Source organism: Myotis daubentonii, chromosome 4 (assembly GCF_963259705.1).
Source record: "Myotis daubentonii chromosome 4, mMyoDau2.1, whole genome shotgun sequence".
In the NCBI taxonomy this organism is placed as follows: domain Eukaryota; kingdom Metazoa; phylum Chordata; class Mammalia; order Chiroptera; family Vespertilionidae; genus Myotis; species Myotis daubentonii.
Genome location: NC_081843.1, coordinates 71,382,987 through 71,455,075, shown reverse-complemented (window position 1 = coordinate 71,455,075; position 72,089 = coordinate 71,382,987).

Genomic DNA, 72,089 nt, shown 5'->3' with positions numbered 1-72,089 from the left:
ATTTTCACCTCGTAACTCCATGCACTTGCACACAATTTTACTGATTACTCTTGGCTCTCTGATAGCTGAAGGAAGTTTAACATGTCAAAGTCACATTCATAGGGATGGAATCCCATCATTTTTGTATAGGAGGGGGCCCTAGTAATGTTTAGTCTATTATTTTACTTTAGAGCTAAGACTCATACAAATTATCAGTAAAAGGATAGTAATAACAGCCAACATTGATGGGCATTGTGCAAAGCAAATAACATGGATTACATGTTTAAATCCTCATGACAATCCTATGAGGTAGGGACTATACTCCCCACTTCATAGCAAGAGAACTGAGGTATTGACAGGTTAAGATTTCTGCCAAGAGTCATGCAACTCATTAAACACAAAAGTGAAATTTGCTCTCAGTAATATGGCTGTAAAGGCAAAAGCCTTACTACCATACCACACTGCCCTTTTATTTTTTAAATAAAATTTTTGCAAATTACTCATTGTCAACTTAGTAGTATGTATGGAAGAAAGACAGTGAAGAATGCTGACAGGAAAAAAATGGACTCACTTGATATATAGGGTTGTAAGAGAGCTCTACAGATACTCTTAACCACCAAAAAGATGACAGGTAGGTCCTAGAGCAAATTAAGTCTAAAACATCCAAGGAGACAAAAAATTCAAAACTGAAGGTGTCCTATTTCAGGAACATTATAAGAAGGCAAGGTTCTTTGGAGAAGATAGTAATACTGAGGAAAATAGAAGGCAGCAGTAAAAGAAAGAGACCAAGCCGAAACCGGTTTGGCTCAGTGGATAGAGTGTCGGCCTGCGGACTGAAAGGTCCCGGGTTCGATTCCGGTCAAGGGCATGTACCTGGGTTGCGGGCACGTCCCCAGTAGGGGGTGTGCAGGAGGCGGCTGATCGATGTTTCTCTCTCATCGATGTTTCTAACTATCTCTCTCCCTTCCTCTCTGTAAAAAAATCAATAAAATATATTAAAAAAAAAAAGAAAGAGACCAAATATGAGATGGATTGACTCCATGAAAGAAGTCACAGGATGAGTCTACAGGAGCTGAGCAGGGCTGTTGAGGACAGGATGTTGTGGATATCACTCATTTATTGGGTCACCAGGAGTCAGAGCCAGCTCAATGGCACATAACACACATAATTTAGTAGAACCTGCAACTCAGATTTTCTGCTTCTCAGTCTTCTGCTATTAATGATTTGATTGAGCAGTGGTAATAGCTGCTGGTTTTAAATATATTAATTTAATATAGGTTGTCCCCCCAAAATGTATATACACTTAAACAACTGATCACTAATCAATGAAAGTATAATGTATTTTAATAAGCACTGCCTTTATAATTATTCAAAGTATGTGTATACATTTTAGGGACACCCTATATACACACACATACACACACACACACACACACCTATATAATCAATAGTATTTACTTCATTGTCTTACTCCTCTCTCATTTCTTCTTTCTTTCATTTCTTCTTTCTTTCTTTCTTTCTTTCTTTCTTTCTTTCTTTCTTTCTTTCTTTCTTTCTTTCTTTCTTTCTTCCTTTCTCTCTTTCTTTCTTTCTTTCTTTCTTCCTTTCTTTTTTCTTTCTTAGCTTTATTAAGATATAAATGACAAAATTGTATATATTTAAAGTATACAACATTGTGATTTTTATATGTGTGTGTGTGTGTATTTTACCACAATCAGGTTAATTAGCACATCCATCATATCACATAGCTACCTTTTGTCTTTCTGTGTATAGTGAGAACACTTAAGATCTATCTCTAAACAAATTTTAAGTATATAATACAATATTATTAGTTATAGCCACCATGCTGTAAATTTTGTATTATTCTTAAAGGCCTCTGTCAGGAGTTTCATTTACTCATTCTTAAAATCATGTAAAACTCTGTTATGTAAGTAACTCTTTGCAAGCTAGAAGCATCTTTTTGTACTTTCCAATCCAATTCCCTCAGGTGAGTTCTTTTTACATTTTCCCCCTCTAATCAAAAGGCCCAAACACAAATCCCACACTCTTCCAAGAATCTCCAGCAATTAGGTTTTTCATACAGAAAGGTGCATTAACACAAACTCCTTTACAGAGCAATTACCATAAACTGAAGTTGCCCAGGTCAAGAAATCAAACATTGCCCGCACTCGAAAGCTCTTTGTGGGACTCTCCCTCGTTACAAGCTTCTATCTCCCAAGGTAACCTCTGTCTTCAATATTATGTTAATTATTTCCTAGATTTTTTAAAAAATATATATAATGTTACCATCCATGTCTGTATACATTAAGCAAATGTGATCATTTGGTCAATGTGAACATTTTTTTCTCTTTATTTCCTTTAAAATGTCTTGTGTTTTTCCTCTTATCAACTTCATATCTCCACTTGAGGAACTCTGTTTAATCTTTACATGGAGCACATTTAATCACTAATTTAGTCAAGGTTGCCACCATCTCTACCATGACAGTGTGCGTTCATTTCTTGTGAATTCTCTGCCTACCCTTTTATCTATTGCTTCATTTTGTCAGTATGTTCTGTCACCCTCTAACACCTGAAAAGAAAGAAGAAAATAGGAAACACGTTAGGAAAGGAGAAATGGTAGGGGATGGCACCTATTATTTCTTACCTTTGGAGACAATAACTTGAGTGTGGGTTCCACATTTGATGACCTCAGATCTGTAGCCTCCAAAGGCCCCACAGCAGCCCTCTCACTCCTCCACACACCAGTGAATCAGTCCTTTCACCACCCCACCCTATAAAAAATCCTAATGGAAAATGTAACATATAGAACAAAATCTAAGAACTATTTGTGCCTATTAGAAGAGGCCTATGATCTTCTCCAGCCAAAAACATTTCAACATTGCTCCATTAGAGAAAATGACTATGTAACCATCCCAAATTGTGTTTTGAAGACCATTTAATGATCTGGGGGAAACACTCACACTATGGTAAGTGAAAAAGCAGGACCCAAACCCTATACCTGATCCCACTCTGGTGAAATAAAAGCATGGGGAAGAAATGGTGGAAAAAAGTGCTTCCAAATATTACAGTGTTTATGTCTGGGTGGTGGTGGGAGTAGGAGTTATTTTTATTTTGTTTCTTTACATCTTTCTGTACATGCAGGCTTTTTAATAAGGAGCACGTTACTTTCATAACTGGAAAAAATGTTAGGTGGTGTTTTTTAAAGAAAACTAATGACCTCATCAGGTAGTTTTCTGCATTTCCTCTGACAATAAAGGCCTAGAGTGGCTTGTACATGCCTCAGTTTTTACTCCATCAGAACCCTGCTGTATGTCAGTGTGGAACACTGCTCACCCAGGAGGGCAAAAGGGTGCAGCCTCAGGGAGCAAGGTCCCAGAGCTGGCTGGCGGCTAAACCTGGATGGGCTTTTGTTTTGATTGTAGAGCTTTGGACTGGCCCTTTTTGCCCTGTGTGTTCCCATTCCTCAGGTGCCATGATCTGGACACTTCTGAGTCCTGCTGAGCTCCCTGACTTTTCACCTTGCACTCCCGTAAGTGTTTCAGTATGAGGCGGCACCCAAAGAAGAGTTCTTCCTAATCTATCATCCTCACTGAGCTAGACCTGCATCTTCATGACTGTGGGGGACATGACTGTCGGCATCACTGAATGAGGGCATCTCAGTGGGTCCTTCTCTTCCCCTTTGAGCTTGTGCCTCCCCCTTCACCAGGGACTGCAAAGTGATGGGCACCCCCAGGAAGCAGATAGGAACGCTGGGTCTCTGTGAAAGTGGGAGTTTGGGTTGCAAAGTTAATTGCAATTTTCATCAGGATAAAGATATCCAGATGTGAGAGAGAATTAAGTTCTTTCCCTGCCATGGAACAGATGACTGAGCTAAAAGAAACATTTATTCTGTGAAGGAATAAAATGAATATACCTGCGCTATCTTCCGTCTATTCTTATGTTCCTTAAATTAAATTAAACCATCACTCAGGTCATACTCACTAAAGAAATCAATGTAATACTGTCCTCAAGTGTGTTTGATGTAAATTTCTTAATGAAGAAAGAATAAAAATACATTTACTTGATATTTATGAATATTGTAAGCTTTGCAAAAGGTTTACACATAATTTATTATTCCCAAACCTATCATACAAATGTACCAACTCCATTCTGTACATTTTATCTATGGAATATTTGTGAGATGTTATATGTGAGAAGTTTCAGGTGTGGCTTGAGTCTCATTACTTTATAGCAGCGATTTTCAACCTTTTTCATCTCATGGCACACATAAACTAATTACTAAAATCCTTCAGCGGACTAAAAAAAATACATTTTTTGCCGATCTGACAAAAAAAGGTATAATTTTGGTTCATTCACACTGGATAGCTATTGTGATGGCTGTTGTCATTTTTTTTATTTAACAATCTAAGGGGAAAGAGGTTGGTGCCCTTATTATATAATTAGTTATTACATGTTTAAAAAAATTCTTGTGGCACACAGGAATTCTTGTGGCTGCTTTATAGTAATACACACACACACACACACACACACACACACACACACACACACTAGAGGCCTGGTGCACGAAATTGGTGCACTTGGGGGGGGTTTCCCTCAGCCCAGCCTGCACCCTCTCCAATCTGGGACCCCTCGGGGGATGTCTGACTGCTGGTAAGGCCCAATCCTTGTGGAATCGGGCCTAAACCAGCAGTCAGACATCCCTCTCACAATTTGGGACTGCTGGCTCCCAACCGCTCATCTGCCTGCCTGCCCGATTGCCCCTAACTGCTTCTGCCTGCCAGACTGATTATACCCTAACCACTCCCCCGCCAGCCTGATAGACACCTGACTGCTCCCCTGCCAACCTGATTGCCTCCAATTGCCCTCCCCTGCCAGCCCGATCACCCCCAACTGCCCTCCCCTGCTGGCCTGGTCACTCCCAACTGCCCTCCCCTGCTGGCCTGATCGCCCACAACTGCCCTCCCCTGCCAGCCCTCTTGTGGCTGTGGGTGCTGCCATCTTTGAGGGCATGGCAGTCAATTAGCATATTCCCTCCTTATTGGCTGTGGGCACCGCCATCTTAAAGGCAGGGCAGTCAATTAGCACATTCCCTCCTTATTGGCTGTGGGCGCTGCCATCTTTGTGATGGCGTGAGGGTCAATTAGCATATTCCCTCTTTATTAGATAGGATATATATGTATATATATAGTGTATAATATACAATATGTAATATGTAGCCTGTAATATATGATACATTATATATTATGTGTTATATATATTATATACATGTACATATATACATATATATATGTACACGTATATATATAACTAAATCAGAGTATTTTGGAAATGGATCTCCATGAAAGTGGGAGTTTGGGTTGTCATGGATTTCAAAGGTTGATATCATGTAGTTAAATTTTTATGTAAAAAACTACCATGGTTCATAAATAAATATACATATGTAATGTGTATGTGTACATGACTCAAAATCTAAATTGAAGTTTGTAGATTTTCTTCACTTTAAAAAACATCCTACAAGTTCAACAATGTTATATCCATTTTTATCAATTAACTATTGATAGAGTTAACCATGATAGAAAATAATTTCCAGCAAGAGAAGTAAAAGGGACTAAAAAAATTATGAAGTGAAAACTGTGGCTTGGTATATGAAGGAAATAACATGTTTTTATTGCTACAAGTTACACAGTATAATTTTTAGCAGTGTTCTCATTGCAGATGACAGAAATCACTATCACACTCTAAATAACTAAAAGCATGGACTATGGATTTTAAAAAGGCAGAGTGTGATGAAGCCACATCTATGATGAAGAAATTCAAATATCTTATAAATTATCAGACCAAACTGGTCTTTCAGCATTCAGGGAAGTTTGCTTTTGGCAAAGTCCAGTTTCCTGTTCACAGCAGAATGGCTTCAGATTATATTTTGAACATCAAACAGGCCTTTTTCAGGACTTCATTTTGATGAGTTCTGATGGGTAATCAGAAATACATGGATTAACTCTGCTTTCAAGTAAACAAGGGTTTAGCCATTAAAGAGAAGAAAGTCTGGCTCAATGTGCTCTGCTTTGTGCCAAACTCTAAACATGGGCTATGCAGTTCAGGGTAGTGGATGAAAACATGTGGTTGAACAAGGCTTCCTCCAGTATTATCTTAATAAGCCACTTTCAGGTCACTCTGCTCTGTTCAGCTCCATCCTGGATTTGAGAAAACTTTTGGTGCAAAAATATTAGAGATTGTCCATTGACTCCCAGCAACACCTGTGTGGCCGAGATTCTGGTGCCTGAGACTGTGCCAGCCACTGTCTGAATTTATACGTATTCCTACAAACCTCATTAGCTCTCCCTTCACGTGACAGCACAATGTAGTGGATGAAGACATGTTTAGTCTCTGGAACCAGATTCAAATCCCAATTTAGCCACTTCCTACTGATGTGACCTTGAGCATGTTACTTCACTTCTCTCAGTTTGCATACTTATAAAATGGGGACGATAATGCTGCTTATTTCATAAGGTTGCTGTGATGAGTTAATGAACAAGTGCCCAATAGATGTTAGTTGTGATGAGTATCTATTTAAATTCTGAGGATTTAATTGAACATTTTCAAAAATCATGTCTCAGGCTATTAAGCATAGACACACTCTTAACTCTCTAATGATGTGATATTTCCAGAGAGAGTTGGTTTAGAAAAGGATTAGCACTTTGAAACGCCACATTTGATAAGAGACAGATATGGGAATGCTGCTCTTCTCAGCACTCTGGGGTATGGATTTACAGTCTTTGGGAAGAAATAAAATTAACTAGGTTGTACAATGTAAACAAAAATAATAAATTAATAAGAGTTTAATAGGAGGAAAATATGGATTTTTCTCCAAGGCTGGTCTGCATCCGTAAAGTAGATGCATGATGTGCATTTAGATAAGCATTTCCCAGAATTTGTCCTGTGGGAAACTAGTCCTAGGAGATGCACCTGGACACAAGGGTTTTATGTTCTAATACATTTGATAAATGGTGATTTATATTATGCCACTATTATCCCTCCTCAGAAATTTATAATGTATCACAGCTTGTTCAAGGCTGTGGTTAGTCCTACTGTAAAGAAATCTATTTAACTTTAACATCATATTTCCCAAAGTTCTCTGACTATAGATTCTGCCATTTTAGGACACTTTAAATATACCTATAAGGACCAGCCTAATGCTGGCACTCCATCTCCCCCCAATTCCCACCTCCTCTGTTCCCCCAGCCCTCCACCCCCACCCCCATCTCCCCACCAGAGGTCACTTTCTTTGAGAAGGGTAATAAATTCAGGTTTTCCCCAGTATAAGTGTCTCCAAAGAAGACTAATATTTTAAGTTATTGTCTGCAGACAATGAACTAAGCCCTGACTGTCTTGTATATTCAGCAAGACAAGGACCTGTGAGATGAGAAAAAGGATGAGATTTGCCAGAAAGCCTCCAACAAGGACAAGTCAGGTGCAGAGCACCTTTCTCCGTCTGGCTTCAGTGCTCCATCTGTCGATATGAATCATGGCCCTGCAGCAAGCTGGCATGGAGCAATCAGGGCTGAATGTATGTCCATGGAAAAGTCAAGGTGACAAGTGGTAACCCTTGACTGAGTAACCCTGAGCCATTCACGGGCTTGCCTAAACTGAGATGGATGCTCAATCCCCTAGTGGCAGGATGGAGCAGAAACTTGGTTTCCTTCTGAATATAATAGTCATCTTGTTTCTATTCTTTCTCAAACCTATATCTAACTTTTTTAAAAATAGGAGCAAAGAATTGTCTCCTCAGATGAGATAACACAGATAAGGAGGGGTTGAGAGGGTTTTCTTAGTTTCTATTTCTTGTGTGTTTGGTTTGCTAAGAGAGATAAGGCTCTAGGCCAGTCTCAATTTTCCACCCACTGATGTCTGTGCACACAGATTTCTGACCCTGTGTCCATGGATCTCTGTCCGGGCGCTAGGGACTATCATTCACAAGGAGCTCAGAGTGGAGTGTGCCAGTCTGGCACTGCACCAGGCTCCAGTGAACAAACTGTTGTCCATTGTCCTTAGCCTCAGACAGAGTGGGGAGTATCAAACCCAACACCAGTGTTTGCACAGGTGCTATGGTGAGAAGCAGCTTAATTACAATGCAGTTAAGAAACACACAAAGGTACTGAAACACAGGGGCTCATGAAAAATAGCCCACCCAGAGACAGGAGAGAAAAACTGCTCTCCAAACATTTTGTCATTATCCCTGATATTTTAGTGGGTTATCTCAAAACAGGAATAGGTCAACTAAAGGTGGCAAAACAAATATGTAACTCTTGAGTGCCTGATTTTATTGGGTGGTAAAATACACTGGGTAATGAAAAGTGCCTTGGGTGGTTTAAACACTAGACAGGCACCATGGATAGTTTGGTCCTTAGTTCCCCTCCCCCTCCCACCCCCAGTGCAAAATGATAATTCCCTGGCGGGGCAGGGAGAAGACTGTGAGTACCAGTACTCAAGTACTTTCTTGCCCTTTCAACTCTTGGGAAGTCATCAGTTGATTTGGATTGACGTCTCCCTCATTATCTCAGCTTATAAAACCTTCACATTTTAAAGAGAGCTCTCTCTCCAACAGGTGGGTCCACATTCTCACAGGTCTCCCTATTACAGAGAAAACAGGTCCAATTTCAAGTCTCAGGCCAGAAAAGGCCATTGTTATTGCTCTTACTACAGGGGAATGGGAAAAGGAACAGAAAGACCAGTAGAAGAGCAGGGTTTGCTTCTCCCAGTCCTGCTAGAACTCGCTTGATGTTTGTCCATCAGAAGGCCTCGTGTTTTGTTCATTTATGCATTCAGTCACAATGAAGACATTTTTCTCTTTCATATAATGTGGAACATTAAAAAATAATAGTCTGGCGATGCACTGGGGAGTTACGCTTTTCCTGGTGTGTGGTTCTTGGCCCAAAGTGTATGATGGTTGGAAGAAAATCAACACAAGGCTGCTCTGTATAATATTATGTCTCTGGTAGAGAGTGGTTTGGAGGGTTTTATGGAGCACAGATCCTAAAGGTAAAACCTTTAACAAGTCACAACTCTGAGAAACTGATGAAACTGTACATTCAAATCTTAGATAAATAAACTAAAACATTTCCAAAGGTGAGCAAGTTGCCAAGTGTTCACATTTGATTTGGAAACTGTATTTACATATTTTCCAAGTTTGATATTTCCCGCTTTTCTTTTTAAGAAATCAATCAAACAAACATGTTGGTAATACTTGTATCTAATTTATGTGATATCTTGCTATCTATTAGAATTTTATTATGTTCCTTCTAAAATTATTTGTCACTCTTTAGTTCTCCTAAGGAGAACTGGGGAGAGACTCTCAAGTTTGCTAAGTACACTTTGAGCAACCCTCTTCCTTAAACTTCTTTGTGTTTCATATTTGATGGTCTTCATGTGTCCCGTATCTTACGTTCCTTTCCTACTACATTATTTATATGTTATATGTTATATGTTATATGTTATATATTTAGAGTATTCTGTAAAGCCCATTGCTGTTCTGTAATAGGGAAGGCCTAGCATGCATATCTGGCTTTACATGTTTTAAAAAAGGATTGAGGCAGAAGGAACAGATTCCAGGGGTACTGATGCCCTCTGTAAATCAGAATCTTAATTAAAAGTCAGGGATGCACTAAGAGGCTGCAACACTTGATTCTAAGGCTAAATTGGCATAGTACATGTGGTTATATTTGACTTCCTTAAGTGCTACCTCAGCAAAGATGGAAATTTATTGTGTAAAACTTGGGAGTCATCCTTCTGTTTCCTTACCACATTGTGATCATCCCGCAATATCCACTCTACTCCAAATTCTGATTCATCTAAAATATTCCTTGAGCCCCTGCCTTTTCATCTCCCTCACATTGGTTGTCAGGTTGTCATTTAAAGCTGAGCTACTTCTGAGCTTGTTTGGCTATCTCCTGTTACCTTTCCTGCCCATTGTCTGTTCTGTCACAATGAAATCTAAGTCTGATCATGTACCTTCCTTGATGGAACATATTATTGAACTCCCATTGCCCACTGAAGGAAGAAGAAATCCTTACATGGCCTCCCAGGCCCCATGTGAGCTGCACCTCCCCCACCCACAGCCCCACAGCCATTTTATTGCCCCTCCTACCTCCATTTCCAGCCTAACCTCACATTTCAGGTTACAACAGCATTAAACTGGATGCAAGTTCTGCCCAAATGTAGTGCTGCTTCCATCCCGGGTCTCTGCTTATGCTGGGATTTTTGTTCTCTTACCCTCTTCCCTAAGTGTCCAGGCCTACTGCCTCTATTTCCCTTTCTTCATAACTCTCATTACTTGAAACTCAACTAAAGAGACTGATTCTACTCCCCACCCACTGCCCCAGATTAGACCAAGAACCTGTGCTTTATGCCTCAGAACCCCTCTCCAATGTTCTTGTCCTTCTTCACATCCTCAGGACTTAGCACAGAGTATGTGCTCAAGCAGGATTTGTTGGTTAGATAAATGAATGTGGGGCTGAGAAACTGGTGACTAATTTTGATCAGCTACACAGTGGTTTAGGAATAGCTTGTCCCCATTTAGTCCGTTTTATAACATTCCTCCCCCCCTCCCCACTTAAAGGATATAAGTGTTACATAGAGGCTGAAGATTCTGCATACTTTTCTCTGACCCCTCTCCCCCCAGAGGTAAGAGTTATTCTGAATTTGGTTCATTGTCTATATCATATTCATATATATATATATATATATATATATATATATATATATATATATGTATCCCATGTTCAAAGGCTGTTAAATCACGTTGTTTACCCATATCTTCAGAAAAAATATCACTTCTACTGTCGTGATAAACAACCTGCTTCCCTATTTATAATGGTCTGGCCCTCTAGCAACTTCAGCATGAAATTATAGCTAATTTGCCTACAAATGTCAGGTGGTCATAATAATCTGTTCGGGCGCCAGATGCCGGGGTCCAACCCCAGCAGGTCCAGGGGTTCCCAAAGGCGTGGACGGAGTCGGCGAAGAAGGAAGGACACGGAGACAGCGTTCAGTTGATCAGCAGCCTAGCCAGGATCTCTAGCCAGGATCTCCAGCCAAGTTCTGGTCTGGATCTCCAGCAAAGTTCTGTTTCGGATCTCCAGCCAGGTTCTGTATCCATGTTCTCTTGCTAGGTTCTCCAGGTTCTCCAGCCAGGTTCTGTAGCCATGTTCCCTCGCTAGGTTCTCCAGCCAGGTTCTGTCCAGGTTCTCCAGCCAGGTTCAGTCACCAGGTTCTAGTCAGGTTCTCTTGCCAATTTCTGTAGTCAGGTTCAGTCCAGGATCTTTTGCCATGTTCTCTCCAGCGAAGTTCTTCTGTCTCTAGGTTCTGTGTGGGTTCTGTGTCTAGGTTCAGTGTGTAGGTTCTGTGTTCTAAGTTCTGACTTCTAAGTTCTGTGTCTCGCTGTCTTGTTACATCTGTATTTATACCAGTTGATTCAATCCTATCAATCTCTATTACAAAGGTTAGGGCGTTTCTTATCTTCATTCCAGGGAGTAAAGATTATGTAGCTTAAGCATGATTGTTCGTAGTTAAAGTGATTAATTACCCACCTGGCACTTAGTTAAGAGGTTTTATTCCCTCCCTAACTTCAGGGGAAAATCCCTACCTGGGGAAACAACCTTTCTCAGAGACCTTGGTTAAAACACATAGTGCCAAGAAGGTGAGCAAACATATTAAGAACAGTATGCCATATATGCCAGGTCCTTTGAAACAGCAAGGATGGACCGGCTCCCAGCATATACACACACATATATCAGTAAATAATGTATTGTTGTACTTTACATAATGGCATGACATTTAAGTGTCACTATTCTCTTCAATTACTATTATGTTGTTGAGATTTATAAATATTAATACATGAGACTCTAATTAATTTATTTTCTTTGCTATAGCATATCACATTATATTATATGCTACATCCCTATATGGATTGGATTACTGTAAATAGTATTCATGCATATGAATATTCTTCATGCATCTAGGGTAAATATTCAGAGGAGATGCTCAGCTGAAGAGTATTCACAGTGAGAATATACTGGATATGGCTGAATTATCCCACTAAGTTGTACCAACATATGCTCCCACTGGTTGTTTATGAGAGTTTCCATGGCGCCACATCCTTGCTGACATTAACTATTATCAGACTTCTAAATATTTTTAATTTGATGAATTAAAATTCATCATATTTTTTATTTAATTTAAATATATGACTATTCCTGGTATTAAGATTCTTAGCATGTGTTTATTAGTCATTCAGATTTTTTCTTCTCTGAGTGGATATATCAGACAAATAAACAATAAAAAGTAAATAATCCAATATACTGGAAACCAGACCAAAATTAGGTACTGTTGAAATGGGGGATTAGAAATTGTCAAGTGTCCTGTCTCTGCGACAGTCATCAGAACATGTCAGTTACTGGTATCAGTTTCTGCTGTTGGGCCCTGTGGGTCATCCACGGTTTGCTAGTTTCCCTGCTCTGGAAATATAGAAGAGATAAAGCTATACTCATTTTTATTCATCAAAATGCCTTTAGTTAGAAAAGAAATGTAACCTTAATGAGAGAGAAGATATTGGATAACAACAAAAAATGACAAACATGATATTTGCTTGACTTATAATGCAGTCAAAGAAACAAATATTTACAAATACAAGTGCATTTTAGCATGAACCCATATAGCTTCAGGCACAATGCTAATTTTTTCCTCCTAATCAACTCCCCCTCCCTTCTCTCTCCTTTCAGCCCTACCAATCTCAGTCTTAAGTTTTTGACTATATAGTGAGAAACAGGGTCCATGTAAGGACAGCAAAATGTCTAAACTAGCAATATCCAGTAGACACAATGTGAAGCACTTAAATTTTCTAGTAGACACATTTACAATGTAAAAAGAAAGAAGTGAAGTTAATGTCATATATTTTGTCCAGAATATAATTATTTCAGCATGCAATCAATATAACAATTGAGATGTTTTATATTGATTATTTTCCATATTAATGATAAAAATGCAGTATGCATTTTATATTTATTGCTCATCTCAACTTTTACTAGCCCCATTTCATGTGCTTAATAGTGACATGGTTAGTGCCACATTATTGGGCAAAACAGGCCTAAGTCATTTGTAGAGCATTGCAAATTGACCCAACATAAATTCTCATTCACTATTTTCTTCCCTCTGCATTACATATTGATATTCTGTGTTCTGCATTCTGGGTATCATTTCATATCAAGACTTGACCTAGGCCAGTGGTCGGCAAACTCATTAGTCAACAGAGCCAAATATCAACAGTACTTCTTCAAAATAGACTCGCCCAGGCCGAAAACTGACTTCTGCGCATGGGCCACGAAGTTTCAGTCACACTGTACGTGCACCCGCACGTGGTATTTTGTGGAAGAACCACATTCAAGGGGCCAAAGAGCCGCATGTGGCTTGCGAGCCACAGTTTGCCGACCACGGACCTAGGGGATTAAGCAACCAGCATTGTTTCTCTAGAGCAGAGGTTCTCAACCTGTGGGTCACGACCCTTTGGGGGTCAAACGACCCTTTCACAGGGTCACCTAAGACCGTCAGAAAACACATATATAATTACATATTGTTTTTGTGATTAATCATTATGCTCTAATTATGTTCAATTTGTAACAATGAAAATACATCCTGCATATCAGATATTTACATTACGATTCATAACAGTAGCAAAATTACAGTTATGAAGTAGCAATGAAAATAATTTTATGGTTGGGGGTCACCACAACATGAGGAACTGTATTAAAGGGTCGCGGCATTAGGATGGTTGAGAACCACTGCTCTAGAGGGCTATGGAGCCGTATTTTTCCTTCTCTCCAACAAAATGGCCTCTGGATTCATTGTTCTACAGGCATTTATTTTAGCAGTTCAAAGACTCTTTATATGGGGTTTAGGGTAGTCACCCTAATTTTAGTTGCCCTTAGAACATTTAAATTCTAAAGTGCCCAAGCATTGGCACTCATTCAATGAGAGACTTAAAAATGATTTTTTTAAAAATATATATCTTTATTGATTTCAGAGAAGAAGGGAGAGGAAGAAAGAGATAGAAACATCGATGATGAGAGAGAATCATTGATCCAGCTGCCTTCTGCATGCCCCACAATGGGGATCGAGCCTACACCTGGGCATGTGCCCCAGCTGGGAATCAAACCATGACCTTCTGGTTCATAGGTTGGTGCTCAACTGGGCGAGACTTAAAAATGATTGATCTACAAAGGATATATGGTTCCCTGTAAGAAGACTAAAATTCAGATCTAGAAGAGATCATGATTATGTAATCCACCTCTGAGTGGTTAGGTGGCTTTCTGAGAGAATCACAGCCCAATAGTACTAGACACATGTTTAGAATTGAGGTTTCTGGACTCCTGAACCAGTGTTTATTTTGTCTGTTACTCAACATAAATATTGATAGTCAAGAATCAGGACTCCGAGACTCAGTGGGCAGTATTCTCATAACTGTCTAATTTCCATCAAAGGCATATAGCACACACGACTGGGGAATGTGAATGCCACGTTGGTTAAATAGAGAAACTGGGCAGCACATTGTTAAGCAAACTATGCCCACAAGCAGCATTCCTTTTGATATAGCAGAGTTAGGTGTGTAGCTAATCTTTAACAAAAATAAGGACTACGAATTTTTGCTTTTCTCATGCACTCCATTATAATCTCTTTCTCCCACTTAATCAGTAAAGAATCTCTAGTAATGAGATTCCTTTTGATGAAACTAGCTGCTGCTCAACCCATGAGGCACACCCAATGTCCTGGTCAGAGAGGCAGAATCATCCAGCTACCTACAGTCAGTTTTTGCTTTTGTTACCAGTTGCTTTTCTCTGAAAAACACCAGACCTATTATTTGTTCCACTTGGTGGTAATGTGTGAAAAATGCCATCATTACTGGCAATAGCTTCCCAGGAGCTCTTCTTATCCTGGTTCAGCAGTTGCATATTAACTAATCTGAAAATTACTTCCATGTTAAATTCTCTCTTTTATGTTAAAAATAATGAACATTAAACATGCCTAGGATCTATTTACTTATTTTTCAACAGGCTTGGTGAACACAGGATCTTTAAACGATGTGGGTAATGTTCAATCTAGGCCTGCCGTACTCCAAATCTTGAAGTGGGGAGCATTCACTTGAAGCGTTCAGATCTGAGCTGTGATGTCGACATGTATCTCCCATACACACATGAAATATAATTGTGCCGTCTGAGAGGCATGAAATTTCATGCTGAAAATACCTTGGAGGATGACTGGGGAGGTTTCTGTAGTAGTTCTCTTCCCTGTGGTGTGCCAGTGAAGCAAATGGGGTATTATTCCATAAAAGAGTCATTAGCACTGTCATCTAGGCCAGATGTTTTTCAAGGATTGATATACAGATTTCTTCCAAAGAAGATTATCTGATGATTGACTATTTGGCCACTTGAATAATTGAAAACACATTGCTCTGTGGGCACGGTTTCCTTTGGGTTGGCACACTTGGAATCCTACAGTGTTCGAATCCTCCCATTGCCCATGGTGAGCAGAGTGACACAGATGCTTTGTGACATGAAGAAGATCACTTAGTGAGAGAATAGCAGAGCTTGGACTAAAATCCCAATCTCTTGATAACAGTTTCTCAAAAACAGAAGACCTATAGTGTGCTGCAATTTGTTTTAAATTATGAGAGATGCTTAATGATGAAAATGTCAAGAAAGAATGTACCAACTTCTTGTCATTGGAAAACTATCTAAATACATCCTAGGCATTACTTTCCACAGTCCTTACTGAATATAACAGAAAAACAACTTATAATTTATGATGTTAATTTTGGCTTTATGTCTTTCCATCCTAGAACATAGATAAGCCATTGGAACCACTGATGAGAAACCAGTTTGGTGCCAGTCCAGCCAATCCAACCTGGGGGTAAACTAGATCTGAATAACAGCTATATGGCAGTATTTTCTGGCTCCACTTCTAAAAAAAAGAAAAAGAAAGTGGGGCCTCAGCCTCCTTAAATTTCTCCCAATTAGTTCAAGAAATCCCTTGAGACTTCTTTCCATATGTGGTCATGTAAACAATGCTCCTGGACACTAGGTGGAGTCTTCCATTTCTCTAGCATGCACTTGGGGACGCTGTTCTCCTGGTACCTCAAAATACCCTTGCTTTCTTAATTTTTGTCCACTTCCATCTGTCTGTTATAGTGATGCTGAACTCTCCCTATTCCATCTGATCCTCGGTGAGGCAGTATGTCTTCTGAGACTTCTAATCAACTCCACATGTAGACTAGACAGAGTAGTCAGGCTGCTGTGACCTCTCCTGGTTTGCATCTTGTGTTGGGTTTCCTAAGTCCCAGTTCAGCATCCTGATGAAGGGAAGAAAAATTCTTTATTTCATACTACACTATTTCATGGCCACAAAGCTGGGCCGCTCATGCTGTCAATATCAGAGAGTGACCTTAGTGGAACTGCAGGTTTGCTTCTGCCCTCTCTTGTTCAGAGGCCTCTCCTGGCACAAACCTGACGTAGAAGGAGTTAGAGGGCAATATACATCTCAGTTGTGCTCACAAAAGCCCTCTTCTCTAATGTCACTGCCCTGGGTCCATATTTGCATGAATCATGGTTTTCTCTCCTTTGGATATGTTATTTCCAAATAATGGGTTCTTCACTTCCTCATGCAAACATGGTCCTTGAGGCCCCACCCACTGTGCTCAGACAGCTGTGGATTTGGTTGGTGCCCAGAGTTCAAGTGCCCATATTGGGTGCCTTTCCTTCTACATCAAGGGAAGAATGCATTTATCTTAAAGATGTTTCTGATTTCCACCAGAACTCAAGATATAGAGAGGTTTTTAGTCATGTACTTAAATTCTTTTGGTTCATAGTTACCTATAAAACTTGTAGTCAATAAGGTATCATTTGTAGTACAACATGTGAGGCATGGAATAGTGTAGTCACTGGTGTGCTGGTAAATGACCAGCAACTAGTTCTCTGAAAGGCAAAACCTATGATTTGTAGTATCCCACTGATTTCTATGATGTAAATACTCTCACCAGTGACAATAATATTAGTGGAAGTGGAAAGGGGAAGAGGTGTTCAGTGGCACACCTTTATGTAGGATTTGCACCACACAGAGACAGTAATTATAAACAACCTCAAGGGCACAGATCCTAGTAAAATGTAGTTAAATAATTAGGAAGGGATGAATTTTGAATATTTGTTCTTCGTTTTGAATATAATGTATTTAATGGTAACTGAATAACATAACAATGGCTGAATTAAGCACTCACAAATTTCTTGAAAATTTAACAATCAATTCTTACAAGCCCGCACATGCTGGCTCCAGCACTCTATTGGGTATAACATAATGCAGCAAGTCTGATACTAATCTTGCAGAGCTGTGTAAGCTAGCATTGCAGACTGTCAGGAGGGTGAGACGAGTGCATATGAATAGCTGGCATGTTGGTGCTCAGCAAGTTCTGAGTGAATCCACAAGGATAGTCTTGAATGGTCAAAGAGGCAGGAATTAGTTTGGTGCTCTGAGGCAGGTCAGAGCTTTCACCTTCATAATTCTGAAATTGTGTGCATATTATGTCCTGCTGAGGATAGATCAAATCTTGCAGTTAAAGAGGAAGAAGGAGGAGAGGGAGAGACCAAATGACATCATTTCATTTATGCTCCTCAAATGGTCCTCATTAAGTTGACTGCACAGACTATAAAGAGGGATTTTAAGAGCCTGGAAAAGTTGAAGGCAGACAATCCCTGTTCAGAGGATGAAATGGGGTAAACCATAACATATGTACCAAATAATATACTCTTTGTTTTATGAAATAATTTATTTTCCTCCCTCCCCTTCCTCTACATGGAAGAGACCTAACTCAAGGTCAGTTCTCAGTGCCCCTGAAAGCTGAAGAAACAGCAGGACTGATTTGATGGTTTCTCTGGCAGCACAGGCTGGATCTCCTGCACGGTGGCAGCCTGGCCAGTTAAATTACGATGACTGCTTTGGCGAGAGAAGTTTTCATGCTTTATGAGGCTGATAGCATTCAGCGTTTAAATCATTAAATTTGCATCTGGGAGAGCCCTGGTCAGGAAAAGGTAAAAAGGTCAAATTTCATAATGGCTCTCGGAGCCAAAATGGTATCTTTCCTGAGGGGCTGGCTGGAAAACATTCAGCTTCTTGTTGTAATAGAGGTCTTGATAATTGAAAGTCAGTGAGATAAAAAGATCTTTTAACAAGAGTACTTAGACTCATAGGCAGATATTTTCCTACTAATTATTGGGACGAGTGGCTAAATATAGTTTGCTGCTATAAAGGAATGAATCTCCACATTTGAACTTGTTCCCTTGAGTTCACTGTTATTGTCCAATGGACTTCGTGCAGTGCAGACCAGACTTAAAGTCAGGTTTTCAAAATTGTTTTCAATGGAACCCCAGGGTTTCTTTGAGATTTTATAATTTGATTGAGCCAATGACAGCTTATTTTAAGCTGATAAATTTGCTGCTTTACTACTTTATAATTCTATTAATCCCAAGTACAATCAGTTCTGCTATAATGTGACATGCGCATGCCTAAAAACCACACACTATGCAAAATTGTCTAACAGAAACCATAGGGCTTTGACACCAAAGTGTGAATCATAAAAGGCAAAACGGATGAATTAGACCTCATCAAAGTGAAAAACTTTTGCTTTGTGAAAGACCCTGTTCAGAACATGGAAAGACAAGCTACAGTCTAGGGGGAAAAAATCTGCCATCCACTTGGCTGACAAAGGACTAGCATTTAGAATATATAAAGAACTCTGAAATCTTTTTATTTATTTTTTTTTAATTGCTTAAAGTGTTACAAAAAGTATTACATATGTCTCCTTCCCCCCCCCCCCCGCCCTTGACAATCCCCTGGCCTCCCCTACCCCCCAATGTCTTATGTCCATTGGTTATGCTTATATGCATGCGTATAAGTCCTTTGGTTGATCTCTTACCCACCCCCCTCCTGCCCTCCCACCCTCCCCGGCCTTCCTGCTGTAGTTTGACAGTCTGTTCCAGGCAGCTCTGCCTCTGTATCTATTTTTGTTCATAAGTTTATAATGGTCTTTATTATCCAGAAATGAGTGACATCATGTGGTATTTTTCCTTCATTGACTGGCTTATTTCACTTAGCATAATGCTCTTCAGTTCCATCCATGCTGTTGCAAATGGTAAGAGTTCCTTCTTTTTTATAGCAGCATATTATTCCATCGTGTAGATGTACCACGGTTTTCTAATCCATTCATCTACAGATGGGCACTTAGGCTGTTTCCAGATCTTAGCTATGGTGAATTGTGCTGCTATGAACATAGGGGTGCATATATCCTTTCTGATTGGTGTTTCTGGTTTCCTGGGATATATTCCTTGAAGTGGAATCACAGGGTCAAATGGGAGTTCCATTTGCAGTTTTTTGAGGAAACTCCATACTGTCTTCCATAGTGGCTGCACCAGTCTGCATTCCCACCAGCAGTGCACAAGTGTTCCTTTTTCTCCACATCCGCTCCAGCACTTGTAGTTTGTTGATTTGTTGATGATAGCCAGTCTGACAGGTGTGAGATGGTACCTCATTGTTGTTTTGATTTGCATCTCTCGGATGATTAGTGACTTTGAGCATGTTTTCATATGTCTCTTGGCTTTCTGAATGTCCTCTTTTGAAAGGTGTCTATTTAGATCCTTTGCCCATTTTTTGATTGGATTGTTTATCTTCCTTTTGTTAAGTTGTATGAGTTCCCTATAAATTTTGGAGATTAGGCCCTTATCAGATATGACATTGGCAAATATGTTTTCCCACACAGTGGGTTTTCTTGTTGTTTTGTTGATGGTTTCTTTTGCTGTGCAGAAGCTTTTTATTTTGATGTAGTCCCATTTGTTTATTTTCTCTTTAGTTTCCAATGCCCTAGGGGCTGTATCGGTGAAGAAATTGCTTCGGCATATGTCTGATATTTTGTTGCCTTTGGATTCTTCTAGTATTTGTATGGTTTCTTGTCGTATATTTAAGTCCTTTATTCATTTTGAGTTTATTTTTGTGTATGGTGTAAGTTGGTGGTCCAGTTTCATTTTCTTGAATGTATCTGTCCAATTTTCCCAACACCATTTATTGAAGAGACTATCTTGACTCCATTGTATGTTCTTGCCTCCTTTGTCAAATATTAATTGAGCGTATTGGTTGGGGCTGATTTCTGGGCTCTCTATTCTATTCCATTGATCTATATGCCTGTTCTTGTGCCAGTACCAGGCAGTTTTGAGAACAGTGGCTTTGTAATACAGCTTGCTATCTGGTATTGAGATCCCACCTACTTTGTTCTTTTTCAGGATTGCTGCAGCTATTCGGGGTCGTTTTTTATTCCAGATGAATTTTTGGAGAGTACGTTCTAGGTCTGTGAAATATGCCATTGGTATTTTAATGGGAAGTGCGTTGAATTTATAGATTGCTTTGGGCAGTATGGACATTTTAATGATGTTGATTCTACCAATCCAAGAACATGGTATGTTCTTCCATCTCTTTATGTCTTCCTCTATGTCTTTTTTCAACGTCCTGTAGTTTTCTGAGAAGAGGTCTTTTACCTCTTTAGTTAAGTTTATTCCTAGGTAGCTTAATTTTTTTGGTGCGATGGTAAACGGGATTGCTTTTTTAGTCTCTCTTTCTGCACATTCACTATTGGTGTATAGAAATGCCATAGATTTCTTGGCGTTAATTTTGTATCCTGCTACATTGCTGAATTCTTTTATTAAGTCTAATAGTTTATTGATGGAGTCTTTAGGGTTTTTTAAGTATAATATTATGTCATCTGCAAATAAGGACAGTTTTACTTGTTCTTTTCCAATTTGGATGCCTTTTATTTTTTCTTCTTGTCTAATTGCAATGGCTAATACTTCCAGTACTATGTCCAACAGGAGTGGTGAGAGTGGGCATCCCTGTCTTGTTCCTGTTCTTAGGGGAAATGGTGTTAGTTTTTGTCCATTGAGTATGATGTTGGCTGTGGGTTTGTCATGTATGGCTTTTATTATGTTGAGGTATGATCCTTCAATTCCCACCTTGCTGAGAGTTTTTATCAAAAATGGGTGTTGAATTTTGTCAAACGCCTTTTCTGCATCAATTGATATGATTATGTGGTTTTTTTCTTTCAATTTGTTTATGTGATGTATCACGTTTATTGATTTGTGGATATTGTACCATCCTTGCATCCCTGGGATAAACCAAACTTGGTCGTGGTGTATGATCTTTCTGATGTACTGCTGGATCCGATTTGCTAAGATTTTGTGGAGGATTTTGGCATCTATGTTCATGAGGGATATTGGCCTGTAATTCTCTTTCATTGTGTTGTCTTTACCAGGTTTTGATATTAGGGTGATGCTGGCTTCATAGAATGAGCTTGGAAGTGTTCCTTCCTCTTGAATTTTTTGTAGTAGTCTGAGGAGGATAGGTTTTAGTTCTTCCTTGAATGTCTGGTAAAACTCCCCTGTGAAGCCGTCTGGTCCTGGGCTTTTGTTTGATGGAAGCTTTTTGATGACTGCTTCAATTTCTTCCATAGTTATTGGCCTATTGAGATTTTTAGATTCTTCCTGATCAAGTTTTGGAATGTTGTATTTTTCTAGGAATATGTCCATTTCCTCCAAGTTGTCTAGTTTGTTGGAGTAGAGTTGTCCATAGTATTTATTAACAATCATTTGTATTTCTGTGGGATCTGTTATTATTTCGCCCCTATCATTTCTGATTTTGTTGATTTGGGTCCTTTCTCTTTGCTTCTTGGTGAGCCTGGCTAGAAGTTTGTCAATCTTGTTTATCCTTTCAAAGAACCAGCTCTTTGTTTCATTGATTTTCTGTATTGTTTTTTTGGTCTCTATGTCATTTATTTCTGCTCTAATCTTTATTATCTCCTTCCTTCTGCTCACTCTGGGCTTTTCTTGTTGCTCTCTTTCTAATTCATTGAGCTGTAGATTTAGATGATTTACTACCATTTTTTTCTTGTTTGTTGAGATAGGCCTGTAGAGCTAGCTATAACCTTCCCTCTCAGGACTGCTTTCATTGCGTCCCAAAGGTTTTGGATTGTTGTGTTTTCATTGTCATTAGTTTCCAGGATGTTTTTAATTTCTTCTTTGATCTCATTGGTAACCCAATCAATATTTAATAACGTGCTAATCAGCTTCCAAGTGTTTGAGTATTTTGGGTTGTTTTTGTTGTAGTTTATTTCTAATATTATGGCCTTGTGGTCTGAGAAGATGCTTGGTATGATTTCAATCTTCTTGAATTTGGGGAGACTTTGTTTGTGACCCAATATGTGGTCTGTTTTTGAAGATGTCCCATGAGCACTTGAGATGAACGTATATTTTGTGGCTTTGGGGTGAAGTGTTCTGAAGATGTCAATTAAGTCCATCTGATCTAGTGAGTCATTTAGGATTGCTGTATCCATGCTGAGTTTTTGTCTAGCGGATTTATCCAGTGATGTCAGTGGTGTATTAAAGTCCCCTACTATGATTGTATTGTTATCGATCTCTCCCCTGATATCTTCCAGGAGTTTTCTTATGTATGTGGGTGCTCCTGCATTGGGTGCATATATGTTTATCAGGGTTATATCCTCTTGTTGTATTGATCCCTTTAGTATTATGAAGTGGCCTTTCTTATCTCTTGTTATGGCCTTCACTTTGAGGTCTATTTTGTCCGATATAAGTATTGCTACCCCAGCTTTTTTTTTTTCATTTCCATTTGCCTGAAAGATATTTTTCCATCCCTTCACTTTCAGTCTGTGTGAGTCCCTTCTAATGAGGTGGGTCTCTTGTAGACAGCAAATATATGGGTCATGTTTTTTTATCCATTCAGCCACTCGATGTCTTTTGATTGGACCATTTAGTCCATTTACGTTTAAAGTTATTATTGAAAGGTACTTGTTTGTAGCCATTTCTATTTTTTTGTGTGGCTGTTTTCTTTCTGGGCTTTTTAGTTCTTCTTTTTACACCAGTCCCTTTAGCATTTCTTGCATTGCTGGCTTGGTGGTGATAAACTCCCTTAGCCTTTTTTTGTCTGTGAAGCTTCTTATTTCCCCTTCAGTTTTGAATGATAGCCTTGCTGGATAGAGTATTCTTGGATTCAGTCCTTTGCTTTGCATCACTTTGTAAATTTCTGTCCATTCTTTTCTGGCCTGATGTGTTTCTGTTGAGAAATCATTTGATAATCTGATGGGGGATCCTTTGTAGGTAACTCTCTGTTTCTCTCTTGCAGCCTTTAAGATTCTCTCTTTGTCTTGTACATTTGCCATCGTTATTATGACGTGTCTTGGTGTGGGTCTTTTGGGGTTCATCTTGCCTGGGACTCTCTGTACTTGTGTAACTTTTTTCTTCCCCATATCAGGGAAGTTTTCTGACATTATTTCTTCAAATAGATTTTCTAATCCTTGCTGCTCTTCTTGTCCTTCTTGCAGCCCTATTATATGGATGTTTCTTCATTTCATGTTGTCCCGAAGCTTCCTTAGGCTCTCCTCCTGCTTTTTAATTCTTTTCTCCAGTTGCTGTTCAGATTGAGCTTGTTTCTCTGCCTTATCTTCTAATTCACTAATTCGGTCCTCTGCTTCTTCTAGTCTGCTGTTGAAACTTTCCATGGTGTTTTTGATTGTAGCTATATCATTTCTTCCTGATTCTTGCATAGGTTGTTGATTTTCTCATCCATCTGGTGAATGAATTGTACAACCATTATTCTGAATTCTTTTTCTGTCATGTTGCATGCTTCAACTTCATTAATGTCCTTTCTTGGTGACTCCTCATTGACTTTCCTCTGGGTGTTGTTTCGTCTCTTCATTCTGATTATCTCCCGATGGTTCAAACGTCGAGTTGCATGGGCCTGGGCCGTGCGCAGTGGGAGCCTCCCACCACCCTAGTGTCACTGAAGAGCTCTGACCCTAAGATGTGTGGTTGTTGTGGGTTGGTGGGAACCAGGCTCGCTCAGAATCAATGTTGTCAGTGCTCAATGTGGCCTCGTACGCACCCTTAGAATCAGGGACCCTGCCTGCACCGTGCTGAAACAGAGACCCCCCCTGAAGCGTGTTGAAAACCAGAGCCCCCTAGCGTGCGCCAGGAGTCAGAGTTCCCCAGAATCCAGTATCAGAGTTTCTGTTGCTTCGCGTGACCTTGCCTTGAGAATCAGGGTCCCTGTGTGCCCTTGCACCAGGAATTGGAGTCACTGGCTCTTAGTATGAATGCACAGGAAATCAGGATCTCAGGCACAGGTGAAAAACACAGTCAAGTCACTGGTGCTTGGTGCTGCCACCTGCCCAGAGAATCGGGGCCCCTGGGCCTGTGATATGTGGGACAAATTCCCGGTGTTCTCGTGATTGCTCCCAGCCCAGGGCTCAGAAGCCGGCAGTGCGCCTAGGCTCAGTTCCTAGGGTTCGAGAGTTTGCTCCCAGCCCAGGGCTCAGAAGCCAGCAGTGCGCCTAGGGTCAGTTCCAAGGTGCTCGCGCACTTCCAGGCTAAAGTTCCTGGAGTGCTGAGGCCCTGGCAAGGGGTGGGTCTATCAGTTAGCTACTCTCCCGCTGCCTGCAAGCCTGCGGGAAGGGGGTTGGGCTCTGTTACTCACGGATCTGCCTCGGGGATTTCTGAACTTTTGGTGTCCGCAGGTCTGTAGCTGTGGTCACAGGTCTCTGTCCCAGGTGGCTGCAGGGTCCTGGTATGCGTCTGAGATCAGACTGGGTGGTGCTGAGGCCAGGATCCTAGTCTCAAGCAGCTCCGTTTCCCAAGATGGCGTGGTCGCCGTGCCTGTGCTGGCCGCCCAGGAGTGTCCACGCAGGGAGCCGGACTCCGCCGCCTAAGACTGCCCGGTTTAGCAGCCCCTTAGAAGACCTGCAGAATCTAACTGTCCCTAGCTCATACACACACACCACACGCGTCCACACACTCCTCTATCACTTCCTTGCGCTCTCACACTCTCTCCCTCCCTACCTTCCTGCTGGTCGCCATTTTGGAAGTCCCGAACTCTGAAATCTTAATGGTTAATAAAGCAAACAATCCAATCCAATTAGAAAATAAGCAAAAGGCACGAAGAGACATTTTACTCAAGAGGATATACAGGTGGTAAATAAGTACATAAAAAGATGTTCAACAACATTAGAAAAATGCAAATTAAAACCACTGTAAGATATAACCACACACCTATTTCAATGGCTAACATAATGAAAAAAACAATGACACCATAAAATGCTGGTGAAAAATGGAGAAACTGGGTTACGCGTGCATTGCTGGTAGTAATGTAAAGTGAAACAGCCACTCTAGAAAACAGTTTGACAATTTTTAAAAATAAACTAAGCATGACACTTCCATATGGCCCAGCATTTGCACTCCTTGGCATTTATCCCAGAGAAATCAAGACATGTTCACACAAAAACCTGTGCATGGGTGTTCATAGCAGTTTTATTTGTAATATGCCCAAAGCAGGAACAACACAGATGCCCTTCAAACCTGGATCCTGTGGTATATCCAGGTCATGGAATATGACTCAGCAATTAAAAGGAACAGATTACTGATATGCAACAACTCTGATTATTCATCTCACCGTTTAACTGTTTGTTTCTGTTGATAGGGACAGCTCACCTACCCAGACCTGCCATCCTGCAGTACCTCCTATTGGTCACAAAAAGAATTTGTGAAATTACATATTGGTTTAAATTGGTTACCACTTGTAAGTCCTATTACCTATTAGTCAATAGTATACAGGAATTCAACCTAGACATCTAGGCAATTAGGCTTCTTATTAGACATTACTAATATTATGTGATACTGAAATATTATGTGATAAAACGGAAATTATGGGAAGAATAGAACCAGTTGATTTTCTTGTTCATAACTTAAAGTTAATAACCCCTAGAGATGGTGTCATGAGTGAAAAGCAGTTGTGGAGAAAAATTCTAAGCTGGATGTTGAATCATTTTAAAAAGATGCAGTGTTTTCTAGAAGTGAGAAGATAATGGCAGCAATGAGAAAAACAGGACAAGAGACATGGGCAGGTAACAGTCCAGAAGAGGACACCGTTAAAACTCACACTCTTTCTTAAACCCAATTGTGAGTAACAAATTAGTAAAAAAATGAAGGAAAAGAGCTCCATTTTTAACAAAACAAGGAAATAGCCACAACCTCAAACCACAAATTACAAAGCAAACCTTCCAAATCTAAGAATATACCAATGAAAACAGGAGGAAGCTGAGTGCCCATCAAGCCTCTTCAGACATCAAGCAGGACATTTCCTGCTTGATGGACATTTCCTTAAAAGTCAGCTTTATAGTGCTGAAAGACCCAGCACCTGATTCTTTAATTAAAGAGGTGAAACTCCAGATTGTATGCAAACCTAGAAGTATGACTATTACTTGTAGGCAGCTAGCTCAAACAGCTCAGCATGTCCAGGAAGAAAATTATCTCTGTAGCTGTCTAGCCTAAGTAAATGAGAGGGCAAAGAGGGACACAACCTGGCATACAAGGCATTTTACTATGAGGAAGGCTGGAGTTTTGAATGTCAAACTTGAAAAGAAGCGTGCACCCAGAGAAGAGGATAAAACAGGCACATTGGAGAGGTGTTCAAGTTGGTAAGTCTGTCTGCAGAGCTGTCCATTTAAAAATGTTTACTGATATACTAATGCCAGAACCACTGCTCCCTGTCGGTGATACAGCAGTGAAGAGGAGGAACATCTCAATATGCATAAAGTTGCTTTCCAGGGATGCAGATGCATTCATATCCCCAACTCAAGAACACCCTTCCTGACACTGTTCTTTAGTAAAATACTGGCTCTATTCAAAGATGAGTAACCATGACGGAAGAAAGATTAAAATGAATCCTATGCATGAAAAGTGAATAAAAAGAAAGCAGGAAAGGATCTTAAGCAACCGGGACTATCATTCCGAATGTGGCATCAAAAATAAAGCGAGGGAAAACAGGAAAATGTGTTAAAGAAACAGGGAGTGTAATAGAATGAGAAAGTCTAAATATATCTCATTGGAGTTTTAAAAAGAGAAAAGGCCTGGCCAGTACAGCTCAGTGGTTGAGTTGTATGTGTGCATGCATATGAATGTTTGTTTCTGTGTTTGCTCCTTTCTGACCTTTAATGTTGGACACAAATAGCTATATCAAAACCAGAATTTGCTGATGGACAGTGTGGAGAGGGTCGGGACATGGATCCAAGTTAGTCTGAATTTTCAATTCAGGTTTGTTGTCTTAAACATCTTTCAAAAAATACGTTATTCTCTATCATAAAAATACATATGCAAGTCACCAATGAACATATGAATGAAGTAGTCCACATCATTAGTTGTCAGGGAAATGTGAATTAAAACCACAGTGCAATACCACTGCACATCCACACAAATGGCTGTGATAAAGATGACTGACATTGTCAAGTGCTGGAGAACTTGTGGAGTTACTAGGCTGTCATACACCAGTGACAGGAAGTATAAATTTATACAAATGTTTTGGAAATGGCTTGCTACTAATGTTCAATATATATTTGTTTTCACCCAGAGATTCTGTGGTAGTTATTATTTAGGTACACAGGGAGGGATACTAATAATGTTCTGGGTGGTAGTTGCACAAGTGGGTTAACTTTGGGATAATTCATTGTATGCACTTATGAGTTATGCACCTTTGGTATGTATGCTATAGTTCAATAAAAATGTTTATTATAGAAAAAGACAACCAATATCAATTTTTAAAAATTGGTTGCCTGCTAATACAAAGACTTTCCTGTATTTTTCTTTCTTTCTTACTTTACTAATAATATAAGTGCTAAAATAAATGGAGAACTATAAATGAATGGTTCAGATTGTTTTAGATTGCTGTGTGAGTATGATGTACTAGATTTAGAGTCAGTATTTCTTCAAGTCAGACAGCTTTGAAATATTTGTGAACTATTTGACACATTCTGCTATCAATCTCTAATTATTGTGTTATGAATTGCTAATTAACTGTGGGTTGACCATAGCTCTAATATTTCTTGTAATTCTTAAATATTCCGAGGCTTATTCTGAATATCGGTAGCAAAGACAGGGCCTAGGGGAGAAGGAATTATCTCAGCATTTACTTAGATGTTATAGTGATGGAATATAAAAAGTTAAGGTGAAGAGTAGATTTACCTGCTACACCAATCCTGTTCTGAGTAGAAAATACTCAGTCTTTATAAGGTAAAACCAAAAAACTTATATAGTCCCTGGAGGCCCGATGCACAGAATTCATGCAATGGGCTCAGCCCTCGCAGCCCCAGCTAGAAAGTCATTCAGCTGTCCTGTCTAATTAGCACATTATGCTTTTATTATTATAGATATGCATAGCCCATGGACATGGGCAATAGAGTAGTGAAGACCTGGGGGTGGGGGTGGTAGGAGCTGGGAGGAGAGAGGTAAGGGGCAGGGATGGGAAATATCTGTAATACTATCAACAATCAAATTTTATTTAAAAAGAAAATAATTTTCTATGTGAAAATTTTACCATCAACCAAATACAACAGAAGATACAAAAGCAATAACTTGTTGGGTAAATCATGTCTTTATTCATGAGGTCATCTACTAATATTTGTTGAGATTTAGCATGTTTACCCCAGCATAGTTGCCATTAGGAGGAGCTAACACCTGATAGTAGGTGGTGGGTACTATAAGCAAACACAGGGAAGTGTTATATAGCTGGGATAGACCTGTGCACAATTACAGTGAAGGCAAAAGGAGGAAGTGGTTGGTCTTACCTGAGAGAATCAGAAAGGGCTTTGTACAGAAGTTAGCTTGAGTATATATAATTTTTATTTCTATTGCTATTATCCTCATTGTTAAAGCATATAACCAAGAAGTTTATAAATGTGGCCAACATTTCAGATTAATAGATAGAAAACTAGTACTTTTGATTTGTAGGACAACTTCATAGAATGTGGGGACAAAGAAAGACAGCCAAAGAGCAAAAGAAAGGAAGGATCCTTTTTGTAGGGGGGAGGGGAGGCAGGGGGTAGAATATCCTACCAATATGTTTTAACCTTGAGTTTGTGTTGATTTGCCATGATTCCACAGTTCTGATGAGGCACTGAAACGTGACAGTTTTTCAGGACCACCCCTTCCCGTCACCCCTCACCCTGGACCTCTCTCCCCACTCCTTTTTTTCAAATCATGAGTAGACCCAGTGTGCACACCTGTGAGATCAACTTTCCAGGCTAAATACCTATGTAAAATCTTTTGAAAGCAACAGGGTGCACTCACTTAAAACCATAGGAATGGGAGCCAATTTTTAATTTGTTCCTCCTGTTTGCTGAAAATATAGTATTTCTCTTTCAAAGACTTTATTAGAAACCTGGCTTTCTTATGGGAACACAGACAAGCAATTTATAGTGATGAATTAGTGATGATGGTTAGAGTCAAGAGGTTCTTCAATTATTAGAGGTTTGTACTATTTAAAAAAGGTATTAAAGTTGCACAAATATTTCAGATTTTAAAGGAGCCAGTTCCAAATAATGACAGTCATAATGACAATAAGGACAATGATGACTACTACCATATCTGCCAATGTGCCAGATATGATACAAAGCATTTCACATATATTTTCTTCTTAAAGAATAAGTACGAGCAGTTTGCACAGTCTTGTTAGAATTATGTCAGGAAGTGTATTGTAAAAATGTTGATGGCAGGAAAAAACAACAACTTTCTTTAGATTAATTTCTTAAAGCCATAAAAGCAATGGAAAAATAGGCTTGTTGCCCAAGGACAATGGTGTAATTTTGGAGATACAGAAAAGCTGAACTCCATATTTTATTTTGCTTCTCTCTTTTCCATTAAGGAGAATTATCTTGAGATGAAAAATGGTGAGATGAATATGGATAAGGGAAAAGAAACACAATATATACAAAATGATTCTAAAAGAATTTCTACCAGCTCTAAAGGAGACTACCTAACGACTAGAATGAATTCAACCATAAGATAGAAATAGAACTTTCAGAGAAGTGCAGCAGCAATCATCTTGGAATCTTGGAAGACAGGTGATTGCCAAGAGACTAGGAATGCATGTGTATAACTCTGCTCTTTTACAGCAGGAGAAAAGTATACTTAACAAACTGCTCTGAGGGGCACAATTCTAAGAGAGATTATTTTATTGATTTTAAATTACATTTTTCTTTTTAGCACATTAACATTTTGGAAAATAGAAGGAATCTAATGACCAAAGATGAGTACATGCTCCAGCCATCAGAATCAATATAAATTGTTAATGCCTATCAATTAATCAATGATAATTAACTACCACTTGTTCTTCCATTAAGTTACTTGCATTTAACATTTGTGATTCGATTTGAACTCAAATTTATATTCTTTTTTGTCATATAAAATATCTTAGCCAATATGATGTAGCACTGGAATGAACATCTCTAGGGCATATGAAATATGCATTACAGGGAACTACAATTATGAGTGACCAGAATGACATTTTCGGGAATAGATCATAGAATTTTCAAAGCTCAAAGATTTTGGTGTGACCAATATATAGGATTTTTCAAAAAATGTATAGACACTTTAAATAATTATAAAGGCAGTGTTTATTAAAAAAAATACATTTTATTTTCATAATTGAACTATCAGCTGTTAAAGTATGTATACATTTTTGGGGACACCCTGTATTTTATGTCCTCGCCCACCAAAAAACTTTATGATATATTTTGAAATTTTATTAATGGCCAAGACTAAAAGAAATAAGCGATCACAACCATAAGTGTTGGTTTTGAAAAGAATATCATGGCAGCCTTAGCCAGTTTAGCTAAGTGGATAGAGCATCACTCTGTGGACCAAAGGGTCCCCAGTTCGATTTTGGTCAAGGGCATGAATCTCGTTGCGGATTCCTCCCCAGCCCAGGCCCTGGTTGTGGCAAATGCAGAGGGCAACCAATCAATGTGTTTCTCTCATATGGATATTTCTCTCTATCTTTCCCTCTTTCTTCCACTCGCTCTAAAAAAAAAAATCAATGGAAAAATATCCTTGGGTGAGGATTTAAAAAAAAAAAGAATATCATGGCAAGGACAAATGATTCAAAAGAATCTTTAGGCTCTGAAGGCTGAGATTTTTGAAAGGGATACATAATTGTAGGATATTTATATGCTATCTATATATAAAAAAGCCTAAGCGACTGGATGACCAGATGACCAGCCAGTAGCTATGACACATACCACCAGGGGGCAGATGCTTAATGCAGGAGTGGCCCCTGGTGGTCAGTGTGCTCCCACAACCAACCTCCCGCAGCCGGCCAACCTCCTGTGGTCCCTCACCCCACCGGCCCCAATCAGGGCCTACTGTGATCACGGGCCAGGCCAAGGGACCCCACTCGTGCACAAATTCGTGCACTGGGCCTCTAGTTTTCAAAAAAAAAGAAAAAAGAAAAAATGATGTAATCCCTCCCCAAATATATTATTAGTTAATATGATTTCTTAGCATTCTATATATTAGAATTAAATAAAAGGGCATTAAAAGTAAACTCTAACATTTATGGTCAATTGGTTTTAGTCAAAATAGCCAACACAATTCAACTAGGAAGAAAAGTCTTTTCAACAAATGATGCTGGGTCAACAAGGTATCTATGCAAACAAACAAGCAAAGAATTTAGACCCTTTGTACCATACACAAAAATTAACTGAAAGTAGACCATAGACAGGAATGTAAGAGTTAAAACTATAAAACTGCAAGAAGAAAACACGGGAGTAAATTTTTGTGATTTTTGAGTTAGTAATGATTTCTTAGCTATGACATCAAAAGCAGAAGTGATAAAAGATTGACAAATTGACTTCATCAAAATTAAAAATTTTTGTGCACCAAAGGGTACCACCAAGAAAGTGAAAAGGAAACCAGGAGAATGGGGGAAAGTATTTACAAAGCAAAAGTTCTGTTAAGAGACTTGTAGTTAAAATACTGTATATAAAGGACTCTTAAAACTCAATAAAATGACAATCAAAATTTTTAAATGTACAAAGGATTTGAATGGATCTTACACTAAAGAAGGTTATTTAGTATATGAAAAGATACTCAACACCATTAGTCATTAAAGAAATGCCAATCAAAATCATGTGATACCACTTCACACTCATTAGAGTGGCTATAATAAAAAAGACAGACAATAACAAGTGGTTAGGATGTTGAGAAACTGACACTCTCATTCATTGCTAGTGAGAATTAAAATAGTTCAGCCACTTTGGAAAACAGTTTGGCAGTTCTTCAAAATGTTCACTATAGAGTTAACATATGACTCAGCAATTTCACTTTTAAGTACTTATCCAAGAAAAATGAAAACACATCCTCACACAAAAACTTGTATACAAATATTCATAGCAGCATTATTCATAATACTAAAAAGTGGAAATAATCCAGACATCCATTGTCTGATTAACGAATAAATAAAATATGATGTATTAATACATGAAATATTATTCAGCAAAAAAATGAATAATTGATACATGCAACATGAATGGAGTGTCAAAATATTATATAAAAGGAAAGTAGCCAGTCACAAAAAATACACATGTTATATAGTACCAGTTATAGGAAATGTTAGGAATAGATAAATATGTAAAGACAGAAAGTAGCTTAGTGGTAGCCTGGCACTACAAGGAACGGGAGCAGAATTGAGGAGAGGTAAGAGAGTAACTGCTAATTTATACAAGATTTTTTGGGGGAGGGGGAAATGATAAAAATATTCTAAAATTAGGTTACAGTGATGGTTGCATAACTGTAAATATGCTAAAAACCATTGAATTGTACACACTTACAGGTGAACTTTATAATATGTAAATTATATCTCAGTAGAGCTATTTTTAAAAGGCATTAAAAGTGAATAGTTCTGGAACAGATGGAAGAGAAACCAGAGATTACAAGGACCCAGACTGAGTTTACTAAAAATAAATCAAATTGCACTTTTTTCCCCATAGGTTAGGTTAGTCGTTTATTAGATCCAAAAATGCTGTAAACCTAGTGTATCTGGAATTTATTAAGGTAGATTATAAAGGTTTCTCATAATGACCCATTGGGCAATTCAAAAATTTGGGGAAATCCCTGAAAGTTTGAAGGATTCAGAACTGAACAAATGTACCAAAACCGAGCTGATTTAATGAATGAATATCATCGTTAGAGGGATACTTCGTTGAGAGATGCAGTATTATGTATCAAATGTTATTCTGATTAGCATTTTAGTCAATGACTTTGTATATGATAAATAATTGGTAATAATCACTTACTGAGTAGTAGCAACAAAATGCTAAATATTCTTGACAAATGATCTCAATACATTCACTAATATTTATCTGGATACACCTAGTAAAAGAAGCAAGGGGAAATGAAACAAAGGCAAGAAACTTTTAGGGGGGATTAAATTTTTACAAATGGATCATGAATTTGTATGCACCAAGTAACTTTATGAATATTAAACTTTAGGAAAATGGGGTCTCAAGTTATCTAGTTCTATCCTTTATCCAAAGTTCCCCAAATTTCAATTCTGAATTGAGCAACTAAAGCCACTGGAAGGTACATGCAAGCTGAACAATATTGCTACTCTTGGCCAGCACAGGCCCTCATGGATATAGAGCCATGCACTGGCCATGAGCACTGGGTTTTTCAGACATAGAATTTATTTCCTGGGCAAGGAAAGGCTAAGAGACTCTTGGGGAATTAACATCCTAAAAGAATCCATCAAGTCAACCTTCTGCACTGCCAGCCACTTTGAAACAAATCGATGATTCTGCGCACATTTTGTCCTTCACCTGGATTGTATGCTGGCTGTCCCATGGTATTTATTAAAGGTGGAAAAGCCAAGTACAACATGTTTTGGAAACTAAATACCTGGTGTTGACACACAGTTTCTGGATGAGCCATGAGTTAGGGGGTTCCTCATGAACAATGGTCTGTTCACTCAGTGTTTACTGGGAAAGATGTTTTTTTCTTTTTTATTGTTCAGTGAGGATATATTTTTTCTTTGGGGCTTTGAATGAAGTTGGAAGTTATAGTTCTGCCAAAACACAGGTTGCAAAACACTTCTAAGTGACCTAAGCTCCTATGCCAAGCATGAATCACTGAAGTCCATGCTTTCAACACTTTAGTAGAGATCTTTCAAATACAGTGTTTGGCCTGTTCCCCAATGAAATGGATACTCTGCTTTTCTCCCAGGGCTTCTCTCAGCAACCTACCTCCACAAACAATGCAAAATAGAAAAGTGGTAGCATTTCACAGGATAAATGCTGAAGATTACATTTCCTCTCTAAAGCACATATACTATGTGAGGGTTAAAATAATTAATTTAAAGTATTTCATAGCATTGCAATTTCCACCTAGAATGCTCTGATAACATCTCTTTCTTTGGTTATAATAACATAATTTAGGCCAAACCACATGATTACTTTGGTTTGGGTACTGGATTACTTTGCCTTGATTCTAGAGTTTTCAATGACATAGTAAGCCTAACAATACATGCCATTTATTGAGAAAAGTGCTAAGCAGTTGTGCCAAGTATATGACACACAGCATTTCCAGACCTTGTAACATTCCTGTAAGAGAGGTATTACCGTTTCCATTTTCTGTATGAAGATACTGGCACTTAGAGTAGTTAAGAAACTTGTGCAGACCTCACTAGTTTTAAGTGGCAGTCAAGATTTGAACCCGTTTGTCTAACTCCAATTTATCACCCTCTGTCTTGAGTTGGGTAAGCCAGTCCCATATTCCTTACTTTCAGGTTTGCAAAGCTATGTTATTGCTTAAGTGGGAATATGTATATATGCTTGCAAGACTCTACTACATATTTTTTTAAAAGTAATGAATTTTAGGTGAAGAAAAGAATATTCCACTCAAGGGTATTTATTATACATGATTTAAGTCTTCATTTTATAAAAGTTATGGTTGTCTCATCTGTTTCTTCATAGCATAGATTATTTTCTTAGTCTAAAAATACACCATTGTTCTACCTATCTTAAGTCCTGGGTCCTAAGGCTTACTTTTTTATTACTTCTTACCTTTCCTTTTTCTTTCTTCCTTCCTTCCATGGGAATATGTATATATGCTTGTAAGACTATACTACTCCCATCCAAATTTTGATAGTGTCCATGTTACCACACTATCAAGCATGGGCATCATAGCTTATTTTCAAATTTCATATACTCCCTTATTTATTAGGAAATCAGTGTTTTGGGCTAAATCATGTGGCCCTTCAGACTAAACAAGCAAATAGCTAGTAATACCCCTTGGTCATTAGCTCCACTTTTACTGCTACTCATTTGTTCTTTATTTTGAGTTTCTGAACAGTCTTTTATGTGAAGGCAAAATAGGTCACCATATCTGCTCCCAGTTGTCTTTCAAACGAACATTTTATTTAAAAATTTCTTACAGGGGTCAGACCATTTTACAACAAAATTAAGTATGGGGAAAAATAAATGCCACTTGTATATATTAGACATACATAAAACAAATTTTTGTTTTTGTCTTTGTAGTCTAGAATAAAAGTTTGAATTAAATTTCTCTGAAATAGAAAGGGTAAGACTTAACTTTATATAAGCCAGTAGGCTGCTTTCTATGACAAGAAAAGAAATAAAAAGGTCAGAGTTCTTTCAAAAGCCATAGGGAATGAAAACTTAAAGCATGTATCATAAGTGGTGGAGTAGAAGAATTGTGACCCATAAAAGAAAACAGAAAAAAATTGATTTAGCAAGGAAGAAATTAGGCACAAACACATATTTTCTCCTGGTATTAATACACAAAATATTAAAAACTCATTGCAGCCCTAACCGGTTTGGCTCAGTGGATAGAGCATCGGCCTGTGGACTGAAGGGTTCCAGGTTCGATTCCAGTCAAGGGTATGTACCTTGGTTGCGGGCACATCCCCAGTAGGGAGTGTGCAGGAGGCAGCTGATCGATGTTTCTCTTTCATCGATGTTTCCAACTCTCTATCCCTCTCCCTTCCTCTCTGTAAAAAATCAATAAAATGTATTTTAAAAAATAATAATAAAAAATAAAATAAAAACTCATTGCAGATAGCAATGAGAGCAAAATAGAAGAGATGGAGAAAGCAAGAAAGAGCAAAGACTGTCATATGTCATATTTTATTTTTTTATGGTTAGTTAATATCATTTTAAACTTTAACCAAGTGTATGATGCTCTAATTTTTTACTGGAGGTCTATAATGTGAACTTATACATTTGATATTTCTGGAAAACTTGGCTTTTATTATCAGCACTCTCTCTGCAAGATGCTTCTTTGAGGCAAACATTTTTGTGAGATATGAAAGATTAGTGATGTGCCAAGGACTGAGAATAAAAGATCTAAATGGTCTCTAATATCCCAAGAAGAGAAGAGGAAATACGATTATTTGTGGGAGAAAACCAATCTCAAAACATCCTCATAATTCAACATCATAATGAAGTTTAGAGAAGTTATGAAGTTCCTCTTTCAGGATTTTACTGTGGGCGTCTTCATTATAAAGTCACTTGGAATATCATAAATGCCAAATATGAAAGAACATAATGTAAGGTTTAGGGAGCAGGGAAATTCTTGACTGGTTTTTGAAAACCCATATAGGGGGAAGCAGTAAGAACTGCTGGCTTGAATATGCCATGAGGACAAGTATCTGAATCATTCATGTACTAGCTATGAGGGAAAGTATTGCTAGCCAGATCATCATGCTTAAAAGACATGGTGATGTTACAGAAGTCATCTGTGGAACAGGTTCTAGACAGATATGAGGTATTTATAAAAGAATACAAATGTAAGTGACAATCATGACTAGGACAGACTCATATAAACCATCAATCATGACTCTTTTGTAATAGGGAAACCTTCAGAGGATATATTTGCCCTTATTACTCATTACAATTTTGGGTTTTAGATGCACTTAAATTTGACTTGTGCAGTCAACAGAGGTATGCTATAATATAGAGAAAAATGTATATATTATATTATTTTCTTGGCAATAAAGTTTGTATTTATTCTAGAAGAAAAGGGTAAATGAAAGCAGTAATTTGGGTAAGACAACTTGTGAGAGGGAGAAGGAGGTACAAAGTGGTCTTCAAAGGGCAGAGTATGCATATGTTAATATATTATAATGCATGAAGTTACTGATCCAAGTTTTAAATTATATTAAACTGGTAGACCCTGTGGCAATGATCATGATCATGAGCGTGAACATAAGCATGGTAGACTAATAGCATTAATGGCCGCAGTTCTTTAATGGTTCAGGTCCTTTGCCATGTGACTTTGCAGTAATTACCTTCTGAAGGTAAAGAATATTTCCTTCTTTTTTTAATATATATTTTTATTGTTGATAGTATTACAGATAGCTCCCATTTTCCTTACCTCTTGAAGCATGTGGCTGATAGGATTTAGAAGATATGACTAAGCAGAGACTTGGAAAGGTGTTTGCACATTTCTGCTTGTGCTTTTTCCTTCTTTCACCATGACAACAGCACATCTGAGCAAACCTGAAGTATGAGATCCATGTGGAGTAGAAGTGAGCCATCCCAGTTAACCCAACCACAGTCAGCCTGGATCAGCCATTAGCTAACCAACCCCAATACTCCATATCTGTCTAGAACCTGTTCCACAGATGACTTCTGTAACATCACCATGTCTTTTAAGCATGATGATCTGGCTAGCAATACTTTCACTCATAGCTAATACATGAATGATTCAGATACTTGTCCTCATGGCATATTCAAGCCAGCAGTTCTTATTGCTTCTCTCTATATGGGTTTTCAAAAACTAGTCAATGCTCATTGTTATATACCACTGAGGATTTGTGGTTAATTGTTACAGGGCATTTTTGTGGTCATAGAAGACCAATTCAGTGGGTAAGGTGATTATACTTGTAATATCCAAGATGGCCAAGTGATTTCTTAAGGATGGACAGAATGAATTACATTATTTTGATTATTTGTTACTTTAAGAATTGTTTTGAATAGAGGGATGATTACATTTCAAAGAATTTCATAAACATGTCTTCCTTTATAGAAATCAATTATTATTATTTTTATTTTTTTTATTTTTTTTTATTGCTTAAAGTATTACAAAGGGTATTACATATGTGTCCATTTTATCCCCCCGCCCTAGACAGTCCCCTAGCCTCCCCTATTCCCCAGTGTCTTATGTCCATTGGTTATGCTTATATGCATGCATACAAGTCCTTTAGTTGATCTCTTACCCCCCTACCTCCTGCCCCCCAACCCTCCCCGGCCTTCCCGCTGCAGCTTGACAATCTGTTTGAGGCAGCTCTGCCTCTGTATCTATTATTGTTCAAAAGTTTATAATGGTCTCTATTGTCCATGAATGAGTGAGATCCTGTGGTATTTTTCCTTTATTGACTGGCTTATTTCACTTAGCATAATGCTCTCCAGTTCCATCCATGACGTTGCAAATGGTAAGAGTTCCTTCCTTTTTACAGCACAATAGTATTCCATCGTGTAGATGTACCACGGTTTTCTAATCCATTCATCTACTGAAGGGCACTTAGGCTGTTTCCAGATCCTAGCTATGGTGAATTGTGCTGCTATGAACATAGGGGTGCATATATCCTTTCTGATTGGTGTTTCTGGTTTCCTGGGATATATTCCTTGAAGTGGGATCACAGGGTCAAATGGGAGTTCCATTTTCAGTTTTTTAAGGAAACTCCATACTGTCTTCCATAGTGGCTGCACCAGTCTGCATTCCCACCAGCAGTGCACAAGTGTTCCTTTTTCTCCACATCCTCTCCAGCACTTGTCGTTTGTTGATTTGTTGATGATAGCCATTCTGACAGGTGTGAGATGGTACCTCATTGTTGTTTTGATTTGCATCTCTCGGATGATTAGTGACTTTGAGCATGTTTTCATATGTCTCTTGGCTTTCTGAATGTCCTCTTTTGAAAGGTGTCTATTTAGATCCTTTGCCCATTTTTTGATTGGATTGTTTATCTTCCTTTTGTTAAGTTGTATGAGTTCCCTATAAATTTTGGAGATTAGGCCCTTATCAGATATGACATTGGCAAATATGTTTTCCCACACAGTGGGTTTTCTCGTTGTTTTGTTGATGGTTTCTTTTGCTGTGCAGAAGCTTTTTATTTTGATGTAGTCCCATTTGTTCATTTTTTCTTTAGTTTCAAGTGCCCTAGGAGCTGTATCAGTGAAGAAATTGCTTCGGCATATGTCTGAGATTTTGTTGCCTTTGGATTCTTCTAGAATTTTTATGGTTTCCTGTCGTACATTTAAGTCCTTTATCCATTTTGAGTTTATTTTTGTGTATGGTGTAAGTTGGTGGTCTAGTTTCATTTTCTTGCATATATCTGTCCAATTTTCCCAACACCATTTATTGAAGAGACTATCTTGGCTCCATTGTATGTTCTTGCCTCCTTTGTCAAATATTAATTGAGCATATTGGTTCGGGCCGATTTCTGGGCTCTCTATTCTATTCCATTGATCTATATGCCTATTCTTGTGCCAGTACCAGGCAGTTTTGAGAACAGTGGCTTTGTAATACATCTTGATATCTGGTATTGAGATCCCACCTACTTTGTTCTTTTTCAGGATTGCTGCAGCTATTCGGGGTCTTTTTTTATTCCAGATGAATTTTTGGAGAGTTCGTTCTAGATCTCTGAAGTATGCTGTTGGTATTTTAATGGGAAGTGCGTTGAATTTATAAATTGCTTTGGGTAGTATGGACATTTTAATGATGTTGATTCTACCAATCCATGAACACAGTATGTTCTTCCATCTGTTTATGTCTTCCTCTATATCTTTTTTCAACGTCCTGTAGTTTTCTGAGTAGAGGTCTTTTACCTCTTTAGTTAAGTTTATTCCTAGGTAGCTTAATTTTTTTGGTGCGATGGTAAACGGGATTGTTTTTATAATCTCTCTTTCTGAAAGTTCACTATTGGTGTATAGAAATGCCTCAGATTTCTTGGGGTTAATTTTGTATCCTGCTACATTGCCAAATTCATGTATTAAGTCTAGTAGCTTTTTGATGGAATCTCTAGGGTTTTGTATGTATAATATCATGTCGTCTGCAAATAAGGACAGTTTTACTTCTTCTTTTCCAATTTGGATGCCTTTTATTTCTTCTTCTTGCCGAATTGCAATGGCTAACACTTCCAGTACTATGTTGAACAGGAGTGGTGAGAGGGGGCATCCCTGTCTTGTTCCTGTTCTTAGGGGAAATGGTGTTAGTTTTTGTCCATTGAGTATGATGTTGGCTGTGGGTTTGTCATGTATGGCTTTTATTATGTTGAGGTATGATCCTTCTACTCCCACCTTGCTGAGAGTTTTTATCAAAAATGGGTGTTGAATTTTGTCAAATGCTTTTTCTGCATCAATTGATATGACCATGTGGTTTTTTTTCTTTCAATTTGTTTATGTGATGTATCACGTTTATTGATTTGCGGATATTGTACCATCCTTGCATCCCTGGGATAAATCCTACTTGGTCATGGTGTATGATCTTTCTGATGTACTGCTGGATCCGATTTGCTAAGATTTTGTTGAGGATTTTGGCATCTATGTTCATGAGGGATATTGGCCTGTAATTCTCTTTCATTGTGTTGTCTTTACCAGGTTTTGATATTAGGGTGATGCTGGCTTCATAGAATGAGCTTGGAAGTGTTCCTTCCTCTTGAATTTTTTGTAGTAGTCTGAGGAGGATAGGTTTTAGTTCTTCCTTGAATGTTTGGTAAAACTCCCCTGTGAAGCCGTCTGGTCCTGGGCTTTTGTTTGATGGAAGCTTTTTGATGACTGCTTCAATTTCTTCCATGGTTATTGGCCTGTTGAGATTTTTAGATTCTTCCTGATTGAGTTTTGGAATGTTGTATTTTTCTAGGAATTTGTCCATTTCCTCCAGGTTGTCTAGTTTGTTGGAGTAGAGTTGTCCATTTTTTTTTTTAACAATCATTTGTATTTCTGTGGGGTCTGTTGTTATTTTGCCTCTATCATTTCTGATTTTGTTTATTTGGGTCCTCTCTCTCTGCTTCTTGGTGAGTCTGGCTAGAGGTTTGTCAATCTTGTTTATCCTTTCAAAGAACCAGCTCTTGGTTTCATTGATTTTCTGTATTGTTTTTTTGGTCTCTATGTCATTTATTTCTGCTCTAATCTTTATTATCTCCTTCCTTCTGCTCACTCTGGGCTTTTCTTGTTGCTCTCTTTCTAATTCTTTGAGTTGTAGAGTTAGATGATTTACTACCATTTTTTCTTGTTTTTTGAGATAGGCCTGTAGAGCTATAAACTTCCCTCTCAGGACTGCTTTCATTGCATCCCATAGGTTTTGGATTGTTGTGTTTTCATTGTCATTAGTTTCCAGGATGTTTTTAATTTCTTCTTTGATCTCATTGGTAACCCAATCAATATTTAATAGCATGCTATTCAGCTTCCAGGTGTTTGAGTATTTTGGGTTGTTTTTATTGTAGTTTATTTCTAATATTATGCCATCGTGGTCTGCGAAGACGCTTTTTATGATTTCAATCTTCTTGAATTTGGGGATACTTTGCTTGTGACCCAATATATGGTCTATTTTTGAATATGTCTTATGAGCATTTGAGTAGAATGTGTATTCCCTGGCTTTGGGGTGAAGTGTTCTGAAGATATCAATTAAGTCCATCTGATCTAGTGAGTCATTTAGGATTGCTGTATCTTTGCTAATTGTTTGTTTAGAGGGCTTATCCAGTGCTGTCAGTGGTGTATTAAAGTCTCCTACTATGATTGTATTGTTGTCGATCTCTCCTTTGATATCTTCCAGGAGATTTTTTATGAATTTGGGTGCTCCTGCATTGGGTGCATATATGTTTACCAGGGTTATATCTTCTTGTTGTATTGATCCCTTTAGTATTATGAAGTGGCCTTCCTTATCTCTTGTTATGGCCTTCACTTTGAGGTCTATTTTGTCTGATATAAGTATTGCTACCCCAGCTTTCTTTTCCTTTCCATTTGCCTGAAAGATATTTTTCCATACTTTCACTTTCAGTCTGTGTGAGTCCCTTCTAATGAGGTGGGTTTCTTGTAGACAGCAGATGTATGGGTCATGTTTTTTTATCCATTCAGCCACTCGATGTCTTATGGTTGGAGCATTTAGTCCATTTACGTTTAAAGTTATTATTGAAAGGTACTTGTTTGTAGCCATTTCTTTTTTGTGTGTGAGTGGCTGTTTTCTTTCTGAGCTTTTTATCTCTTCTTTTTATACCAGTCCCTTTAGCATTCCTTGCATTGCTGGCTTGGTGGTGATAAACTCCCTTAGCCTTTTTTTGTCTGTGAAGCTTCTTATTTCCCCTTCAATTTTGAATGATAGCCTTGCTGGATAGAGTATTCTTGGATTCAGTCCTTTGCTTTGCATCACTTTGTAAATTTCAGTCCATTCTTTTCTGGCCTGATGTGTTTCTGTTGAGAAATCATTTGACAATCTAATGGGAGATCCCTTGTATGTAACTTTCCGTCTCTCTCTTGCAGCCTGTAAGATTCTCTCTTTGTCCTGAACATTTGCCATGGTAATTATGATGTGTCTTGGTGTGGGTCTTTTCGGGTTCACCTTGTTTGGGACTCTCTGGGCTTGTGTGACTTTTTTCTTCCCCACCTCAGGGAAGTTTTCTGATATTATTTCTTCTAATAGGTTTTCTAATCCTTGTTCATCCTTCTGTTGTTCTGGTACTCCTATTATTCGTATGTTGTTTCGTTTCATGTTATCCCAAAGCTCCCTTAGGCTCTCCTCCTGTCTTTTAATTTTTTTCTCCAATTGCAGTACATTTTGGGTGTGTTTTGCTTCCTTGTCTTCTAATTCACTAATTCGGTCCTCCGCTTCTCCTAGTCTACTGTTGATACTTTCAATGGAGTTTTTCATTGCAGCTATATCACTCTTCATTTCTTCTTGGGTCTTACTTAAGTTGTTGATTTTTTCATCTGTTTCTTCTAGCTTCTTCCATATGTTATCGATTTTTTCATCTGTTTCTTCTTGCTTCTTGCAGAGGTTGTCGATTTTTTCCTCCATCCGGTTTATGCACTCTAGGACCCTTATTCTGAATTCTTTTTCTGTCATGTTGCATGCCTCTGTATTACTTAGCTGCTTTTCTGGAGAGTCCTCCTTCTCTTTCCTTTGGGGGTTTCTTTGTCTACCCATGTTTGATCTCACTGACATATCTAGACATTGAGTCGTTCAGTGGTTGCTCCCTTGGTGGCAGTGACTCCTTGGTCTGTGGTTGCTCTTCGGGCGGTCGCGGTAGCAGCTGCTCTTTAGTTGGCAGCAGCTCCTCTGGTGGCTGCTGTTCACAGCTGTGGTGGCCCTTCTGGCTGGTGGGGTGAGGTTTCACGTACAGCTGCTGTTCCTCAGCAGAGGATGTGGTGTTCAGGAGGTTGCTGTTGCTTGGATCTGCTGCGTTGATTTAAAGGTACAAAATACAACACAACAAGGCACCACGTACCAGGCACTATACACAAATATATTCACGATATTAATAACCCCAGATAAAGGTGACCACCCGAATTAAGAGAATTAGGGGATAAGAAGGAAGAGAAAAAGATAAAAGAGAAAAAAGAAAAGAAAAGTGGGGACCAAAAAAAGGAGTGCAAAAATAAAATTGGGAAAAAGGAGGGGGGAAAATAAAAGCGAGAAAAGAAAAGAAAAGAAAAGAAAAGAAAAGAAAAGAAAAGAAAAGAAAAGAAAAGAAAAAAAATAGAGTGAAAAGAGAGAATGAAGTGGAAGAGGGGAAGAGACTTTTTATATGAGGAGAATACTCCTATAGAACAGCCATTAATCCCAACAAATTCCAGCAACAGCTCCCTGGATATGAATGCAAACTAGAAACAACCAATAATATAACGATGAAAATAGAATGGAGAACACTAATCCCAAAATAAAATAAAGAGAAAATAAAATGGCACTTTAAAAAATGGTAAAATGGTAGCAGTAATAATACTGGTTAAAAATAAGAAGGTAGTAATTAAAAGGGTAAAATCAGTTGATGGAAAAAGAAGAAAAAAAAAGAAAAGAAAAAAAAGAAAAAGAAAAAAATTGGTTTCTTAGTTAAAAGGTGAAAAAAGAAAAAAAAAATTGCAGTAGTGAAGGTCCTTCGTTTCTTCTATTCTTCAGTGTGGCTCGCCTTAGACCTGCCAGGTATTCAGGAGAGTGTTGAGTTTCCCTGCGATATACTGTTCCTCTGTGTTGTAAACCACAGTCCTTATTGTAAAGCAGGCCGAATTTATTTCCCAGACTGCCTTATTTTGTGTTTAGCAAAGAGTCAGTTTGTGGGTCAGCCTCTGGGTGGCAGTTTTCTGGGGTTGGCCTCTGAGGCTATAGGGCCTCTCTGTCCAGTGGAAGTTCACTGCCCAGAGCTGACTGCGTAATAGTTAGTTACCGGCGCTGTGTTGTTGCTGGGATTGAAAATCCCTCTATAGGCCAGACCCTGTTAACTCCCAGGGACTGATAAGGTTATTTTAATCCTTGATCTCGTACAGGGTGGAATCTGGGTGTGGCTGTGCTCCTTGCCTGGGGGCTGGGAGGAGGAGTCTCACTCTCTGGAGAGAATGGCTGCCCCAGTCTTGGGCTCAGGGGTGTCTCAGCATTCAATTCGCTGCCACCTCTCCCGGCTCCCCCTCTCTCCCCAGTCTCTCCCCAGATTCCACTCCTCAGCACACTCTCCCTCTCTTCAGCACAGGTGAGTGTCTGTATCCGAAATGTCCCATGAACAGGATTCAGTGAAAACAAACAAACAAACGCCGGCCGCGGAAACGGGGAAGGCTTGGTTTCTGTAAGCTTCTTCTCTTACCGGGACTGCATGGTCAGGTCAGCTCTTCAGGCTGCCCCCTTTAGGCTCAGTCCTCCATGATCACAGAACCCAGCTCTCAATTTCCCTGGTGGTGCCAGGAATCCCAAGGTTCTCCTTTCCCCCATCAGGGGCTGTGCCTGTCCCAATGGACGCGGCTGTCTGCCACGTGGTCTCCCTCCGACCCTCTGGGCTCAGAGGTCTGGCAAACTTTCCTGCCCAAATCCCTGGTTTTTTTACCTTTCCAGGGGAGTTCTGCTCTTCCCGGCTGCAAACCGTCTCACCAGCTGAGCAATTTCGCCAATTCGGTGTGGGTGTTACTAGTTTCAGCTGCTCATTCCATTTGCTCCCGGACACGACCTGGGACGCGTCTGCCTATATCGCCGCCATCTTCTGTCTCCGGAAATCAATTATTGTAAATATTTTATCCAATGCATTAAAAATGAAATGTTATCTATGCGACCTTCTACTTAGATGAATTAATTACAAAAATATATTTTAAAAACCATAGAAAATTTTGATTTATATGTGGAACTAAAATTAAACCTAATTTTTATGTGCTTCTATTTTTTAAAGTTTCATAATTGTTAGCATCATTGATTATTTACCATGCACAATGTTCAAAGAGAGAGTTACTACTATTATCCTTACTATGACAAAACTGAGGCCCAGAGAGGCTAAGAAACTTGTGTGGAATCACATGGCTACGAAGTGGTTGAGCTAGGATTTAGTGTCTTCAAACTCCACACTTTCAGCCCCAACACTTCACTAGCATGAAAAACAAGGAAATAATTAAGTGCTGGATTTGGCAATACACTTGTGGTTTTCTCTTTATTTTTAAGACAGTATTTCAGTGTAAATGTATTTTAATCTTTTGCAAGTGCCCAATTCTTGTAATTGCTTTTAAATTTAATAAAGCGAATGAAGGAAATGTGAAGTTAGGCATTTGGGTACCAGCTGCTAGTTCTATCCCTTTATTTTTAGAGATCTTTATACAAATGCATTAACCACTTTTGTTTTCATTTCCATCATATGCATAATTGGGGCAATAGCATTTGATTCATTTTAAAAATATTACTGTGTGTTTCTTCCATTAAAAGATACAGAATAATTGCATTATTATTATTATTATTATTAGTTGTTGTTGTTGTTGTTGTATTAATACTTAAGTGTGGTAGTGGATGCTAAAACCCTCTGTGCACAGTGTTCACAGTCCTAGGCTGATAATAAACTACTGCTTTTCCACTTCCAGGCAGTCAGGACTAATAATAGTAATAGCTTGTGAAAGATCTAGGCCTGTTGAAAGCAGAGTACACAACTTTTATTTAGTTAACCTGACTAACAATAGATACTTATACACATGAAACTTAGATATGCTTAACAGTTACACTTTCAACTACTGTGGAGGAAAGTTGCAATATGGGATATGCTTGACTTGGGCTAATCATTATGTTATAGACACCTACAAGAAAAAAAGTTAGAACACTTCACCCAGTTTTTAGGTGCCAGCTGGAGGAAATGAGTGATACAGATAATTTTTTATATATATTTTTATTGATTTCAGAGAGGAAGGGAGAGAGAGAGATGGAAACATCAATGATGAGAGAGAATCATTGATCAAATCCACAACCTGGGCATATGCCCCGACGGGGAATTGAACCGTGACCTCCTGGTTCAGAGGTCAACTCTCAATCAGTGAGCCACACCAGCCAGCCAATTTTTACTTCGTTTTCAAGCAGTTTTCCTAAATTTGTTCCTGTTATTCTTAAAAATCATGGAATGATCACATAGTGGAAAAGGCATGGGCTTGAAGCAGAAGTTCTTAACTTTTTGTACCATGGTTCCCTTTGGCAGTCTTGCAAGGTCAATGAATACTTTCTCAGAAGAGTGTTGTTAGTGCAAAAAATAAAGTTCACAAGGGGAACCAAATATAATGAAATGTAGTTATCAGAATATTTTTAAATGTTGCAATGCAGAACTGTATGTGTTTCTTTATTAATGCACTAGAGAACTTGACAGTATGTTTAAAATACAGGAAAATTAAATACTGAATTTTAAAGATATAATGTGAAGGCTAGAATGAGAACATTAGGTATGAGGTGATCTTTAATTTACTCCCTTTCAAGTATTGACCACCAACAATTTTGGTGTGGAGCGCTGGAAAGTAACCCAGTGCCTGGGTTACCAGAGCTAGAATCCTCCACTTCACCATGTTACCAACTACAGAGTGCCAAGTGCCAGATAGGCTTCACTCATATGTGACCCAGCAGTGATTTTAAAGTAGTAATATATGTAAACTACTGGCCTGGTGCATGAATTCATGCGCTGGTGGGGTCCAGCCGGCCATCGGGGGTGGGCTGGCTGGGGTAGGGGGTTGATTGGGGGCAGGGCCGGCCAGGGCAAGGGGCCACAGGCGTTCCTGTCGTTCTGCCCTTTGGTCTATTTGTATATTACCCTTTTATTATATAGGATGGTAGTTTGACATATCTTTTTCAACTGTATAGTGACATGAAAATATCTGCTATTTCTATTGGTGACTGTGATGAACTGAGTTCGTCCAAATCTCATATGTTGAAGCCCTAATTTCTAAAAAGATGGTATTTGGAAGTGGAACATTTGGGGGGATAATTAGGTTTAGATGAGGTCATGAGGGAGAAGTCCCCATGATGGGCTTAGAGGCCTTATAAGAGAGGAAGAGGCCCCTTTACTATGTAAAGCTACAGTGAAGAGGTACCAGCTATGAACCAGGAGAGCTCTCACTGGAACTCAACTATGCTGATGTCTTGATCTTGAACTTTTCCAGCTTCAAGAATTTTGAGAAATAAATGTTGTTACTTGTAAGCTTAAAAAGAAGAAATAAAAAGGAGGAGGAGGAGGAGGAGGAGGAGGAGGAGGAGGAGGAGGAGGAGGAGGAAGGAGAAGAAGGAGGAGGAAGAGGAAGAGGAAGAAGGAGAAGGAGGAGGAGGAGGAGAGGAAGGGGAAGGGGAAGGGAAGGGGAAGGGGAAGGAGAAAAAACAAAAGAAGAGAGACCAGAGCTCTCATTCTCTCTCTTCTCTCTTTTTCTCTACCATGTGAGAACACAGAAAGAAGGCAACCATGTACAAGCCAGGAAGTGGTCCTCGCCCAACACCAGATCTGGCAGCACTTTGATCTTGGACTTTCATGCTTCCAGAACTGTGAGGAATATATGCCTGTTTTTTACGACATCTGATCTATGGTATTTTGTTATGGCAACCCAAGCTGACTAAGACAGTGATAGACGCAGGTATTATCAATACTACTGAGGTTTGTTGTATACATTTAAAAGGAAAGGAAATCCTTATTTAGAAGTTATAAAATCTACACTAATAAAAGAGAAAAATGGTAATTGGCGTACGACGATACCCTTTTCATTGGCTAATCAGGGCTATATGCAAATTAACTGCCAACTATGATTGGCAGTTAACTGCCAACTAAGATTGGCAGTTAACTGCCAACAAGATGGCGGTTAATTTGCATATGTAGGCACAATGCAGGGAGGCGAAAGGGAAAGCAGGAAGAAGCCCCCTGCCACTGACAGTGATCGGAAACCCAGGGGGGAGCTAAGAGCTGGGGGGCAGGGTCCCCGCTGCCCGGGCCGGACACCTCAGCCAGAGGCGTCAGGCCTGGGCAAGGGGCCGATCCTGCGATTGGAGGGTGATGGGGGTCAACGCCTGAGGGCTCCCAGTATGTGAGAGGGGGCAGGCTGGGCTGAGGGACACTCCCCCCCCACCACCCAGTGCATGAATTTCGTGCACCGGGCCCCTAATAAATATATAAATTGGCTTTCCTATAAAAGTTCCTAGAACTGAATTTTTACTTTCATTTTATTGTCATTTTTACTTTCCAAGCTTGTTTTTTTTTTTAATTTATAAAATGAGGGAATAAATGTGGACTTTATAGTGTTGTTTCATGATCAAATGAGATAATAAATATGGGAAGGTTCTGTAGAGTATAAAATGATAAACAAATATTAGCTGACTTTATTACTTTAGTATGTCTTCATACTTGCATCCTTAAGGAAATTCTGAATTTGTTTTGAATTCAAACTACATATAATAAGGTTTGAATACAGTTTGTTCTCTCATAGACTCAAATGATCTACCATCAGCTTCTATTTAAGGTTGAAGAGAAAAAGATGAGATAAAAAAAATAAAGGAAGCTAAATAAAACAAAGCAGGAACTAGAGAAAGGAGACAAATTAAAGCTAGCTCTTTTGCCCTCTTCATTTTTAAGTTGAGGTCGAACATACATATGGCAAAGTACATAAGATGCACTAATCTTAAGGGTATGAAGCTTAATGACTTTATGCTTATGTAGAGGCCTGGATAACAATGACCTACATCAAGCTATACTCCCGGAGTTTCCTTCATGCTCTTTCCCAGGCAGGTCCCTCTGAGATAACCACTAGTCTGACTTCAACACCATAGATTAATTTTGTCTGTTCTTGAACTTAATGTAATGAATCATCTGGTGTGTAGGCTTTTATGTCTAGTTCTTTGCTCAATATGTCTGTGAGATTCCTCCATTTGGTTGCATGTTATCAGTAGTTCATTGTTTTTATTGCTGTGTAGATCCCCTTCACTTTTACCTTTTATCTTGTTCAGAATCCTACTAATTCAACCAATAATCTGTAGCACCACTTTAGAGATGGACCAAATATGACGACCAGTTGCCCTCTTAAAGGAAGTAAAATTTTCAAAGACAGCTCCATCTTCCAGTTCCCCATCTTTCCAATTCAGGGAGAAAACTATTTCATTGTTTTTTGGTATCCTTTCTTTCTCTAGGTCTGGAATACATAAAAATGTAAATAATCTGTAGTGTGAAATGAGATAAAATGAGCATTTTTGTGGTATTTTCTGTCACCATCTTTGAGCAATTTTTCAATAGACCAAATCAAGATAGAATGAATAATAACTATTGTTATAAGCTAAAGAAAAAGAATATCTAGATCTAACATTAACAATAGAACAGCAGAAAATCATCTGTGAATCTAACGTGAACTTCTTTGGCAATTTGTGAGTATAACTCTGGATCCATCATATTAAAGATTGTTATGCTTGTAGAAAAGCTGAGAGGCTAAAATCTGTTTGCAATTACCAAATCAAAATGCAATTAACTAGTCACTGGGAACAAACAATGATGTCTTTAAATGCTCTTTTGGAAATGTAGAATTGGTAACGGGGATCAAGTTCCCAGGGTTCGGATGTTTTCACTTATGAGCCTTCCTATGAAATGTCGGTCTGAAGACCACTGCAATAGTTTGTCTTAGGAGAGAGAGAGAGAGGCAGAGAGAGAGAGAGATGGAAAATAGAAAGCAAATGGCATCGGGGCTGCTCTTATTCTCAGAACACTTCAAAGGAAACGTTCCCTCCATTCCCCGAGTCATTTTGTTTTGATCTCACTTATAATGTATAAATACATTTCAAACTAAGGATTGAATTTTGCTGGCACATGATCTTTTTTCCTTACAAAATATTACAAGAAGTGTCTCAGATATGGCTGAGATGTATGATTGGGGTGGGGGAAAACTTTGCTGTTTATGAAAATAGAATAGTTCATTTCTCTTTCACTAGGGCATAACTGACAAGGTAGAAATGCTCATTTCCCCCCTTCTCATTTGCAACAGCATTTCTCTAGTGTTATGATTTCCTATTCATTGGATATGTATTAGCTATCTGTTGTTTCTCCTAAAATCAGTCTTTAGTCTGCCTTTGATATAGCTTTTAATGGAGGGCAAAAATATGAACATATATTCATAGTAGTGCCAATTATAATAGCATTGTTTATACTTTGGATACTTGTCCATTATAAGGGACAATAATTCAGTGAAATTAATAACCATTTTCTTTCTATTTCTTCTGATACTGTACCAGTGAAGGTGGGAAAGGGTAGTGGAAGCACTGGGAGCTTGGATAATCCATAAGCTTTTTCTTCTATTGAGTCTTATTCACTACCAGTTCCATAATGACGGTTTCAGGAACAGAATAGCTAGGAAGGATTCCTCTGAATTCAGTTAATGTCTGAAGTACACACTGGGCTCACTCAGGAACTGTGGGCTCTAGAGGTAGATTATTTGACCCTAAGAACTTCAAGCAAAAAACTAGGAAAAATACCTATTTCTCTAAGGAGTGCTTCCCTCAGCAGAAGTAGCTATGAGCTCACCCCTAGTGATTGAGGGCTTGGGCAAAAGTATGGTTAGAAGTCTTATATATTTGTCTAAATAAACATTGTACATCAAGAGAAATAAATACTGTTAAATAAAATGTCCTAACCTTCTGTTTTGACAGAGTGGGGAGAACAAGTTAGAGCTCAGAACTCTTAGACTCCTCAGAGTTCCCAGCTAGAATGGGGCAGTGTAGAGGGAGCTGATCTAGGCTCTGCACCCCCCCACTTTATCCAAGACCTCAAGGTACCATATCTTCTGAATTCACATGTGGATGCCCTAGTCCTCTGGCCAAGCTCCAACCACAACCCTGCAAACACTGAACCCAAGGCAGGCCTCCAGGCTTAGGGGTACATATATTGTTGTTGTAGAGGTAGCCCCCAGGACATCAGACCTGCATAGACATCTGCTCATGCCTTTCAAAAACTGTTTGAGGCACTTCCATCCAGCCTGGACTCGAAATAAGGTTTTCCCTTGTTCCCAGAGAAACCTCACCCCATTGGGAGGGGTATGCCTGGAGGAGACCAGAGCATAGCCCTTCATGGAAGGGATCCTCTTGCTCATGCCTAAGACAGTACTGAATATTTGCTCTTGATTTTATGAAGGGGTGTCAGACAGTTCCAAAACCTGCCCTTTAATGTACAGGGACTGTGGCAGAGACTGCAGATTCAGAGATGAGTTAGTTACCACCATTGAATGAATGACTCCCTTGTGAAAAGACCACTGTAAAATGCAAACACTAACACGGACAGAGGGGACCACTATAATGTGACTCTGTCTCTCAGAGGAGCTCACTGCTCTCATTTAAAGGGTGGTGCAGAAATCCAGACCCTGGCTGGTACAGCCACTGATTCATGTTTTCTAAGAGACATAGATGCTTCTATAAACAGCTCTCCACTTAGTTTGTGCTTGAATCCTGGCCCATGGATTGTTCACCACTCCTTTTCCTCTGACTGCAACTTTGCAGTCATAAGCTGGTGAGAAGGGACCCTCCCTGGCCAGCCAGTGCCCAGATCAAACAATCAGGGAGTTAGAACCTTCTGTAGCTCCACCTACCAGTCATCCTGAGCAGTGGGCGCACACACCTGTGCTCTTCAGGGCCTAGAGGACCCTGGGAGATGGCCTTGCTGTCCCTTGATTTTTCCATCCTGCCCAGTTCCAAATAGATCATCTGAATAACAGACACATCTGGAAGACAAGACACTTTGCAGGACTACTGGTCCTGTCCCTTCCACAAATTGAGGTTATAAAAAAATAAATGTGATATATTAAAAGAGACCTAGTAACCAGATGCAGCAAATCTTTTTTGATCCTTATTTAAACAAGCCAACTATAATAGTGTTTTAGGAACAACTAGGTAAATTTGAATATAGTCTCAGTATTAGATGAGGTGAAAATTGTAGAAAGGGAAAGATGGAAATTGTTGACTTGGGATCAGAGAGGAGAATAAGCCTGCAAAAACAAACAAAAAAAAATCTTGCTGACAAATCTAGAAAAATATGTCTAAGAATTTATGGTGATGTGATTGCTGGGTGGTGATAATGTTGAAGTTTTTCTTTTCTCATTCTCTACAATGTTTGCATACTTTTATAGTACATGTATTGTTTAAAATAATTGGACAATGTAATATTATATTCCTATTAGTTTTGAAAACTACTACACATCTCTCAACCTATTCTTCCAGACTAGCTCAGACCTGTTACAGACCCCAGAGCAAGTTGTGATATAAAAATTAAGAATTCCCAAAGGTATTGGCAGACAGAACCACATTAATCTTTTACCCTTGTAAGTTTACTGAGTTAAAGTTTAATGTTATCTCTTCAGCTTCCACAGAAGGATGAAATGGAAACATCCATTTGAAGCATGAATTGTGGAACTGTAATAGAAGCCATTTTCTATTGTTTCATGTGGTATCTCTTAAGCAAGTACCTAATTTATGAATTCTCTCTAGAGTTCATTGCCTGCAAAAAATTGTCTTTCTTTTTATCAATTTTTTTCTGGACAAGAAAACTAATCTATCAGGTTTTCCTGTTATCTTGGCTGCTGGAGAACTCAGATATACATTTTGCATGTAATTTCATTAACTAACTAATTACCTAGGAGCTTGAAAGAAGAATCTCTTTTCTCTTTACAGCCAATTATTATGTCATAAGAATCTATTTTAAAAACAATTCTAATTGATATTTTCTGCTCATATAATCATTTTCTACACCATTTAAAATTCATTGTGGGAGAGGTAGAATATTAAAAGAGAAAAAAAATGACTGCCCTTAGATCTCTGTAGAGACTGCAGGCAACTTAACAAGTAGTAGATGGTGTTTCAGAGTATCTGCCCAAACCACAGCTCTTCTCACTTTCTCTGAGTAGTGAGGTCTATGGGGGTGAGCCTCCCACCCCCCACAACTGGATCAGATGGACACACAACCAAATCCAAGTGTGAAAGTCTCTACTCTTGGCATTTGGAATTGAGGCAATTCTCTCTGGTCTTGACTGCTTACTCAGGACGCTGTGAGGCATAAATTAGCCAACACTTAAAGCAACCACCTGTAGTAGTCTCTGTTTATTGTTGAAAAGGAGTACAACTTAAAACAAACCCTGTTGAGTCATCTTATTTTTCCTTATTCCAAAGAAGGATATTGGAAATAGGAGATTATTCTAAATTCTGAAACCAAAGAGAAGCAAACACAATAGTATAAATCCTCTGCAATATTCAGTAAAGCAGCTTTAGTGAGGTGGGTGGGGCAGGAGTAAGTTATCATCATCTGGGGAGTGATACCAAAAGCACATTTCCAGGCAACATCTCCCTCCTCCCTGTCAAGGAAGCAGGCTGCAGGAAGGCTTGTTTTTAAAGGCTGCAGATAATTAGGATGCCTACCTACTTCCTGCCGCCTCTAAGAATGCCTACCTACTTCCTGCCGCCTCTAAGAATGAATAAAGAAAGGATCTGTGTCTTTTCCAGTGGTGACTATTCCACTGAGTGTCATTGCAAAACAGTGATATATGAGTAATGTCCCCGCCGAGGAAGTGTACTTGGCTATTAGCTTCCTCCATCGACTCCATCTTGGCAGTTTCATACAGCAATTTTGTTGTTGCTGGTGTACCATGTGGCATTTAATGTGCTGTTTCCCCGACTTCAGGTTTAGTATGATCATTGGAGTTGTTCTCCAGGAATTATGAATTACGCCAATCCATGTTCTGTCTCATCATCTCAGCCTCTCTCACTAAGTAGGTTGGAATAAGAATTCTCTCTTCTCCCAAACAGAAATAATAAGGTAAGCTTTCAATAAGCGGTCACTAATTTTAATTGAATTAGAAGTAAGATCACACTATTTTAGTGACCTAAGATAGCAACTCGTTAAATAAGTTCCACCTGGTTTAGAAATGTCAATGGGTTTCTCAGATGAGACAGGCTCAGTCCTATTACAACTAAAATGGGGCAATGAGAGTGGCTAGAATTGGGTAAATCTCTACCAGATCAGGGACCTTCTATGAATTTACCACACTCCCCACCCACCTCCCAACAGACTCATTCTGTACAGATTTCTGATCACTTCATTTTCTGATTTTCATATGTCTGTTTTTTAAAAAAGTGATGTATTCTCAAAACAGACACAGATGTGAAATCTAATTTCTTATTGGAAATGACAAAACATATAAATATTTGGCAAGATACTTATTTCACATATTTCAAGATTTCAAAAATAGTCATCAAACAAAAGAAAAGCTAGATAGCAGGGTGGTCTTTCTCTGGTTTCTGTGTTCCTTTTTCTAAAATTCCCACGATGGTCTATTGTCAGTATGACTTAGAAAATACAGAAACTTCATATATAATAGAAGGTATATAAATATATTATCAAAAATAATGATATAAGAGAAAAAATAGTAAATGTTATTTTAGTTTTATTTTTCATATTTGTAATTTTATGATTGTTAAAAAATTTTTAAATCTTTCAATTATAGTTAACATTTGATATTATATTAGTTTCAGGTATACAGCATAAAATGTTATTTTAGTTTTAAAGAATTGAATATGATAATTTATACATTTTAATCTGACCTTGGACTTTCATCAAATCACCTTTGACCAAATGAGCTCTTTCTATTAGAAAGAGAATCAGAACTGAATAATCTTGCTCATTAAATTCTAAGGGCGGTTGCTGTGCAGAACAAAGAAGTCAATGTAATAGCTTTTAAGAAAGAGAGCTGTGAGGAGGCATATACTGATGAGTATGTGTGATTGTGGTGAGTAAATTTGCATTTATATAACACCATTTTTCAGGTGAGACAATTGGTAATATATTTGCTACAGTGCTGTCTGTGATGTAAAATCCATACTAAAGGGGACTGATGTGGCTCCTTCTAAAATACAGGCACTGGGTCTGATGAACACTTAGTTAGCACCTACAGTGTACTAGGTATTGGGCTACGGCAGTGGTCGGCAAACTCATTAGTCAACAGAGCCAAATATCAATAGTACAATGATTGAAATTTCTTTTGAGAGCCAAATTTTTTAAACTTAAACTATATAGGTAGGTACATTGTTATTAACTTACTTAGGGTACTCATCTGGTCTAATTAGCATATTAGCTTTTATTATATAGGATAGTGCAAATTCATTTTGCAACTTTAAAACAATAATTCTTAAAACAGCTTGTATGGCACACAGGACATCCTGGGAGAAATGAGGAATGGTTTAAAAGGTTCAGGGACATGCCAAAATTTGTGCATGGATCCTTACATGACACAACACCAGTTCGGCAGCATTGGGGGACCTGGATACATTTCTCACACTCCAGCCAAGCTCAACCAAAAAGACACTGTTGCATGTATTGCATGAAAAATCTGTTCTTAGCAGAATGGGCTTCTAACTATGTCTTGGGGAACTTGAGGGCTTCTGTGGAGAACCTCAGTTGGGAACCTGAGAGGGAGAGAAAACAACAGCTAGAGGACTGGGGGGGGATTCTGAGCAATGGGGTTTTAAGCTTCCTCTCCCTTTTATCAAAGGAGTCCTTCTTTAATTTCCTTTGTATATTCATCTCCCTCATAAGATTTTGCTTGAAGAAAAGGGTTCTGAAGAAAAGGCTAGTGTTTGAAAACTATACCTTTATCCTACATACATATTGCACCATGTTAAAGTTTTTGTACTTTTTGTATCCAGGCATTTGAGGAACCCAATTAAAACTGGTGATGAAAAAATAGACAAGAAAAGAAGGTGGAGCAAAGTGTTGAAGAGTGTATAAGCTTATGCACTTTATTACATGCATGTCACAATCAAGATTTGCCAGCTGGTTAATGTTTATGAGTCATCAGAAAATTAACCAACCATGTCTATGTTGAGGCTTCTGGCATCAAAGCTAATAGATGTTCCTACCGAGAACTTGGTAGTGAGTTCCATTAGTCGTTTGCGGAGCCTGGTATGTGAGCATAATCCAGTAGTTAGACTTTCAATTTTTAGAGCAACGATGGGCCTTAAAAAGAAAAAAGTAGAATGTGCTAAGATTTCTTATGGAAGGAGACAAATAAACAGATCTCATTCTAAGCATGTTCTCTGCAAATTTTGATAATAAACAGGAATATGACATCACTTTATAGGTTGTATTCCTGTTGCAGATCTTCCTTCCCTTTAAGCATCACAATCTGATGTGGAGGGATTTAGGATTAACATTGCTGGCCTTTCTCTGCCTCCCTTCCTCCTTTCTGCCCAGGGAAGAGGAGAAACTGGCACAGGGCTCGGAACTTCCGGGTTGTCTCATCAGACCACCAGGTCTGTGCTCAACCAGGCTCTGGAGCCTGCTGCTTCAGGGGAGACCTGCAGGTGCCCCCCTTGTCAGGAACTGTTGGGTGTCTCTGTTTAATGCTGGCATATACAATTACAAGCCCTTTGGCTACAGATCTAAAGTCACATTGTCTGGTGTATCCATAACAAAAATGACACTCTGACCTCCATCTGGCTGACTCTTAGTTCTATCTCCCAATTCTGGTTCAGAATTCAGGTGACAAAGAGGAGGATGCTAAGTCCCTTAAAAATCGCAACATTATTATTATAATAAACCACAGTAAAATTAATACAATGAAGGATCATGTCTTCTGAAGTTATTTTTTCACAGTAGCAAGTGCATGAACACATACAAATGATGTTTGAAACTGCAGTTTCCAACACTGAATTGGAACAGATGTCAAATAGTTTTCCTCCCTGTGAAGCCAAAAGAAGAGAGTAATTTAGGCTAAAATCCAAGGTACACTTCCAGGCTCATGTGGGGCCATGGAGCAGCCCCGGGACTATCAGCTACTTTGCCATGAACTTTCTGCCTTGCTAATGCTGGTCTTATGTCTTCACTTTTTTTAATAATTGGCTTAAAATATGACCAATCTGAAAAAAGTCCAAAACATATTTTGTTTGGTTTTATTCTAAATTCCCACTTCAACATAAAAATGCCAATTGTGTGCTTATGAGGAAAAATAATGTATTCCATTTTACAAATTGCGCCACTTCCTCAAGCCTTACCTATCTTCTCATTCCCTGAGATCCAGTTTGCTCTGCAATTAAAAAAGAAAATGCTAGGTTTTGGGTGTGATCCAAAATTGCTTTCAAGGATCCCTCTGGTCTCTTGGCAAAGGGACATCTCAGTAGATTAGGTGATTGAAATTACATGACCCCAAGACAACTGGTCGCTAAGCGTGTTGCATTGCTGCTGATGTGAACTTGTTTAGTTACTTAGGAAACAATGCACAATTAACAAGTGATAATTGCACATAAGAGCCACTCCTCTCACTTTAGATCACTTTTCTTTGTTTTTTCCAAGTTGTTTAGCCTTGTTCCACTTCCAAGTCCGTTTAGAATTCTAGACGCTGGTAATGAAAGAGCCTTTCAATTCGTCACCTCCATCCCTTGGCCAGTCTTTTGGCATGAGGACACAGACAACTCATCTGCACAGTTAGCATGACATCTCATACAAGGCAGACCAGAAAACAAACCCACCCATGAGCGTCCTTTCTATCATTGATTATTGATTTTTCTCACAAATGTGTGTCTATTAGGATTTATGAGAGATCTTTGAGGAGTCAGAGGTTTTTGTTTATTACCTTCGGTTTGAAAGAAGAGTATAGAAAGAGCAGCAGAGTCAGGGTAACTTTCCTTCTTCCCATTGTGATGATTCATAGTGCCTGAGTAAAATGCATACAAGGGCAGGCCAGCATGACTCAGTGGTTGAGCGTTGACCTATGAACCAGGAAGTCACAGTTTGATTCTCAGTCAGGGCACATGCCCGGATTTGGGGTTGTGGGCTCCATCCCCTGTGTGGGGCGTGCAGGAGGCAGCTGATCAATGGTTCTCTCTCATCATTGTTGTCTCTATCTCTCTCTCCCTCTCCCTTCCTCTCTGAAATCAATAAAAAATATATTTTTTAAAAATAAATAAATAAGCGTACAAGTTTACTTCTAAAAAGAGCTCAGCCAGCACAGTTACCTTTACCAAAGAAAGAAGCTTCAATATACAAGGTTTCCATCCAGCATTTCACACACACCCCACCCCTTCCTTCCCATTAACTTTTGGCTTCCACATGTTTTTCTTCTCTGACAAGAGTTTCTGACACCTGAAAAGTGGGGAGCAGCTTAAATTCCCTCATCTAGTCTTGGGAATTGAAGAGCTACTGGTAACTCTTGAGTGCTGAGGGCCTTCAGAACTTAATAGTTTCACTTAGCCAGCTGTTTATAGTTGGTGTGTTATTTATTTCTACTTATTTCATGCCCATGTTGGCCATCTTTTTAGTGTCCCCTTTTCCACTGTGATTGTTAACATTCTGCACAGCACAAGCACAGCTGTAGATTTATCAGACAGATACTGTCCATGCTGGTGGTAATGAAAGAGCAAGACCATTTAAATTCCAAGTCCCAGACCAAGCTCCAAAATCCAGCGGTGTTGACTTCCTTCTGTGGTTTTGTTGTGTTGAACTGATTTTAGGAAGAGACTTGATTAAAGAGCCATTGTAACTCAAGAACAGTAATTTTTAAACATTATGTGCATCACTTGGAAAATCCTAGGTATCTGGGACTTGGGTTCTGAGTTGTGACCTGCGAGATGTGTGGTAATCACAGCGCATTTCACTGCCAGCTAGAGCTCTGCCTTCAGCCTGCACAACCTCCTCCAGTGTTTCGAATAGGAATTCCAGGCCAGAGGTAAAGACAGCAAGAAAAATCCAGTCCTTACCCTCTGATGGTGGCCAGTTTGCTGCCAGTTCTCCTGTCCTGGGAGCATTTCTGCCTTTGTCTCTCATCTTGTGATTCACACACACACACACACACACACACACACACACTCCTCCCTGGAAACAGAGTTGTGCCATTTTGTTTTCCTGTCAGACTATTCAGTGATAAGAACTCTATTGAAAGCCAAATAGAACAAAGCTAACTGCCCTCACAGCTAACATACAAGATGCTATTTAGAAAAACGTCGATCCATTCACCGCTGGCTCTGTTAAATAAGGGATCCCTAATGTGGCCCATGATCAAACTCACTTCCTCGTTAAGGCATGAGCATAAGGAAAGACAGAGCCTCCTTTGTTTCAAAGAGGCTGTGTGAACTCTGCCACGAGTCCCCAGACACCCCTAAGTCCTCTGTTCTGAACGTGTAATTAATTCGTAAGAAACCAGGTACCACAGCAGCCGTGGTTTGACAGTAGATTCATTCAGCACCAGCCAGATGTGAAAGGCTTTCAAAGGGACCAAGCGGTGTGCCTATGGCTCAGGGACGCAGGAGACGGTAACCTCTGGTTTTCAGCCTTACCGTCACCCGGTAATGCCATTTCTAATGTATTTCAATTCACTCTTAATAGACACAGATGTTTTTGCAAAACTAAAGGTTATTGATTAACCCAGAGCGGGTAGGAGGTCCCTATTTGAGTTCTATATTTTTAAGCCTAGAAACCACCCAGTAGGAAATTCTCACATCAATCGTATGTTACTATTTTTATGCCCTTTTTGGAAGATAGATAAAGACTTATTTTTAGGTATTAAAGAAAAAAACATTTTTTTAAAAAAATTTAGGTTATTTTCAGAGAATTTGCTTTATGGAGAGGGGTAATAAAAATTTCCTCTGAGATTCCTTGAAAATGTTACTTAGATTCAGTTCTAGTGAACTCTACCAGCAATTTGGGAGATGTAGATGTCTTTTTTATATTTTGAGATGAGAAAAGCTGGGAGAAATTCTTAATGCACTGAGTTAATTCAAAATGAAATATTATCTCAACATCAGAATCAATAATATAGAATTCATCAGCAAAATAACATGAAAACTTACACTCAGAATTAAAAATTCAATTATGCAATAATAAGGGGAAAAAAGAGACTGTTTTTTTCTTTTAATTCAAAAAAATCTAGGGGGCTTACTTTATCATAAGCCAACTAAGAATTTGCAATATGGTTTGGTTATTGAAAACCTAACATAAGGCCTAACTGGTGTAGCTCAGTGGTTGAGCATTAACCCATGTACCAGGAGGTCACAGTTTGATTCCCAGTCAAGGCACATGCTTGGGCTGTGGGCTCAATTCCCAATAGGGGGTGTCTAGGAGGCAATGGATCAATGATTCTCTCTCATCATTGATGTTTCTATCCTTCTCTCCTTCTCCCAGCCTCTCTCTGAAATAATAAAAAAGATTTAAAAATTAACATAATTTTGGACTACATAAATAAAAGGTCATTTGTACATTATTCATTTTTTATTCTTCCCTAGCCAGAGCATAACTGTAATTTTATATTAAACTCTGCACATTGCATTTTAGAGTGAGCTAGCTTGTCCAGAGCAAATGGCAAGGAATTTGGAAACTCTGTGAGATAGTGTTAAATTGAGTAGACATTATTTAACACAGCTTCTCAACCTGGCACACAGCATCCATGCCTGATTGTCATTTATCTTTGGGTAGAATATGTTTAGTTATAAAGAGCACATTTCTCTTCATTGTTGGGCACTTTCATTTTTAACTCTGCCTTCTGTTATTGCACTCATTAATCCTTGGTTATTAGTAACCTATTTCTCTTGACAAGCCATTATAGATATGAAAGCCTATTATGACTTCTTCAAAGCATTTTAAGAAACTATTTCTTTCCCTCAGAAAAATCCACTTGTCAGAAAAACTTATCAATACAATAATGAACAAAGATGTCCATCAAGTATTTAAAATGCCATGGTAGGGACAGAGTATACTAGTAATTCTCAGAAGTTATTATACTTTTTAATGAATAATTAAATATTTAAAAGTTCTTCACCAATTCTTATGTTTTGTCATTTGAGAGCCTGGTCTGATCTTTAAACATGGTTAACAAATATATAAGATCGAGCAACCTTGGATTATTGCAGCATTCTCCTCAGAGTTCATCTTCTCTCTAGTCAATTTCATGATTCAAGCAAGCTAAATCTGATAGTTTGTGAATTAGTTTATTTTGGTCTTTATGAGTATTTAAAATATGAATCATGTTCTGACTAATAAAGATAATAATTTACTGTTAAAATTGGCCCAAATTTTTCTTTACTCTAAGAAAGACCTACCACAAAAAGGTGAAGAAAAACTATAAAAGATAATGGGTTTCAATGTTACACCATGTTTTTAATTATTTAAGTTCTATTGAGATAGACAGTGAGAGAAGGAAAAAGAGATATTCAGGCAGATTGAGATTAAGTCACATTAGAAGAAAGGACAGGAGACAGGATTCAGAATTTGAAGCAGCACCAATAAGCCTAAGTATCAATACCAAGCTTGTTTACAAAACCTCACACCTCAGCTCTGATCTGCTAAATGTACATCTGTCTCTGACAAGGTGTCGGTCTGGAAGTCGGCCTGGAGTCCTTGGACTTATCTCCCAAAAAGTAATTTGTTGCCCAACACTCCTCCACATTCTTCACAGGATCTGGTTGTTTCGAGTAGGATGGCCTTCAGTTTATCTCCAGCAGCAGCAGAAAATGCTTTCTTGGCTTCAAGGAGGCCCCTATGTAGAAAGTCTCTTCCCTTTAATTTTAGCTAAACCTTAGTGGCAGGAGACAAATTTCAGGCTCTCCTGAGGTTCACTTGAGAACAGAGGATGTCCCCAAGTGAGATGTCCCTGTGCATGAAAAGGGCTCTGGGTGATAACAGAAAAGAAAGGGAAAGAGAAAAGGAACCACATGGAGACCTCCTACCACTTGGGTAGGATCGCTGACAGGCAGTAGCTGAGGGGGAGGTTGTGGTTATTGCACTGTTAACAGGTCCCTCTGTAAATCCATCAATAGAGGGGAGTCCCCAAGTAAGGTGTGGGAACTGAGAGAGGGAAAAACAAGGAATACACACAGCAATCAAAAGTAGGCTTTTAAAAGAAAAACATATTTACAATATCCAAAGTTCAAAAATAAGATATGTAAAATTCATGGAAACACATCATAATGAGGTGACTGAGCCATAGTTGAGGTTTTTGTTTTGTTTTGTTTTACAATGATCTCTTTCTCCTCTTCAAAGGAAAAAATGAGAAAAAGCATAGAATAAGAAAAATATAACCATAAATATATAATACCATCTGAAGTATATTTCAAAGCACCGTACAGAATTAATATCTTTGCTACTTGTAATACTTCAGTTAATTAGCCTAGCCTGTGTGAAAAAATGAAAAATGAGAGAACAATGAAATGAAGCAGATGCCAAGGGATCCTGGAATGAGAACAAAGACAAGGAAATGAGACAATTAAAAGCTGCAGAGCAGTAACCCACAGGCAAATGTCCAGGAGACATTTACAAGTGATAATTCAGAACTATTTATTCAACAGTTATTTTGCTTAGGACTGCCTTAAGTACTTAAAAAATAACTATCTAAAAGTATATACAAATATGTAGGAAGCTAAAGAACACAATAAAGCGATTTGTCTCCACTACCGAATGCTCACCTGAATAAAAACATTTTGTGGGTGAATTTGGTATAAGCAAAGAATTTGGAAATGACATAACCTTTTAAAGTTTTGAATTGCTTTTTAGAGAATCTGATAGTTAGAAATTATTCAGGAATTAGAGACTGGTCCCTTCAACTTTCTTTTCAATGTCATTCTCAAGAACAGGGCCTTTTGTTACATACCCTTGTGTACTCCGCACATATAAGGGAGCATCCCATGTGACTTCAGATGAAAAAAACCACCTCCTGGGGTCCCCAGCCACTCCTGTACAAAATGACACTAAAAATTCTGAGTCACCCTTAAGCATGGTCTTTGGAATCAATTGATTACTAAAATGGTTATGAGACTTTAAGCTTTTTATAGACATTAAATAACCAGTATTAAACAACCTTAATTTTAGGGTTTTTCCCCCATTTATATCTCACAAGTTTAAAAAAAAAATTACAGAAAAGTGGTCCTCATATTGGAAGTACTAGAGTGACTAGAGGAAATGAGTCATCAAGATAATTTATGATCTTTCCCATGACTGGCAATGCATGAACATAATAATCCTTTGTTATCCAGTCCATTTGGTGACCAACTCCAGGACCTTGATGGAACATAATTAAAATAGGATTTCTGTACATTCAAGTCTTTGCTTCTTATCCCTAAATGGTTTTACCTTATTGCAATCTACCCTTTTAATAATGTAGTTATTTACTTTTCTGTTATATGATCACATCAAGCTAGTCTCAGTAAGAAATTATTTTTAAATGAATAAAATAAAGTTTCTAGGAGTTTATAATCTATAGGAGAAAAAGAGAAGCCCCAAAGAGCTGGAATACTTAGTATAGTAAGACTCACAGGACAGATTTGAAATATTAGAAAAGAGAGAGAGAATGTGCATTCAAACCAGGGATTTTTGTTCAGTTTGTTTTTGTTTTTTAATATTGGAAGCTTCTGGATCAATGTGGAAAAACTTATAATTAGGTGTGGTTTTTAAAACTCTGCTTATCGCCAAAACCGGTTTGGCTCAGTGGATAGAGCGTCGGCCTGCGGAATGAAAGGTCCCAGGTTTGATTCCGGTCAAGGGCATGTACCTGGGTTGCGGGCATATCCCCAGTAGGAGATGTGCAGGAGGCAGCTGATCGATGTTTCTCTCTCATCGATGTTTCTAACTCTCTATCTCTCTCCCTTCCTCTCTGTAAAAAATCAATAAAATATATTTAAAAAACAAACAAAAAAACTCTGCTTATTTTTGAGAATCTTTTGATAGGGAAGCCAAAAGCATGTTTGTTCTTAGCTCATTTCTAAGGGGATAGGGGAAGATGGATGGTCAACAATTTAAGAATAGTTTTGTATTTTGTATATATTTGTCAAATTTCACTTTCTGAATGTATTTCTACACACCATACATATTACCTTAAATATCCCCACTCCCCTGAAATGTGAGTTAGCCTGATTGGGTATTGAGGGTGTCCTCCAGGCCCGGAGCAAGGATCACCTTTCATATCCTGTCTTCTTGTAAACACCCATCACACAGCATTTATCTTAACACCTAGGAGAATTGGGCAAGGCCTGGACTTTTGTCTGCCACATGATTTATCATGTAGATGTAGTCCATTGACAATTCCAGACACCACGCATGGGAAAAGGAATTTCTAAAGGAACACATCACCCTCCCTCGTGAACAGCAGAAACTCCATCCTGTGTGTGAATACTTGCTGAGTCAAACTGGGTCATCTGATTCACTCCATGAAGAACACTTATTGGACGTTGTTTAGTCTTGGCTATGCTAGCCCATAACTGAGGCACTGGAGACATGAGACCATATTTCTATATGCACATGTGCACTTGCTTGTGTGTACACACGTAGTTCTATGTGACATGAGATTGGCTCCCAATTGCTTATTGGAATGCTAAGTTAAATGCATTTTCTGAAAAGTTGGCTGTTTACAAAATTTTATGTAAAGCCATAAGGATTGAAAATATTTTCTTCAATTTCTAGACAATGTGTCCAAATTTTTGGTTTAAAAAATATGGTTACCAAATATATACAATGATGCCACTGACCTACCATCAGTACGGCACATACTTTTTGCAAACACCTTGTGATAATCCATTCAATTTACTCATCTGGGAATAATAAATGAATTAGTAAGATGCCTGGCTAGATCTTGCAATATGTGTCTATTACAATGGGTTGGAACTAAGTTATGGCCCCTATCAGGAATAATCTGGGTCAAAGAGGGAAAATGATGCGCTGAAAAGTTGGGAAATAGTATGATGCACATACATCCCATGTAGGACAGCGATTCTAAAAGAAATCAGTGAGCTCAGAGGGAAGACAGGGGTGAGGGGAGAGGGAGTAAGAGATCAACTAAAGGACTTGTATGCATGCATATAAGCATTACCAATGGACACAGACACTAGAAAAAGGAAGAAAGAAAGAAAGAAAGAAAGAAAGAAAGAAAGAAAGAAAGAAAGAAAGAAAGAAAGAAAGAAAGAAAGAAAGAAAAGAAAGAACAAAGAAAGAAAGAAAGAACAAAGAAAGAGAGAAAGAAAGAAAGAAAGAAAGAAAGAAAGAAAGAAAGAAAGAAAGAAAGAAAGAAAAAGAAAGACACAATACTATACCTCAATTTCCCCATCTCTGAAGTGTTTATCATCTCTTTTCTATAAAAGCGTTTCCATAATCTGATTCTTTACACAATTTGTGTTCTCATGTGATTGATTTATAAATAGAGAAAGAACTGTTAATTAGCCAGATAGTTAATAAACATATAAACACCTAGACCTGATAATTCAGGTTTTAAATCTAATGCTACATTCGTCAATTTAACAAATAATAATTATTTTCTTACTTAAAGGGCAAAGTGGGGTGGAGGAAGAAGAATTCATTTTTAATAGTCTACTATGAGTTGTGCATTTGATGCATAGTACCTTACGTCCAATTCATAACAAATGCTATACTTAGCCCTATGTTACAAATGAGAAGGAAATGGAGATTCAAAGAAATTAATAACTAGCCTTAGGTCACAGCGCTAGTAGTCAGCAGAGCTAGAATTTGAAATTTTGGTGACTGCAAAATTCAGGCTCTTTTCAAAAAACACTGAGCTGCCTCCTAAGTGTCCCAGTTGAGCTGTTATTGCCCAGATTAAAAAAAAAAAATGTAAACAAGGAAAATAAATAAAACTAAGGAAAATTGGTGAGAATGTCCCTATGTTATCCAAGTTTACCTTGTTCCTTCCTGGCAGCTCAAATACCCATAGAATCCCTGGTGATTCTAATCATTTGAAGATGAATGCATAAAGTGTGAAAAGTACCTGCATTGAAGAGCTAATTGATCAGCTAATCCAGTGGTTCTCAACCTTCCTAATGCTGTAACCCTTTAATACAGTTCCTCATGTTGTGTTGACCCCCAACCATAAAATTATTTTCGTTGCTACTTCATAACTGTAATTTTGATACTGTTATGAATCGTAATGTAAATATCTGATATGCAGGATGTATTTTCATTGTTACAAATTGAACATAATTAAAGCATAGTGATTAATCACAAAAACAATATGTAATTATATATGTGTTTTCTGATGGTCTTAGGCAACACCAAAGGTCTCGACCCACAGGTTGAGAACCGCTGAGCTAATCCTTCCAACATGTAGCGCTTGGCAGCCTCCACAGCAGTGTGTGCCGGGGAAAATGAAATTTAAAAGAGAGGAAGTACCACAGCTCCTTTTATTGGAGCAGAAACATAAAAGAGGAGGTCAAGCAAAACACATCTGAATGTTCATTTGGAATTACTTCTCTTCTAACTTAATGTGGAGCCTTGGGTCACATGATAAATTAGCAGTTAGGGCACTTCCAGGCATTATAGCTTCCTCTCCTTTTGTAGATAACAGTCTGAGAATAACTCTCCCCAATATTTAGCCTCGGCATTTTTTAGCCTTTTAGCTGACCTTTTAACCTTATGCTTGTGGTTTGCCAAATCTTCCACTTTCCTTTTCCTTAGTTTTCTTGTTGTTCTGTCAGACCTTATTTGGGTGTCACCATATCCTGGCTTACAAGTAAGGGAACAGAGAACATGGTCTGATATTTTCAGGCCCAGACTTGCCATTAGAGAGACTCAGGTGCATAAGAGCTAAGGGAATATGGAACCTGGCTGGGCAGCCAGGTGCCCAGAAATAACTAACTGGATCCCTGTGCAAGAAGGGGAGAATGAATTCTGATAGATCATTAGTGGACTCCACCATATCACTAGATGTATATCTAAAGCAAAGACCAAATGTAGATAATAGTCAGTATTGTTAAAGATAATTTTCTAGATCATTAGAATAAGTCCTCTTAAGAATGAGGACTCAATGTTTGTGCAAAATCTTAACAAAGAGGAATAGTTATCTACCATAAAATAACACCTCCTTCAGCCTGATACCATCCAAAACACTTGTGTTTCTTTGTGCCTGTCAGTTTATGGTGCACTTTCCTACTGGGGTTACTCAGAGTTTCTCTGCTAACATTTAGGGCTGGATAATTCTTTGTGGTAGGAGCTGTCCTGTGCATTGCAGGATGTTTACAGCATCCCTCCCTCTACCTACCAGACACCAGTAATGTGTCCTCACCCCCAGTCACCATTGTAGCAATCGAAAATGTTTCTGGACATTGCCAAGTGTGTTCCTGGGGTCCAAAATTTTCCCCATTTTAGCTCTCATCAAAACTGCAGAAAATATGGCAATTTTAACAAAACATACTTTTCAGTTAACCTCTTTCTATGAATACATAGCTAACCCTCTATCTAATCACTTAACACATAACTGTATTGTGAAAGTGATCTGTGAGCATTAATATTCTCTTTCCTTTATATTATTAGATCATGTTGCTTCATATGTTTTTAGTCATAGTTTATAAAACATGATTGATGTCAATATTTTGATTTTAGGTTAAGAAAAAGCAGTTTGAAAATGGTTCAGTGGTGGCAAAAAAATAAGATTTTTATGTAAATTATGTAGGATAATTAGGTTGTAAAAAGTCAGTAACAGCTGTTTTATTTTATTTTAAAATATATATATTTTATTGACTTTTTACAGAGAGGAAGGGAGATGGATAGAGAGTTAGAAACATCGATGAGAGAGAAACATCGATCGGCTGCCTCCTGCACATTCCCTACTGGGGATGTGCCCGCAACCAAGGTACATGCCCTTGACCAGAATCGAACCTGGGACCCTTGAGTCCGCAGGCTGATGCTCTATCCACTGAGCCAAACCGGTTAGGGCTATTTTATTTTTTAAATATATTTTTATTGATTTTAGAGAGGAAGGGAGGGAGAGAGAGATAGAAACATCAATGATGAGAGAGAATCATTGATGCGCTGCCTCTTGCATGCCCCCTATCCAGGATCAAGCCCTCAACCCGAGCATGAAACCTTGATTGGAATGGAATCTGGGACCCTTCAGTCCACAGGCCAATGCTCTATCCACTAAGCAAAACCAGCTAGGGCAGTAACAGCTGTTTTAGGAGAAAGTTTGACGGCATATTAATTGGACTCATTAAATGGATTTCCACCACAAGTGTGGAATTTGCCTAATCCTGTTCAAATTATTATTCATCTTTACAAGATAAAAAGTTTGCTTAAGAAAGATGGTTAAAATTTATTTTCTATTTCATCTTTTTGCCTTTGGATTTAGACAAGTATTTGATTGTCAAAGCACTAAGCTAAGTACTGTGAGACTATAAGGTGCCTCCTTCAAGGGACTGGCAGTGAGGGGAGCAGGAAGAAGACTGAGTGCTAAGACTGCGCTTCTTCACTCCCAACTCTTCTGAAGGAACTTAAGGAAAAAGGAATCACCACCTGGTATTGAATGGCATCTCCTGTGGCTTTCTCCTCTTGGATTCGCCTGACTCCCTCATATGGAAAATCTCCACACCCACAGCCTGGTTAGCCCATTTTACATCTCCTGAAAAACCTGCCTAGCAACCTAAGCTGATTGAACCAGGAGTAGATACAAGGATATCTGATTTTTGACAGTGACTTATAACATTGGTTCTAGATGGTGAGCTAAGCCAAGCATATTTCCTCTTGAAAATTTAATCTAGGAAATGTGCAGTGAAAGCTGAAGTTAAATAGACTGCATAGAGAAATGGGCCATGAGGCAGTTAGAATCTTAAGACAGACTCAGAGCTATGCATTATGCCAAACTAGCATTATGAATAAGAAAATTATTGATGAGTATACAGAAACTAAAATTTAGAACGAATACATTCAGAATAGAGGAAAACAATAACTTGTTGACTAGCTGTTTGGGAAATTAAAAATAACCACTATTTTTGAATTTTTACTTCTCTCCTTTAACTAGAATTATTGTAAGGCCTACATCAAAAGCCAATATTGTGTGTTGGTCAAGTGTATCGTCTCTGGTTAGGCAACCTGGGTTCAAACCTCAGATGTACACTTTAATGGTGAAGGTTCATAGTTATACAATTTACAAAACTCTCTGCGCTGCAATGTTTTCCTTATTCAGAATCTGGAGATGATAAAGCTGATAGGACTTCCTTTTAAACATAATTTTCTTCTTGATGGGTCTCTGGATATATTTCCATTTTTGTTCCAAGCCCTCAATATTGTTTGGGGCCTTTGGCTTTCCTGTTACTTTTCCAGGTCCCAAGTATGTTCAAAGCAAAACAAAACACCCACCATTGTAAACTAGTTAGTAGCTTAGAATATTGTACCCTTCTGGGAGGTTTGGGGGCAAAACATTACTTTTTAGGATACTAACTGCTGAAAACCTCTACCTTCCCCAGCCTTACCTCTTTTTTTTTTTTCTGAGATAATCACTCTAGCCCTGACAAAGTTCTTGATTTCAAATGTGTCTCTGTCATCCAAGTTTCTCAGTTCTGCTCACTATATATCTGTTACCCAGTATTCCCCGATGTTCCTTCTCTTGACTTTCTGGTCTTTTATGAACTATCCCTGACCATCCCACCCCTGACAAAGATTCTCTCCTTGATCCTTGGCATCTGTCTTCATCCTTGTACAGTCCGTTTTTAACAGGAATCTTGTTAAGTCAATTTAGCCAAAACCGTTCATCATATTATCTGATCACCCTCCATATCTGACCAAATTCCTCATCACCCCCTGTAATATCTGATGACCCTTGCCTGCCTTCAGCAAGAATCTTGTTAGGTCAGTTTAACAACAACAACAACAAAATTACCCTACCCTCTTAGTAATTTCCATCAACCACAACCCCACACTCTGCTCCTTGGCAATAAATCCACACTTTTCCTTGTGTTTTGGAATTAAGCCTGATCTCTCTCTCCCTTACTGCAAAACCCCATTGCCGTTGTCTCTACACCTATGACAATAGTCCCAAGTAAAGTCTGCCTTACCATGTTAGCAAGTATTTTCCTTTACCACTCACGCCGGCCTTACCTTCCTCTTGTCTCACTGTGTGCACAGCTCATTTCAGCCATTATAAGCGGTTTGTGGTGTTACTTCTGTTCCTCAGGCTCTGCATGAAATTGTTCCATGTGCAGTATGGTGCCCCAAACACTAAAAGTGTTTAATAAATTAGCTGTTAATTCTTCTAGGGATAAACATAACTCTGAAAGTTTGCCACGAGAATGGGCAATGTGGTGGCTGAAAACCCCTGGAAAAAAAAACCTACCAAGAGGCTTTGTCTGTGAATTGTGGGAGCAGGGGAACATCAACCACCTCGTAGCAGGTTGGATTGTCCGGGAAGCAGATTCTAAGACGGTGGTGAATATGCAGGAGGGTTATCAGGAAGCACTCTTGGGGTCAGTGACTATAGCAGGGGAGGGGAGGAAGCAAGATTGGGAAGAGACATAAACTGGGTTGCAGAGCAGTTACAAGGCCGAGGCAGACCCCATAAGGGACACTGAAGCCACGATGACCATTCAGAGACTTCCCAAATCAGAGCAAAGGGACAAGACCTGTACCTCCTCTCACCCCGTTGACCAGTTTCACCCCGTTGACCAGTTACTACGTGTGGGCTGCTCCCAGAAGGGGCATCTCTCTTCAGCTGAAACAATTCCCAGAGGAGGCAGACAACTGAGGCCTATCTGCCGGCAACACTCCCAGAAATTGGGGGACTCTGTCCTGTTCTGAAAGGGGGTCTGGGAGGCAGAGCACAGTGTCCCAAACAGACTTTGGTGAAGACGTAAGGATATTGAGGCTAGAAAGACCTAGTCTAGACTCTATTGTAAATTTCCATGTCTGTGTTAACAACCTGCTTTTGACTATTTGGTAGGTTCTCTCTTGCCCATGTAACAAAGTATAAACTCTTGTCCTGGCATCCCAGCTCCACAGTGAACTTTTCTTTCTTTCATTGCTTTACAACCCCCAAAATATCAGAATTACTTCTCCTTGGCTCATGCTTGTTCCTCTGCATGAAAACAACTACCCTGGAAGACAACCCTTCCCTTCCCATCTTGTCTTTCATTGACTCTTCACCCCAACCTTGGCTACCGGTTCCCCCCATAGCACACAGACTGTCCCATCTGCTCTGGGTGGCAGTGTATCTAGGAGATGTGTGTATCTTACTCTGCCTGTGAGCAAACTCCTTGAGTCCAGAAACTATTTTTATGACACTCAGCATAGGGCCTGGTACATAATAGTCATCCAAAATATATTTACTTCTCACAACCTGGCTCAGGTCAGCTGTGTAGGAGAAAAAAAAAATCTGTGTTTCTTAAAAATGTTCATGAATGGGCCTCACTTAGCTCTCTTCACCTATGGGTGCGCTGCTCCAATGAGAACTCCACTCACAGCTCAGCAGACAAAAGAAAAACGAGGAAAAGCAAAGGATGAAGTCCCTGCTCAGATGTACTCCTCACTCACCGCATGCTTCAGAGCAGGAAATAAAGACTTCCTGCCAATTCAAATGGCATTATATTTGTGGAAGCTTATCCACAGGCATGCAGAAAGACATGCACAGAGAGTGAGTTAATCATATATAGCCTAATTTGGTTAAAATTGAGTTCAAGTAAAGCAGAAATTTTTGAAGAGTCAACAAAATTTCAAAATTCACCGTCATTTCCTGAAAGTAGAGTCTGGTAAAATTGGCTTATCACCTCACTTTTAATGCACATATGTGATTTCCTGCTTAACAGCATTTCCCAAAGGGATGAGAAAAAAATACTTCACAACCAGGGAAGTTTTATAAGAGGGATTATCTATAGTTCCTGAATGAGAAGCCTTCTCCCTCCAGGCACACCTGCAGTTCCTAATAACTGACTTATGCAACTTTCCTCTCTACTTGG